Source organism: Vicugna pacos, chromosome 19, assembly GCF_048564905.1.
Source record: "Vicugna pacos chromosome 19, VicPac4, whole genome shotgun sequence".
Taxonomy (NCBI): Eukaryota; Metazoa; Chordata; class Mammalia; order Artiodactyla; family Camelidae; genus Vicugna; species Vicugna pacos.
This window is the reverse complement of record NC_133005.1, coordinates 27,810,249-27,880,932: the sequence shown is the minus strand read 5'-3', so window position 1 is coordinate 27,880,932 and position 70,684 is coordinate 27,810,249. Positions and strand designations below refer to the sequence as shown.

At 53.9% G+C, this 70,684-nt stretch overlaps 1 protein-coding gene across 7 annotated transcripts; it reads right to left on the bottom strand.

The window, feature by feature from the left end:
* Positions 1-14,241: 14,241 nt before the first annotated feature.
* On the bottom strand, positions 14,242-64,789 carry SRC (SRC proto-oncogene, non-receptor tyrosine kinase). Of its 7 annotated transcripts, none has more exons than XM_072944195.1 (15): positions 64,495-64,789; positions 44,891-44,959; positions 44,710-44,770; positions 34,432-34,599; positions 33,706-33,959; positions 32,492-32,591; positions 24,949-25,047; positions 24,665-24,768; positions 22,729-22,878; positions 21,145-21,300; positions 19,036-19,215; positions 17,912-17,988; positions 17,047-17,200; positions 16,756-16,887; positions 14,242-16,447 (listed from the first exon to the last, which is right to left on the bottom strand). In XM_072944195.1, the coding sequence occupies exons 5-15, from the start codon at positions 33,953-33,955 to the stop codon at positions 16,239-16,241; spliced, it is 1,611 nt and encodes a 536-aa protein (XP_072800296.1). In that variant the 5' UTR covers positions 33,956-33,959; positions 34,432-34,599; positions 44,710-44,770; positions 44,891-44,959; positions 64,495-64,789; the 3' UTR covers positions 14,242-16,238. The 7 variants fall into 7 exon arrangements, with proteins under 7 accessions (XP_072800296.1, XP_072800295.1, XP_072800293.1 ...); XM_072944194.1 differs by having other exon boundaries at positions 33,706-33,962; positions 44,696-44,770; positions 64,495-64,788; XM_072944192.1 differs by having other exon boundaries at positions 33,706-33,962; positions 64,495-64,788.
* Positions 64,790-70,684: the final 5,895 nt, after the last annotated feature.

Here is a 70,684-nt window from a genome sequence, read left to right as displayed (position 1 = left end):
GAAGACGGACAGGCAGATGGGTGTCCAGGGAGCCAGACACATGGACACAAGCCCCCTGGAGCTCACACAGAGTAGGGGCAAAATTCAGGGAGACCTGAGTGATGCAAGGGGTACGAGTCATCCCACAGACACACACTCCTGGAACAGGTGTCTTCAGGACGGGTTTGATGAATGAATGAACGTGCACGTGGGTGGGAACCCTCGGGGGAGAGCAGAAGCCATGCAGACAGAGACGGACACCCAGAGACAGAGGGACAGGCTGGGAGAGACACAGAGAAGGGCTCTGAGTCAGATGGGAGTCGATGACAGAGACTGAGAGGGACAGAGAGTGCAAGACAGAAGAGGGGCAGGAGAGGGGACATGAGGGGCACAGCAAGGTGGGGCCCAGGTCCCAGCCCAGCTTGGGGTCTGCTCCCCAGCACGCTCCCAGGGCCCCCCTCTTCCGGGAAATGGGAGCAACACAAGACTTCTGTTCTTTTTTCTGTGCTTCTCCGTGTTTTCCAAATGATCTATCACGAAGATGGATGCATTACTTTTGGGATCAGGAGAAAAAAAAACATGTGCCTTGACAAAAAAGAAAAAAGAAAGAAAAATGGTGCAGAGATGGAATGGAGATGAAGCTGTGGAGAGCAAGCAGGGAAGTGATCAGACCCGTCCACGTGCGTGCGCACAGGCCCCGGGACTGAGGGTAGACCTGGGGAGGGGGAGCGGGAAGAGTGAGGGGCAGGGGAAGTCAGCAAACAGGCTCCAAGCCCCAGACCTCCAAACACATCTGCACTCACACAGGGAGAACAGCTCCCGGAGGGGCCTGCAGCTGCGCTTATTGATCACCTACTGTGTGCAAGCACCTAGGGGTTGGTCCCCTCAAGCCTACCGCCACCTTGGGTGACAAGTCTGGGCTGACCCAGAGGCCCAGGTAGGGGAGGGTCTCCCAGAGAAGGGTCCCAGAGCCCTAGAGCCCAAAGCAGGGCCCTGGGGGAGGAAGAGGAGTTTGTCAAGCAGATGGGGCAGAAGGCATGGCCTTGCTTACCAGGCAGGGGGAAAGCTGAGCACAAGGACAAAGGCTTGGAGGAGCAGAAGTGCATGGTTAGAGAGAGAGGCAGAGACAGCGAGAAACAGACAGAGGGAGAGGCAGGGACAGGGACAGAGACAAGTGAGGGAGGCTGCAGGGACCGGCAGCCCAGGTGCAAGGGCCTGGGAGACCTCAGAAGCTGCCTTTGTTCTTTGCACAGTAAGAGCTAGGGATTTAGGATCTGGGGTGGAGGCTGTTTCTGATCCCTCATGGGAGCAAAAGCAGGAAGACCAGAGAGGAAGCCAGTGGAGACTTCCAGGGAGAGAGGAGGTGGTCTGACTAGGGAGAGTGTGTGGGGACAGAGAGCTGCTTAGGGGACAGCGTCTGCAGGATGCGTTACCTTGGGTGGGGGAGGGGAGGGCCGGGCTGACCTGGGTGACCAGAGAATGACAGGGATCCCCAACTCAACAAGGTCTCAGGAGGAGAGGGTGAGGTTAGACTTGTGACACCTGTCAGACATGGGGCTTTGATGCCCCAGGAGGGATGAAGTCACCGCTGTGAGGGTGCCATGGGGAGAGAAGCCCCCCACGCAGTGCACCCCGGGAGCCCCAGCAGACTAGGCGCAGGCAGAGGGAGCGGAAGGAGACCCGATATGAAGACTTATAGTCACGACACACTCGTGGACACACACATGGACACACAGACACACCGGAAGCCAGGAGGAAAGGGGACAAGACAGGGCCCGAGAGAGGAGGAGGGACTGAGGGGAATACGTGGCGTGAGGCAGAATCAGGTATGGGCAAATCTGGAAAAATCGAGGAGCAAGGAGAGGGAGGCCAAGAGACAGAGAAAGAGGGCGAGTGTGGTGGAAGCCGAGAGACAGAGATGGAGCCTGATGGGTAGAGAGTGGGTAGAGAGGGAAAGAGGGACAAAGAGCCAGCGACAGAGGACAGACCCATAGTCAGAGAGGTGGCTGAGAGGGGAGAGTCGGGACAGAAAGACCAGAGAGGGAAGGGGAGCGGGGCGGGGGCACCCCCGTCTCGCCTCCTCCCTCTCTCAGAGCCAGGGCAGATTTCAGTAACGCCTTAGAGACAGAGAGGGAACGGGCTGGAGGGAGGGGGAAGAGCAGAGAGTCTCACACACACACACACACACACACAGCCCAGCACACTGGAGAGACTGGAGGGTGTTGATTGAATAGAGGGATGAATGCCTGAGACTCACAGAATGAGCACAAAAGCAAGAACCCTGCGGAGAGGGGGCCCAAGCAGGGGGCTCCTCTGTCTCTGTCTCTCCCTCTCTCACAGTGTGTGTGGGGGTGGGGGGCTCACACACACTCGAACAATGACAATGACCCCTGGGGCTGGAGCCGAGAGAAAGCAAGGAGTACAGTGTAGTGGACAGTCGGATGGGCAGACAGACAGACCCAGAGTGTGTGTGGCCCAGTGAGACACACACACACAAACACACACACACAAAGCATTTGACGCTCAAAAGGAGCGCAAAGCCACCTGATGCCACAGAGAGGAAGCTGTGAGGGATCACCAAGCAGGCACGTGAAGAAGGGGACTTGCAGGTGCAGGCACCAGCATCTGCAGGGGCGTAGAGGCACGGAGGCCCCTGGTGGGAGTGCAAGGAGGGGTGGCGGGGGTCTTGAAAGCAGAAGGAGAGGAGACTGGAGGGGGAGGCAGTGGGGAGCCCGAATGCTTCTTGGAGGTGGGAGCCTCCGGGAGCTATGAGGTGGGAGAGGATTGGGTCAGAGCTGCTTTGCAGAGCTGTGACTTGTCCCCACGTAGAGAATGGGTCCACAGGGTAAGCTCAGAGACCAGGAGACCAGGGAGGAGGCAGGTATTTGCCACTCAAGTTGGGGCTGGTGGGGTGTGAGCAGCGGGTGCTGGGATAGGGGGATGACTCAGCCAAAGCTCCCAGAGTTGGGAACCAGATAGACTCAGGTGAGAACAGATGGGGTCACTGAGACTAGAGTTAGGGGCTGCCTCCCTGGGGACTGGGTGGGCAAGAAGAAGAGCTTTCCTGTATCCTGGTTAGGCAGGGCTTAGAAATTAGATTGTTTAGTCAGTCAGAGAACATGTGCTGTGTGCCTTCTATATGCCAGGCAGTGTCCTAGGAGCTGGAGACGCTCCCTGCCCTCCTGGAGTCTACAGCACAGTGGCAGAGAGGATGGTGTGAGAAACAGAAAATAAAGCAATAAATCCAAATAGAAGATGACAGCTGGCAGTGAAAAGTGCTTTGAAGACAAATAGAGCAGGATACGGGTAAGGAGAGCTACGACAGTGGATGCTGTGTCAGACTAAGGAGTCGGGAGGCCTCTCCAAAGAGGGAACTGTGGGGCAGAGACCCGAGTGAGTGAGTGAGCACACAGATCTCAGGAGAGAGCACTCCAGGCAGAGGCGGCAGCATGTGCAAAGGCCCTGGGGTGGGAGCAGCAGGTCTTATTCAAGGATAGGCAAGGGCAGGGTGGCTGGAGCACAGGAGTAGTGGATGAGGAAGGGGCAGCAGAGCCCTGCCTGGAGCCAAGGGCCTTTTGTGTGCGTGAAGGGGAGTACCTTGGTTCTGCAGCAGAGTGCCCCGCAGGGAGACAGATGACCCTAGTGTGGACAGGGAGATGGAGAGAAAGACCTGAGGGACCTGTCAGGCCCCAGTCCTGGTGGCCCTACCCACCGTGGGGTCGGTTGATGGAGACTTGATTAAACCCTGAAAGTTTCCCCAACAAACTCACTCAGCAGCAAGAAAGCAACAGGAGGGGCGAGAGCGAGGAGCTTTGGAAGGATGCACACAGACACAGGCCTGACGCACGAAGAAAGGAGAAGAAAGCTCGAGAAAGGCTCCGAGGGAGAGCAGGAGGGGTGGGGAGAGAGCGGGAGCGGCGAGGCGAGACCCCCCACGCCGCCAGGGGCTCGGGATGACGCACGCCCTCGGCCCACGCAGGGCGGGAGGTGTGACGCGCCCCCGCTAGCAGGCTGGTGAGGCCTCCAGGCACAGATGGTGATGTGCGACCCGGACAAAGCCCCCAGGGGTGGGGGGTGCAGAGAAGGAAGAGGAGAAGGAGAGAGACACGTGAGCTGGATAGCCAGGCAGCCAGGGGGATCTGTGGCCAGACAGACAGACAGACAGACAGGGAGACCCCAGACAGAGAGGGAAGGACACATGGACAAAATCAGCCAGACAGACCCCTCTACTCAGGGTGATGCAGCCAGAGAGACACAGTGATTCTCACAACACGTGGAGACACAGCCAGGAGGGACCCTGCTTGAGATACACAGACAGACATCCCTCGCGCACTCCATGCTGCACACAGACAGGAGACAGAGACAGACACACAGAAAGACATACAGAGAGACAGACAAGACACAGAGACCGGCAAACATTCCCATTCACATGGGCAGAAACAATAAAAAACCCAGGTCAGGACACACAGACCGTCAGATAAACGTACACATGTATCGACACAGAGAAACAGATACATGCACACAAATACAGACACTAGGACGGCCAGACAGTCAAATACACTCACAAATGCATCCCTGGACACACACATAGCAGGACCAGATACTTACACACACGGTGCACAGGGACAGACAGACAGACCTGACGTGGACAGGGACGCACAGACCCTCACTCTGAGTCAGACTGAAACACGCACACAGACAGTTGGAGGGAGATGGGCTGGACACTCCCAAGGGCAAGACAGAGGGAAAGGGAAGTTGGCAGAAGTTAGAAGATAAAGATGAGGAAGAGGATGTGAGGCCAGGTGCCCACCCCCCAGCCCACCGGGCTCAGGGTGTCCCCTCCACACCAGGGGGCCCGACCATGGATATACTTTTGACACTAAGGCCTGCCCCCCGGCAAAGGGAACAGGGTGTGGGGGATGTCTGTCTCCCTCCTGCCCCACTCCCAGGAGGCAGCAACAATGTTTGTTGACTGAACGCATGACCAAATTTGCCTAATGTCAGAGGGTCACTCTGGGAGGCCAAGTACAGGCCGGAGCAATGCAACAGGTGACAGGCCACAGGGATGCCAGTGCCAGGCAAGACATGAAGGAGCCGGCAGGGAGGCAGAGGGGTAGTCAAGGGATGTGGTGTCACTGAGGCTCTGGGAACAGACTTGTCTGCAGAGCCAGACCCAGGTTTGCTGGAAGGTGGGAGAGGCCATTGCAGGGGGTCGGGAAAAACATGCAGGCAGACAGGGAGTGAGAGGGAGGTGCCGACATGAAGACAGCCCTGGGATGGGGAAGTGAAGACAGGTGGGGACGTGGAGGGGCTTCTGCAGCGAGAAGACGGACCAAGGTGGGTAGATGGGTCTGGGGCTCAGCTCGGCTGGAGACCCTGATGGCAACGGGCCATCTGCGGAGCAGACAGACTTCTCTAAGGGGGCTGGGGAGATGCAAGGGGGCAGGAGGAGGAGGGCCAGGCCAGAGCTGCAGCAAGGGAAGAAAGGAAGAGAGAGAGAGGGAGAACTAGAACCAGGCTCACCTGGAAAATTCTAGATGGAGCCCCCAGGAGCGGGAGAGGAGAGAGAGGCAGAGGTGGGGGAAGCAGGAGCGAGGGGGAGGTGGTGGGCGAGCGGGACACACAGAAACACACTCTCATGCACACATACACTCCTGCAGTGACGCACAGAATAGAAGCAGAATTCAATAATGACTTGGAGACGGAGCGGAGTGGAGAGAGCGGGAGCGAGGCGGCCGCGGGAGGGAGGGAGGGAGTTAGACACATAGCCCCGTCTCGGGAGGAATTCAATAACTGTTGATCGACTGAAGGAACAAAGATGAGGGGCTCTCAGAAGGGAAGCAGCGCCAGAGAAAGTTTCAAGACAGAGAGACAGAGTGTCACACATATACACAACGAGAAAAAAAATCCCCATCGAGTTTTGGATTTAAAACAATGCGAATAAACAGCAATAGAGTCAGAATAGCAGTTCCCTTGGCGGGCGGGGGTGGTCACGAGTGAGAAGGGGGCTCTGGGGGTTGGGAAGGCCCGTTTCTTGCTCCCAGAGGTGGATCCACAGGTGTAGACACGTGTAAAATTTGTCGAGGTTTTTCACTTAAGATTTGTGCATTTTCTGGTATGTAAGTTATACCTTAATTTTTTTTTAAATGAGGGAAAGAGGATAAGAGAGAAGAAAAGATGACTGTAAGGCAGGGAGAGGAACAGATGCACGTACACACACACACCCCCCCCACGATGTAACAATGTCCAGGTGCAAACAAACGCTGACAAAGTCTGACAAGATAGGAAGTACAAAGCTAACACGACCAAGAGAAAAAGACTGTCTCCTAGACCCTCATAAGGAAAGGGAGGCCTTGGGGAGACCTGAATTGGGAAGGGGTCCACAGGACAGGAGAAACATCACCAACACAGGTCCCCCGAACTAGAGGCACCAGAGGATGGGGGCTCCCAGGGCAGGTGTCCACCACCGGCTGTGGACCCGCCCAGCTAGAGTGACCCATTGGAGGTGCGGGTGAAGCAGGCACGAGGGAGAAGGCGAGAAGGCGGCCGGGAAGATGCAGAGTCGGCGGTGGGCTTGAGGGGTGCCGGGGCCGGGCTGGGTGAGGGGCCCGGGAGCAGCTGCGTGCTCAGGTCTGGAGCTCACAACACAGGAGCAGGGGGAGAGGGAGGCGGGCCCCGGCACCGAGATGGCCCAGCAGCGGTGTGCATGGCGAGGACAACAGTGCACCCGGGAAGGCAGGGTAGGAAGAGGGCCCAGAAATAACCCTTGGACAGACAGGCAGATGGATAGATGGTTGGAAGGAGAGACAGGTCTTCTTGTGCGGTGGAGCAAAAGCAAACGCTGGACAGAAACTCAGAGATGGACGTGGAAGGAGAAAGAGAGACTCAGGGTGGAGTGGGGAGAGAAACAGACACCAGCGAGTGTGGGAAAATCACAATGGGGCTGGAGAAAGGAGGGGGCTCAGAGAGCAGGGATGAGGGGAGATCTGAACTACACACACACAAAGACACACACACTCACAGAGACACGCACACACTCATGGGAGGTGTTCAGTGTGTGCGGACCAAAAGAAAATACAAAGGAACTGCCCCCAAGTGGGAGCAGAGGATTAGGTAAAGTGGCCGAGCTGACAGGGTGACAGACAGCTTATCATACCCGGATACACAAACACACACACACACACACACAAACACACACACACACAACTGCGCTCCGTGAATCCACATGCATGGGGCCAGGGCAGCTTTCAGAATTGCCTTAGAGACAGGGCAGCCACAGGCAGGCGGGAGGGAGAGTCACACACACTCACCCCCCAGCACAGGAGAGGCTTAGGGGTGCTGAGTGAACATGTTGGTGGGGGGATATATGCAAGGTGATTCAAAGAATGGGCACAAAAGCCGAGAACTCCAAAGAGAGGGGTCCTGGGCTGTTAGTCACTCCGTGTCATCACACACACACACACACACACACACACACACGTTCACGGGCCGGGAAGGAGCAGATGCTTCCTGATGAGTGTTCTAGGAAGAGCCAGGGGCGTGAAAGGAAACAAAACCCCCAGCCAATGGCAGGGACTCCCAAAGTGGAGCCAGGGAGGAGCCCAAACTGGGAATTCAACAAGCCACCAGGGACAGGAGGGCCAGAGGCTTGGGGGTCAGTCGAACCACACCTCAGCTTGGACACACAAACACACGCACAAGTGCTGGGGTGGGGTAAGCGAATGGAAAGGCACATTATGGGACACAGTCACCCATGCACACATACAACTACGCAGTCACACTTGGCAGAAAAAATGAATTAATGCGGGTAACACAAAAAAACAAATTAAGGCAAGTTAACACATACAGTTAAGCTAAAATTGAGAGACAGAGACATAGAGAGAGACAAAAAAAAGAGCAAAACAAAAAGGAAGACAGAGACACAGACTCAGAGACAAAGACAGGAAAACAAAGAGAAAGGAAAGGAGAGAGACAGTGGGGGGGGGTGACAGACACCAATGCAAGAGGGACACAGACTGCCACAACCAAACGGAGGAGACACCCTGAGGGGAGAATCTGGAAAGTGAAAACCTAGACAGAGGCCGAATGAAGGAGGACGGAGAGAAAAGATCGGCTGAGGAAGAGAGAGGGGCTCCCAGGCCACCCAGGGCTGCCTCTGAAGAACGGCTCGACTGGCTTTTTTTTCAGAATGTCTCCATTTAATTTCTTTTTCTTCTTTTTTTTTTGTTCTAGAAAATCCTTTTTTTAAATTGAAGTATAGTCAGTTGCAATGTGTCAATTTCTGGTGTACAGCACAGTGTCAATTGGGATTTTAAGAGGATTTTAAGGGGAACAAGTGAATGAATGAATGAATGAATGAATGAATGAATGAAATGAATGAATGAAACATGCTTGAATGGATGGGAGGGACCCTCAGCACAGCCTGTGCTGGATTCAGGCAACAGCCAGGGGGTCAGCCAGGGACCATATACCACACACACCACACACACATCACACCACACCACACACCACACCACACACACATCACACGCACCACACACATACATGTGCTATACTACATACACACCATACACACACCACACACATGTACGCACACAGAAACAATTGCAGGAAGCCCAGAGAAAAGACGAGGTTTCCTGAGCCCCAGAGAGAGGGGGGAGGAGAGCGATGGAGCCGTGGGGACAGCACAGCCTTCCGTGCGCCTCTCTCGCCCTCTCCCGGTGTCTGTCTGTAAGTCTGTCTATCTCCCTCTTACTCGCTGTCCTGCACACAATCTCACCCCTCAAGAAAAGTGGAGAACCAGGGGGCAGAGAAAAGAGGGGATGTGGTGACTTGGCGGCAGGCCCACTGGCTCGGCTCAGCTCCCCGCTCCCGGCTTTTGCAAAGCGGTCCTGCTGCCCCAGAAGCCTCCCTTCCCACTTCCCCACCCATAACCCCTGCTGCCCTGGGCCTCACTCAGCCCACCTCCTCAGGGGAGCCCTCCCAGGCCCTCCAAGCTGTTCTGCTCATCAGTCCCTCTGGACAGTAAGTGCCTTGTCCAGGGCTACACCCCAGCAGATTTTTCTCACCCTGAACCCCTAACCCCCAACAGAGGTCCGGTAATACCATAGATCACACCCCTGAGTGAAAGCAAAGCTGGAAGGTGATAAGGATGAACGTAGAGGGGGAAAGCTGAGGGTAAAAGAAGGGGGGGCAGGGAGAGCCCCGGGGCAGGCACATCTGGAATAATCGAGGTGGGTGGGGCAGAGCCCTGGGAGCCGGGAAGGGCCAGGAGGAGGGGGATGAAGCACTGAGCGGGTGTTTCACACACACACGCACACAAGTACACACTCATGTACGCCCACCACCGGGCAGGGGCAGCTGTTCCATGATGAGCGTTTTATGAAGAGCCCAGGGAATGAAATGAAACACCCACCCCCAGCCCATGGCAAGGGGAGGGGGCTGCGAGGAGAGAACCCACATTGGAAATTCAATACGCCCGCAAGATCTGGGAGGGCAGAAGGCCTAGGGGACAGACAGGGAGTCAGACCCCTGCTTCCTGGCAAAAGCACAGACACCAGGGCTTGCGTGTTTGTTGTGGGAATGAATGAATGAACAGGAGGCCCCAGAGCAAGGGACAAACCTGTTAGGCTGAGAGAAATGGACAGAGAGAGACAGACGCAGAGACTCAGGGATGGGGGATACACACATCACATGGCTTGGAGGCACTCACACAGAAGTCAGGGACACACTGCAGGGGCAGAGTGGAGTCCAAGAAAGACACAGAGAGGGTGGACTATGCAGAGGACACACAGCCTGCCAGCGACAGCATCTACCCAGGCCCAGCACAGAGAAGGTTGCTCAGTAAATCTACAGCCCACAGTACATTTAGGGATCCATGAAAAATGTTTTAATTTCTTTCCAAATCAGAAGAAAAATGAACATTAGCTCAATGTTTTCATATATAATGTTAACATATTCAACTTTATGCCAATGTTGTCATAAAATAGAATTAAAAAAATTTTTATAGAGGAAGGGGTCCATGAAAGCAAAGCTGACTAGCACCCACAAGAGTCTTAATAGGGCCCTGTTAGGGTGCCCAGCCTGGGATGGGGTAACAAGAGGCCAAGGTTAGAGCAGACCCTCCTGCAGGGAGTGCTGGAGCCAAGGGAACCCAGGAAAGGGGCAATCAGGAGGCCTTCCCAGGGGAGGTGGCTTATCCAGGCTGAAGGAAGGAAAGACATGTTAAGCAATCAGGGTGACTGGAGTCAGCCTGGCGAGGCCTGGAATGGCAGGTGAGGGAGATGGGGCTTCCTCCACCAGAGACAAAGGATTCAGAGCAGGGCCAGAGGTGGGAGGAGGAGATGAAAGGCCACAGCAGAGTGAGGGTGAGTGATGGCTAAGCCACCCCAAGCTGGCAGCCCAGTGCCAGAGGCTGAATGGTGGGGCCCCTGCAGAGCAGGTGGGAGCAGACAGAAGGTGAGTCGAGTTTGGGGGGGTCAAAGGTGAGGTGTCCAGGGGACGGTCGCCAGGGAAACCGTCCAGGAGAGAGGCATTGAGGCAGAGGCTAGAGGGAGCATTGGGCTGAGTCTGGGGCCAGGAAGGGGAGCGATCAGAAAGTGACCCCAGGGGCCACGTCCCAGGAGCCCCAGGGAAGAGGAAGGGGAGTGGGCGAGAGGTTCATTCCCAGACACACATATACACAGATGCACTCACACGGAAAGGGCGGCCAGAAAAGGAAGAAAGGGAAGGGGGATATTTAATAAAACTGCAGGGCGGTGGAGGCAGGAGGTAGAGAAAGACAGACCCACTGGCACAGAGATCCAGACACGGAAACACAGACAGACACACACACACACACACACACACACACACACACACACGACAATCAGAGAAAGAGATGGGCATTTAATTAGAGCACAGCAAGGGGGAGGCGGGGCAGCAGAGGCAGACATACAATCAGATGGACAGATGGACAGACAAGCAGAGCCCTGGATCCCATGGGGCACATGCTGAGAGGAGCAGAGGCGGGGCACTGGGAGACAAGAGCCCCAGGGAGGGAGGGCTGGGGAGACTGGGATGGACAGACAGATGGACAGAGCTCCATCTCTCGGCCTGGTATCCCCACACCAAACCCCCGTCTCCATCCATGCCCCTTCCCCTGACTGTTCCTGTCTGCAGCTCTGTGTTTCTGTCTGTCTCTGTCAGTCTTGCTCATTCTCTCGGCAAATCACAGCTTTTTGGAGCCCCAGGGAGAAAAATGGGAAAAGACAGATGAGAGAAAAAGACGAGGGACTCCCCGTGTGTGTGTGTGTGTGTGTCCGTGTCCAGCAAAAGGTATGGATGGAATTTTAGGAGGGAGGAAGGGTGGGAGGGGATGAAAGGAACAGAAGATGATCGAAGAGACCAACAGCAGTGTGGGGCCGCAGCCTGGAAGGAACAGGGAAATGGACATGCCTCGCCCACCGTGCACTGGACACACAAACACACACTGCACACATTGGAAATGCAATTGGTAGAAGGGACAGCAATGAAACTATGGAGAAAGGGAGGCAGGGAAGGGGCTGAGAAAGCCAGAGGCAGCCCAGGGAGACTGACACAGACACACAGGTAAGCGTGTGCACTCATGCAGCCGCGCAGGCCCGTGGCAGGATGGGGCCAGGGGTACATTTTAACACAAGGTTTACATATGAGTGTACGAAAGAATGACGAGTCCAGCAGCCCAGAGTGAGGGCCAGTAACCGTGGGCCAGAGGATGGAGAGACAGAGACAGGGAGACTCACTCCGAGATACAAGAGAGACAAGGAGACCCTGAGGCCAGTGGGCAGATGAAAGGACCTGACAGACACATACCCAGAAACATGCCTCGAACTCTCTGGGGCAAGGGCACAAATTACAGTCCTTTTTTTGTGTGTGTGTGCTTTTTCTGTATCTTTCCTACTCTGCTATAAGGAATATTTTTTCCCATGGGAGAAAACATCTTATTTTTCTAAAAAAAAAAAACTGCATACAGAATAAGAGAAAAGTCACTGAAACCAGGAAGGGAAGGCAGAGGGGACGAGGGGTTCCCAGGGTCCCCAGTCCCCTGAAGTGGGCTGGAAACTGAACAGGGCAGCAGAACGGGGAGCAGGCAGAGGGGCCGTGAGAGGGAGGTTCCAGTAGGGTGGGCGCTGCTCACCTCTTCTCTCCCTCTCTCTCTCTCTCTCTCTCTCTCTCTCTATCTCTCTCTCTCTCGAAGAGTCGAAGAGTCGAGCAAAAGCAAACGGAACAGAGGCCCAGAATGAGGGAATCAAAACCAGAGAAGGAGCCAAAGACAAGAGACTGGAGAGACAGAGCAAGCGACCCTGCCTCCCTTCCCGGAGCAGACATCACCCCTGCGGGCCAGATCTGGGTTCATCAGCCAGAATTTTCCCCAGCCTCTTAAGCTCTCGTTCTAGTGAGGGAGCTGTGTGAACCGCCATGACAGCCCTTACAAGTTCCAGGAGGTCAGGGAAAGCTCCCAGAGTTAGTCTGTGGCCTCTGAGGTGTTTTGAAGGATCAATAGGAGTTTGCCAGGTTGCAGAGAGGAAAGAAAGGGCATTCTCAGTAGCGGAAATAGCCCCGGCAAAGGTATGGAGGTATGGGAGGGTCTGGGGGGAAGAATCAGAGGCATAAAGCCATTGATAAGAAAATCAGAGAGAGGGAGATACAGAGAGAGACTAGAAACAGCAGTAGAGCACAGAGAAAAGGAGAAACAGATACAGGGAGAAACAGACAGAAAATCAGAAGCACACAGAGACACGCAGGGGAAAACCAAGAAGTAGGGGGAAGGGGGTTTAGCGAAGGGAAAAGAAAGAAACACAAAAAATTGTCAAGACATAGAGCCAGGGTCAGGGAGCCAGAGAGAGAGTTGCAGGGGCACAGATCGACGAAGGGAGACAGAGGCGGATAGAGGCACAGAAAGAGAGACACACGGATTGAATCACACAGCAAGACAGGCCGAGAGATGGAGAAAAAGGGGGCTGGGGGCCTCTCGCGGGCGCTCGACCCCGCCGCCCAGCGCTGCGCAGGCGCACTCCAGACCTGCCGCTGCAGCAGCGCGGACGAGCGCTTTGTCCCCGCCGGGGCTGGGGCGCGTCCCCGGGCTGCTCGAGCTGCTGGAGCTGCTCGCACGTGTCCCTGCACCCCCACCCCCGGGCATACGTGGGCCCCAGCGGGACCGGCCGGCACTCTGTGCACTCCCTGAGCCCACATGGGACCACGCGGGCACACGCTGCCCCGCGCTTGTCCGCAGAGCCCAGCCACGCACATCGGTGCCCATGCCCCTGAAGCCCGCAGATTCAGGCAGAACCACCTGGATTGGTGTGCATGCATGCGTGGCCGGAAAAACAGATGCACACAGCTAGGCGCACACCCCCAGGAGCCAAGACTCACAGACCACCCGGACATCTGTCCACACACCGACACAGACCCCCATTAGCAAGCAAACCCACACATATACCCACGTGAAGACAAAGGCACACACTCCTTGGAGCACAAACTCACATCCATGCTCCTATGTCTGCTCCCAAGATACATGCACACCCACCGGGTCTCCGGGTGTCCATTCTGACCCAGACATGGAATTTGGCTTGTGAAAATAATAGTGAACAGAACATTCTGCTTTTGAAAGCTGTTTTTAATTAAACAGATTTAACAGTGTTATTACGACCAGAGGTGACTCACGTGGATATGTGTGTGATCTGACATAAAATCAGTTTCTTTGTATAGGCTGTTGCAAATGAACTTCCCAGGCTGTGTGCCTTGGAGAAGAGAGGTGAGGAAAGGTCTTGGGGTTTTTCTTCAGAGTGCCTAGGGCTTTTGCTGATCCAGTCTCAGCCCCTACCCAGTCCAGCACTCCTAGGAAACACACAGCATGCACACAGCCACATCTCCCCACGAGCACATCCACAACTCCACCCAGGCATGACAGCCCCGTGGGAGCCCGCAGAGTGTCAACTGCCACCAATCCACCCAGGGCATCTGAGCCCTCAATTGCTCACACTTCTGGAGTCTTGGGCTTCACCTGGTGCAGCTCAGACACAAGCAAGGTTTCTGCCAGGCACTTGCTTCCCAGACGCAGGTACAGATGTGTACACAGAGCCACATCCTGGAGATCTCCAGTCTCAGTCCCTTCCCGGCCTGAAGCCCTCCAGCAACCAGTGCTGCCCGCACAAAAGCCCCTCTGACCACAGTCTGTCCTCACATCCCATCCTCTCACTCTCCAGCACACAACAGATACTCAAGAAACCACTGGCCACACTCTGAGGTCTGTTTGTGTTTAATCAGACAATATGCAAAGTATTTACAACGGATTCCAAATCCCCCCTCCCTACCCCCGCAGGCCGGGGCCGTGGAATGTGGGACCCCAGGCCCTGCCCAGAGCCAGGGGTCCCCTAGGCCTCTGCATAGTCATCTGAAATCTACAAAACACTGTTTGCTTGTTTAAAAAAAAAAAAAGACAGTATTAGGACACCTTATACAAAGGGCGTTGGGCAGTCGGAAGGGGATTTGAGAGCACACTGGGGTAAGTGAGCCCAGATTTGACTGGGACGGACGGGAGGAGACTTGGGTAATAAACATGTATGAAAAGAAAAGTTGAAATTTCATAGGCAGGCACCACTTGGCCTCCTTCCCCGCTGGCAGGGCCTGGCTGGCTCGAGAACCCCTGGCAGCGGGAATGTTATTGCTATGATGGGGGACTGTGGGTGAAATGTACATGTCTGGGGGACAAAGCAAGGGGCATTTTTACATGTTAAATATGGACGCACATGGAGGGATACACACGTGTACACGCACACACACACATACACACACACAGGGGCCCTTAAGATGCCTACAGACTGTCAGCTGTCCCTTTTAAGAAGGGCACACTGAGGCCCAGGGAGAAGTCACCACTATCTCAAGGCTGAACAGCAGAACTAGGGCCAGTCTCCTGATGCCATCAGCTGGACTCACCACGTGATGCCGGCCACAGGGTCTGGTCAGGAGTGGGGCAGTTGCAGAGGCCCTGGCCACGTATTGAGGCAGACTTGCAGCCCAGAGAGGAAGCAGGGGCTGCCCACGGGCACACAGCCAGTCCTAGTGCGTGGCAAAAGACACCCTTGTCCTCTCTCACCACAACCTCGGCACTCCTCTCCCTCCTCATGAGTTAAGGGGTGCCAACTTGGGGAGAACAGCAGGGGCCAGGGGTTGAAATGACACAGGACAAACTGGGGGAAGTAGGACCTGGGGTTCTTTCCTGAGGCCAGGGCCTCCCAACCACTTAGATCTTCTACTTCTGCTTGATTGCCTCCAGAGCCTGGGAGCTCACTCCCTTTCACGGCCAGCTAGCTCCAAAGATCAAAAACCACCCACATTCTGATTGAAATCTGCCTCCTACTTCTCTCCTCCTGAACTGCCCTCCTGAGTGAGCAGTGGCAGCACGATTCTCTCTGCTATCCCTAACCCATCCTCAGGCCCCTTGTTGCCTGGGCTGCCCCAGTCTGTCCACAATGCCTCCAAGGACAATCTTGTTGGTTCCTGAGGAAGACAGAGGGAGCACCAGGTTCCAATCCCGCCTCATCCCTGAACTGCTCTGTGCTCTTGGGCAAGTCACACCCCCTTTCTGGACTCAGGTTTCCCCATGGGTAATATGGGGACAAGGAATTGATGATCTCTAAGGATCCCTCAGGTCTAAGAAGGGCAGGGCTTAAGGGGGGATGTCCACCCCACCCACCATCAAGTCAAGCTAGGCAGCCCGAGAGCCACGCAGAGGGGTCTGGACCCAGCGGCCTCCACCAACAGGTGTTTCAGAAATGGACGGCAAAGGGCAGGGTGGCAGGCAGGCCAAGGGCCCGGGCCCATCACTCCTCTTTGGAAAGGCTCTTCGGCCAGCTCCGTAGACAGACCTGGGGTGGCATGGAAGTGGGAAGGAGCCAGTGCGTGGAGTAGGCCGAGGCTAAGGAAAGGGCGTCCTCAGCCCCAGCCCTTCTTCCCAGTTCCTCCTGCTGAGAAACACAGGGCTCTGGGAGGGAAAACAGGGAGGAGGCATGTGGCTCGGATGGAGCCAGGACACGGTCACTGCACAGCCTTGGACCCTGGCCCCAGGGCTGTCTCAGGCCGCAGGCCCTGCCACAGAAGAGGGAGGGGCCTCATCACTGGCAATTCAGCCCCACAGAGGGGCTCGACGGTGGGCAGGCAGAGAGAGGCCAGACCCCACATTAGGGGCCACCCAACCCAGGATCCAAGCCAAGAAGGCAGTCCGGCCCGTAGCCTGCGCCCTATAGGTTCTCTCCGGGCTGGTACTGGGGCTCAGTGGACGTGAAGTAGTCCTCCAGGAAGGCCTGCAGGTACTCGAAGGTGGGCCGTTCCTCCGGGTCCTTCCGCCAGCACTGGCACATGAGGTCATGCAGAGACTCGGGACACTCAGGTGGGCAGGGCATCCGGTAGCCCCGCTCCACCTGGTCCAGCACCTCGCGGTTCACCATCCCTGTGGGCAGAGAGAGGCATGAGGCAGCTGGCTCCAGTGAAGGAAGTGGAGCAGGGGGACGCTTATGGGGACAACAAACATGGCTTCCCACCTAGGACAGGGTGGCTGTGACCATGGGTAAGTCCCTTCCTAAGGCTGGGAACCCAGACCAAAGAGAGAGCCTAAGATCAGATGTTCAACCTCTTTGTTATACAGGTGGGGAAACTGACGCCTGGGATGGGGTGTGACTTGCCCAAGGTCACCAGGATAGAGGGGTCACCAGAGCATGGGCAGAAGGACCAAAGGTGGGCTGTGGGGAATCCTCTTACCAGGGTAGGGCACCCGTCCCTTAGTTGTGAGCTCCGTCAGCAGGATCCCAAAGGACCACACATCGGACTTGATGGTGAACCGGCCGTAGAGCGCGGCTTCTGGAGCCGTCCACTTGATGGGGAATTTGGCACCTGGAGGAGCAAGAAGGGTCAGGGGAAGCTCAGGAGGACATGACCGCTCTGCCAGATAGGCACCATTCTCATCCCCACTTGACAGAGGAGGAAACTAAGGCTCAGAGAATGGGGGGTGACTCCCCACGGCCATACGGCATCGGCCAGGGCCCTGCTCACCTTGCCGGGCCGTGTATTCGTTGTCTTCGATGAGCCGGGCCAGCCCGAAGTCAGCCACCTTGCACACCAGGTTTTCTCCAACCAGGATGTTGGCAGCACGGAGGTCTCGGTGCACATAGTTCATCCGCTCCACATACGCCATGCCCGAGGCAATCTGCAGGCAGAACCCCAGGAGCCTGGCTCAGGGGCAGTCCGTGCCCTTCCCAGGCTGGGGTCACCCCCAGGAGTAAACAGCCAACCAAGTGCCCTGCCCTTCCCAGTTCTTTAGGTAATGACGTCAGTTTACAATAAATACCGTTGGCATAAAAAGCAGGACCAACACCTGGTGGGAGGCAGGACTGCAGAGCAAAGAGCAGAGGGGAGGCACAAGATACATACGGGGAAGTGGAATGACCATGAAAAAGAGGCCCCAGATGCCCCAAGACACAGATAAGTGCCAGGTCCTGTCTATAGTCCCAAGTCCCCTCTCTGAGAAGCCTCAGTTTCCTCATCCATCAAAAGGAATAATAACCATCTCTACCTCCCAGATTGTGATAAGAATTAAATTAAAAAGTGGTTGTTGAGCACCACCTACAGCAAGCACTAATGCATGTTTGTTGAGTGACTGAATGACCTTGACAGAGAAGAAAACTGAGGCCTGAGGTCCCACAGCAAGTCAGTGACTCCTGATGCCCAGGTAAAGCCTCCTTCCTACGCCCAGAACCACCACTCGCAGCAGCTGTAAGTGGTCCCAGTAATATATGGGCTGAAACCAGCAAGTGTGGGGGCAATCAAAGCAAGTTTCCTGGAGGGCGCACTCAAGAGATCAGCCAGGTGGGTCAGAGTGCTCAAGGCCAGGTGTGGGAGGCGAGAGGGGCTGACTCACCTGAGCAGCCATGTCCACCAGCTGGGGCAGCCGCAGGTACTTGCCTGTCTCTCCCTTGAGAAAGTCCAGCAAACTCCCTGGGCAGAGAGAAAGCAGCTCTAGCCCCCACCCAGTCCTCCCTGAGCCAGGAAGAGGTGATTCCCAGATCTTGTCCACCAGGGCAGGCTGTCCTTGCTCTATCCACAAAGCAGATTTTACGAAAACCCATCTCTGAATAAAGTCTCAGTGCTTGTCATTCAAAAGGCAAGCAGGATGGGAAACAAGAAAATGTCCACCTCCAGGTGGACAGAACTGCAATATAGCCACATTGTGGAATACTATTCAGCAATAAAAAGGAACAAGCACACAACAAGAAAGAACCTCAGATGTAAGAGATGATATATGTGAATTTCTAGAAGAAACAAATCTACGAAGGCAGAAAGCACATCAGTAGCTGTCTGGTTTTGGGGTTGGAGACTACTGTTTACAGAGGGGCACAACGGGGCTTCCTAGGGTGATGGAGATTGACATCTTGATTATGGTAAGAGATACACAGGGTATCCATTTATTAAAACTTATTGTGGGGATGGTGCAGCTCAAGCAGTAGAGCACATGGTTAACATGCACAAGGTCCTGTTCAATCCCCAGTACCTCCTCTAAAATTAAATAAACCTAATTACCTCCTCCTCAAGTAAAATAATTAAATAATACAATAATAAATAAATAAAATATAAAAAAAAACCTCACTGGACACTTAAAATGAGTATATTTGATCATATGTAAATTACACCTCTATAAAGTGGAATTGTGAGAAACAATTAAATTCAAAACTGAGTAAAGGAACTTGACCCAGATGTGGCTCAGCTTGGAGGATTGGGGGAGTTCTCCTTCCAGCCCCGGAATGACAAACAGCTCTAGAAAACCAGCAAACGGGGCTGGGGGACAGAAGATACATTGTGGGAAATTGTTAAAAACAAAATGCAAGGAGAAAGGCGACCTTTGGTTTAAATTTCCACTGACACGGTTAGTTGATTCTATGCCATTCCACCTTTAAAGATGTACACTCTAGATCTGGTGGGAAGGGAGGCGCCCCAGCACCCTGGCGAGGGGCTGCCCGTGTCTCCACGCCGTCACCCAGGCCTCACCCTTGTTCATGTACTCCGTGACGATGTAGATGGGTTCCTCGGACACCACCGCGTACAGCTGCACCAGTTTCTCGTGCCTCAGTTTCTTCATGACCTGGGCCTCCTGCAGGAAGGCCTCCGGAGACATTGTGCCGGGCTTCAGGGTTTTGATGGCCACCCTCGTGGTGCCGTTCCAGGTCCCTGTGTGGAAAGGGAGGCAAGCTGCCTCAGTGGAGGGCCCCCATTCCCACCCAACAGGGAACCGGGATCTGCCTGCCTGGGTATCAACTTCAGCTCTGGCTTCCCAAGCCATGTGACAAGCCCAGCCACTTTCTGAGCCTCAGTGTCCCCATCTGCAAAATGGGCACAACGGCAGGCCACTCCTCACAGGGCTGTTACAGGATTAAATGAGTATCAGGTACATGCTCAAGAAACAGTAATGCTATTAGGATTCTGATTACGAGAAATGTCCCCCAAAGCAGCACATTGGCCTGAGAGCTGGGAGACCATGGTTCCAACACAACCACTCTCTCCGGGTGGTCACACTCCTTCTGGATAACTCATCGAAGGTGCTTCAGGTGTAGGCAAATGCAATGTGTATCGGGGGGCTGGGGCTGAGGCAGAGCTGGCCTCAAAACAAAGCCACCAGAACAAGGCTTGTCTGAAGCCACACTAAGTACGAGGGCTTAGAGGTCAGACCGACAGGAGTTTGGCTCCCACCTCCACTTCCCACCAGGAGTGAGACCACAAGTGAGTCAGTTCCCCTCTCTGAGCCTCAGTTTTCTCGTCTGGAAAATGGGGGTGCTACAGTATCCACCTGTGGGGCTGTTTGAAGATTAAATGAGATTTGAGCCACTGGGCCCAGCCCGCTGTGAAGACACAGTAATAGCTGCAGCTGTCATTTTATTATTACCTGGTTTCTAAATTGTGAGGCACTGGGGGAAGCTGAGTTCTAAACTGGTGTGTTTAATCTGAGTTTTCCTCCCAGCTGGGCCTGAGGCTCCTTTGATGAGCAGCCTTGGGTCCGTTCCTTCCCATCTCTGGGTCTCCATCAGACCCAGGTCTGTGGGCTCCCGGCACAGGCCATCTGAGGATGTGTGCCTGGCACGTCATGAGTCCACCTGGATCACCCAGGGAGGAATGAAAGTGTCCCCCACTGACTCCACCGCACACAAGGGGGAGGAATGAGTTTCGCAGCCACCAGAATAGCTGATGCTCTGGATTTACCAGGTTTTGTGTCTGTGCCTGGGAGCTGGCTTCTCATCCTCAGCTCAAAGCCAAGACCGCCTTTTTCCTGACTTGGCCTGGCCTCCAGCCTGCAGACCTTTGTCCCTGCAGTGCCTGCCACCCGGGAACTCCCTCTGCTCCCCTCCATCAACTCTCCCTCTAAAGGGAGGAAAGTGGAGACAGTGATACCAGGTAGTCACTGCGGCTCAGATGAAATAATCTTGAACACAGCACACGGCCATCCCCGCACTGGAGGCACAGCCTCATGACCACCAGGCCTCCCTCACCCCGACCGCCACCGTTCCTGTGTCAGTAGAAACCAGTCAGCTGGAGGGGGCCTGGGTTTTGTCAGGGCTGCGTGGCATTCGTTTTCAAGGACGGTTTGGCCACTTCTCCAGTTAGACGGGAGATCGTAAACAGACCCTGCATCCCCCAGCGCTCCTTCTGTGTGCAGCTCTTCCCACGGCTGAGACTCACGTGTGGACGCACGCGGGCCAGCCTTCTCTCAACCCCGCCGGTGGGGCCTCGTATCTCCAGCCCCATTTTACGGTTGGGAAGATCAAAGCTCAGAGTGAAGCCACCTCATCCATTCACCCAGACGACAAGTCCCTGGGGAGTTGCGATGCCCAGCCCTGAGCAGCTCTTGGTAAACAGGTGCTACGGTCTACGGAGGTGGGGGGTCCACACCCCAGCTTGCTGCCAGCCACCGCTGGGGAGTTCCGTGCTGACACAGAGCCCACTACTGAGCAGACGTGATGAGACTCGTGGAAGCAAAGGCTGGGAGGACTAATGGAGCCTTGAGCTGCCACACAGGATAGACATCTGTCTGGTTCTCAGAGGGGTGACACCGAGGGCCCCCCAAGGGGCCCAGGGTCTCCTCCCAGGGGCAGGGCAAGGCCTTACCCATCCACACCTCTCCGAAGCAGCCCTGGCCCAGCTTGACCTCCAGCCGCAGCGACTCCCGGGGGATCTCCCAGGCATCCTTGGCCAGGCCCTGAGTCTGTGGCTTGGATGTGGGGCACACGGTGGTGAGGCGGTGACACAGGCCGTCAGCGTGTTCTGAGGACAGAGGCAGAGAGGTGGAGTTCAAGCTGGGCATCCGCCCAGGGGCCTGCGTGTCCCATGGTGTGCGTGTGGAGACTTACACACCGTATGCACACAGCCCTCAGGGACACGCAAGATGGCCTCGAGGCCAGGTGTCCACACCTGTGCGTACACACCCTCCCCAACACAGGCCCATATTGCCTCAATGCATTTGCTCCCTGAATCATTCATTCAGACTTTAAGGGGGGCTACCTATGTGGGTGCCAGGGACCCAGTCAGAGACAGGTCAAGTGGAACCCTGTCCTCATGGAGCTCACAGTCCAGGGGGCACCCAACTTCTCTTAATCAACTCCCAGGACCACGAGTGGGACAGAGGGGAGGTGTGCGAGCAATAGCAGGTGGGCTGGGTGGAGTTCTGGAAGGCTTCCTAAAGGAAGTGGTCCCTGCGCTTGGATCTACAGGAGGGTGAGTGGCTGACGAAGGAACAGCCCTCCAGAAAGAGGGCACGCTGCATCGTGTGTGTGCAAAGACTCTGAAGGAGGAACAAGCCGCTGGGTTGGAGGAACTGAGTGGAAGCCAGGGGGACCACAGGGGCACAAATTGGGGGAGGGCCCCCGGTAAGGCAGGGAGGCCAGCTGAGGGTCTTTATCCTAAAATTCCAAGGTAACCTCAGAGGGTTTTGATCTGGGGGAACAGGGTTCAGAATGAACCCTACAGTGGTGGCCAAGGGGACAGGGAGGGGTGGCAGATCCCAGAGGGAGTCAGGAGGCCCAGCTGACAGAGGAGGAGTAGTTGGTGCTCTCAGGAAAGGCCACACCTGCACACGGCGGCTACAGTCACATGCTACAGAGACACAGGCACCCACAGAGACCAGCCCACACGGGAGCACAACTGCCACGACACTTCAGTCCCCCAGGGCAGCCCTGGACATCCAGATGGGTCGGCCTCACTCTTGCGTTCATGACCTGAGCATGTGAGCTCCCAGGCCTGCTGCTCTCTCCCCAGCTCTCTCTCCCTCTTCGCTGCAATCGATGCAGCTGCCCCCTCCTTCCCAGTAACCGGTTCTAACCAGTTCTAGGGTTGCAGAGACAAATGACACTGGCCTATGCCCCCTCCTTCCCAGCTCACTCCTCCAGGCAGCCCCCTCCTTACCAGGCAGCTATGGAGGAGAAAGGGGAGGAAGCAGCAGTGGGGGGCAGGGAAGAGGGGAAACAGGGAATAGAGGCACAGGGAGGAAAGAAGGAAAAAAGAGGGGGAGGGAGGAGAGAAGGAGGGAGAAAGGGGAAAGGAAGAAGGCGGAGGGGAATGGAAGCCCACACCCTCAGGGTGACAGACGTCCAGGCCCTTGTCAGCCCAAAGTCGCCCTCCTCAGGGTCTGCAGCTCAGAGGATGGGCCGAGGCCCCCATCCCAGGGGGCGTCCTCTCCGCCGCCCCGACACTCACTGGAGTAGTAGGCCACGAGCTGCTGCAGGCTGCTGAACTGGGTGCGGGAGGTGATGTAGAAGCCGCCGCTGTCCAGCTTGCGGATTTTGTAGTGCTTCACGTTGAGGCCCTTGGCGTTGTCGAAGTCGGACACTGAGAGGCAGTAGGCGCCTGCAGGGCAGGCCACAGAGGAGCCGTGACCACCATGCCAGCGCCCCCACAGCTCTAAGCACACCTACCTGACACAGCAGGGCGGAGCCAGGTCTGGTCCAACCTGTCTGAGCACCCAGCTCTGGGGCAGTCACCGGGGTAGGGCCAAGGGACAAAGGGGCACCTGACCGGAGAGCCTTTCCATGCACCCTTAGCCTGGCAAAACCTCTGAAGCCCAAGTGTGCATCCCAACTGTGTGACCTGAGCAAGTCGCTTGCCCTCTCTGGGCTTTGGTTTCCCCCTTTGCACAATGGGGCTTCTTCCAGGGCTGCTGGAAAGATTGAATGAGACCACATGTAAGAGGGCCTGGCACACAGTAGGTGCTCAATAAATGTTCTCTGGGAGCCTCAGAATGGCCCCAAGTGGCTGTGTGTCCCTGGCCTAACTGCCTCCCCTCTCTGGGTCTGCCCACAGGAGCACTGTCTGTGCCCTGCCCCTTCCTGTAGACTCCAGGCTCAGGCAGGAGCCAGTGGTTGGCTGAAGGCTGCCAAGGCTAAGCTGGGCCAGCACTGGTGGTCCCCTCCCTGTTCCCCTCGAGCCTGGAAAAGCTTTGGGCTGGAGAAGTTTCCTTCTGCCCAACAGGACTGACTAGCCCTGTTAAGAGATGCCTGGGGTGGCATCAGGGAGCAAGGCTGAGACCCAGAGGTGGGGGGCAGAGACTTGAGCAGCCAGAGAAAGCCTTTCTCAGGAAGCAGCATACAGGGATCATCCTAAAAGCCCCCACAGCCCACGGAACCTCTGGACAGAATTCAGATAGGGGTTACAATCTCCAGTGTAGAGAAGGGAAAATGAGGCCCAGAGAGGGAAAGCAGCTAGCCTCAGGTCACCCAGCAAGTCAGGCACAGAGCTGGGACCTGAATCTATACCCGGGTCTCTAAAGCCCGTACTGGACAACCATGATTTGCTGCAGATGGCCCAGGCCACGTGCATGTAGAAGCCACAGGCCCAAATTTAAGGCCAAGTCCTGACCACACGTGCACACAGGCAGGCATGCCCGTGTCGAGTGGCCACATGTTCACAAAGGCCCACATTCCCCAGGCCCCTGGGCACAAGGACAAACCCACAACAATTCACTCCCACACAGCAACACACAGACAAATCCAGCCCCACGTGTGCACACACATGCCTGGACCCACACACAGCATGCACGGCCACATGACCGTTCATAAATGCACACGCAGGATATGGATGCCCTGCTTTCCCATCTCCTGCTGAGTCCTAGGCCCACAGGAAGCGGAAGCTGCGTTGCCATGGTGATGGGGAGTCTGCAACCCACTTGTGAAGGGGCTGGAGAGAAAGGGAGGCAATCAGTCTCTGGCAGAGAGGTGAGACTGGCGAGGAACAGAGGCCAGGACTGTTGGCGGAAGGGCAAGGCCAGGTCTCAACACCCAGACCAGCCCCTGAGGCCCCTGGAGAAGGGGAAAGAGAGGGGCCCATTGCATGAGCACCCTCCCTGGGAATAGCCTTTTGCTATATGATTCTCAGACCTCCTGATAACCTGTGCCGATTCCTCACCTAAGGAACCTGAGGCCGGAGAAGCTAAGCATCAGCTCTTGCTGTACCTCTGGCCACCCCAGAGAACTCAGTGTTCCTCAAATGTACTTCTCTGTCTTTGATCCTGTCTTTTTCTCCAGCTGCAGGGCTCTACCCACCCAACTTCATATACCAAACTCCTATTCATTCTACAATACCCAGCTTAAATAATCCACAAGACTCAGTTCCCACTGGCCAGCAAGAGTGCTCATACCTTTTGTGGTCTCGCTTTCTCGCACTAGGAAGGTCCCTCTGGGGTTCTCCGCATTGAGCAGTAACCGCTCTGACTCCCGTCTGGTGATCTTGCCAAAATACCACCTGGGGTGGGAGGGAGAAGGATAACGCTGGTGTCCAGGCTTCCGCCCACCCATAGTGCCACCTCTTCCTCCTGGGATGTGGTTAGGGCCCTGGGTAGACAGACCTCCCGCTCCAGCCCAGGAGAGAAGTTCTGAACCGGCAGTGATGGTGGCCAAGCAAGAGGCCAGGGCTGATACTCACTCCTCGGCCTGGATGGAGTCAGAGGGCGCCACATAGTTGCTGGGGATGTAGCCCGTCTGTCCTGTGCTGAGCGAGTGAGCCAACCACCAGTCTCCCTCTCTGAGTAGGGGGAGGGGGAGGGAGCAAAGGAGAAGGAACCATCAGCAGTGGAGCCTGAGGTCTGCAGTCTTCATGAGTGCTGTGCTGGGGGATCGAGGCCGGGTGGGGTGCAGGGAACAGTGGGATCAGGCCCCTCACAGCCTGCAGGGCCAAGCTGGCCTGAACTCTTCCTCTCCCCACCCGAGAGGCCTCTTGGCCAAGGCTGACTCAGATGACAAGGTCTGAATTCACAGGGGCAGCATCCTGGGACGGGAAGTGATCTGCTCCCCTTCAGAGAGATCAAGCAATCCCAAGATGCCAAGAGCCACTGTGGGCCTGGGGGAGGGAGTACCCTGTCTCTGGGGAGCAAGCAAGTTGTAATAGGAGAAGATTTCCACCTGAGATGGATATCAGATCAGACCTTCAAGGCCTCCCCAAGCCCTGAGATTTGGGAGCCCAGGCCTGGGAGCTGGTGAGACTTGAGGGGAGGCAAGGGTGGCCCTCTGGGGGCTTGGTGACAATCTAGGCACCAACCCTGCAAACTGGAGCAACGCTCGCCTTTGTCAGATCGTGCGCCACACCTTCAGGGCTCCTAGGCCCCCTCCTGCAGCCTACCCGACTATGGGGGAACCTGAGGCCAGAGGGGGCTGGGACTTGCCCAAAGTCACACAGCGAGTCGTGTCAGAGAGAGCTGAGCTGGCAGAGCCCCGGTGCCCAGGGTACAGCTACACTAATTGCCCCATGAGGAGGAGGAGGAGGAGGTGATGGGGACAGGGCGATGGGGGCAGGAGAAGCCCCTGGCAGGGCGGGTCCCCTGGGTCTGGGTGGGAGAGGGGCAGAAGTACCTTTGCAGCCATCTGAATGTGAACCAGGTCTGGCTGGAGCGGGGGTCCAGAGACACAGAAGAGGGAGGAGAAAGCGAGAGCCCAACAGGAAAGAAGAGGCAGAGATGGGGGTGGTGAGAGAGAGAGGCAGAAAGAGTGAGGGAGATAGCAGGAGAGCCAGGCAGTGCTGGGGACAGGGGACCAGGCGGGGCAGCCACAGAGGCCTCGCATCCAAAGCAATCAGAGGGGACAGGGAGAGGGTCCATGGGGATTGAGGGGAGGCCCATTGGGCTGCCTGGGCAAATAGGGTCTAGCCCCCTCCCATTCCCACTGTGCAGATGGGAAGACTGAGGCCAGACAAGCAAAGGCCTCTGCTCAAGGTCACACAGCCAGGCCCAGGCTCCTGACTCCCAGATGAGAAGGAATCCTCCCCTACAGGGTGCGGTGGGGCTTGATGCCTTGCTGAGCTTCTCAATCCAAGGCTGCGGTGGACCTCACCACAACCCTCAGAAAATACACAGCAAGCAGGATGTGCTCCTCCATCTCCACCGCCGGGACCCAGAGAGAGAAAGGCCCTTGCCCACAGCCACAGTCTGGCCTTGAACCGGGATCCCAGGCTCCTGAGTTTTCTGAACTGCCCTTGACCTATACTCCTCATCCCATTTTGAAGATGGAGAAGTTGAGGCTGGGAAAGGGTAGGGCTGAGGGAGCTCTCTAAAACAGGTTAGAACAGGTGAGCATCCCCAACCCAGGGGCTCAACCAGGTGGGCCAAGGCTCAACCAGAGTGTGAGTCTCTTCTGGATAGAGTGAGGCAAAGAGATCACCATTGGGGCAGTGAGAGCTGACTTGGCAGTGGGATCACTGCTAAGGCAGAGGGTCCCTGTGGGTGCAGGAGGGCCCTGGAGTAAGGGGACAGAGCCCACCACAAGGAAAGAAGCCCTCAGATGCCCAGGACTTCCATCTACCTGCCTATGTGTACCCACACTGTGGGGTCCACACTTGCCCATCCCATTTGACCCTCAAGGCCACCCTGCAAAGAAGGAAGGCAGGTCTCAGCTCCCAAATGGAGAAAACTGTGGCTCAGAAATGTCTAGGGACCAGCCCAAGGACACACAGCACTCAGGCTGGAGTAACCCAGCACTTTCTTTGTGGACTTGGGAAATCTGAGGCATGGAGCCGGGCAGAGACTTGCCCAAAGCTACACAACAAGGACTCAAATCATAAGGAAGAGCTGAGATCTTCCAGTCCAAAGTCTTCATTTCACCAAAGGTGAAAATAAGGCACAGAGAAGGGCAGTGCTTTGCTCAAAGCCACACGCAAATCAACGGCAGAGCAAGGGTGAGAACCACGGCCCCTGTGTGCCCACAGCCAGGCACAGCTGGCCTTCTGGACCCCTGCAGCCTCCTGAGGCCTCCCAGAGGCTCAGAGACCCTTGTGGAAACCAGAGAAAGATGGAGAAGGAGGCAGCAGGGCCAGGGGGCGCAGGGCAAGGGACTGGGCCAAGGTCTAGGTCAGAGACTACAAAATGAGGCAGACTGACAGAGTTTATAAGCCAGCCAGCCTCTGGGAAGCCCCAGCCACCCACTCAAGAGTGGAAGGTCAGCAAGAGCACGTGCCCAGAGGCCAGCCATGCAAGGCCCCAAAAGTAAAGCGGGTTCAGCTCTGTTGACATCACCTGGACTTCAGTCGGCAGAGCCTCCAGCTCCCTGCCATCAGCCCACATGCGAGTTCGGGCTCATGGTTCAGTTTGGGGCTTTCATTTCACAAGGGCAGGGATGGAGGTGCACTGCAATCTCACTAAAGGATCCAAGGTCCAACTTCAGCCTGGCCCCAGCTTGAGAGGTACCTGAGGGCTTGAGGGCCAGAGTCAGACCACTCTGGTGCCACCTCAGCTCACCACTTGCAGGCTGTGTTACCTGGGCTCTGCCTCGGTTTTCTTATCTGCAGGGTGGGCATACTCATGCCTCCTTCCGAGGATGTAAAGTACCAGCCCAGGGCCTGGCACACAGTAGGTGCTCAATGTACATGAGCTCTTTGTATCTTAATTTAACTAAAAAAAAGAAAAACAATTAAACTTGCAACTCTGTGGTACCCCTCCCCACTCCCCAAAACGTTTTTTTAAAACTGAAGCAACTCAGTTCCAGTCTTCAATAAGGATCTGCTGTGTGACCTTGGGCAAGTACCCTACCCTCTCTGGGTCTTAGTTTCCTAATCTATAAAAAAGAGGCAATGTTCACAAAATCTCCCTTGTGGGCAAAGTATGTAAACCAGTCAGCATCAAGCCAGGCTTTGGGGAAGCTAATTACTGTGATTAGCATCTGAGCCTCAGTTTTCCCACCTGTGAAATGGAGACATCAAGCCCCATCTTCTCATGCCAGTGGTCTGAGAGGCTCAAACCTGCCTCAGGTGGCTGGGAGCTGGCTCTGCTCTCACCGTGAGGGGCCCCATAGACCCCAGATCAGTCCAGTCTGGCAGGGATACCAATTTGATTATCCCTCAGTACTCAATGTCAGAAGTAACAGTGGCGTTAACCTAATAGGTTGAGCAGATTCATTGCATCCGGCACTTCCTTGGGGCCTGGTCCTCATCAGATGATAGGCAGGAAGAAGGGACAGCAGGGAATCACACATGTTCCTTGCCCAACCCTCACCTTCCCACATGTGGCCAGAGGAGAAAGCACTGGACCAGCAGTCCCTGAGCTATGATTTTCCATCCCCACTGCTGTCACTAGCTGTGTGACTTCAGGCTACTGACCTCACCTGTCTGAGCCTCAGGATCCTCTTTTTGGAGCCTAATCCTTGTGGCTAATCCAGGCTGGCATGTGGATCGGGAGAGTGGCAGCTCTGGAACCTGGGAAGTTGTGCCAGTTTGGGTCCTCCTATTTAACCCATTTGGGCTTTGGGGACTGGTCAGAGAAGCACTTTGGGGATTGCAGGCAAGCCGGGGCAGCTGGGCATGGCCCAGGCGGTCAAGTTCCTGAGACCTGAGGCCTGGATCCACGGTTGGTGGGGAGAGAGCGGGGTGAGGCCAAGGCAGGTCATGTGAGGAGGGCAGGAGGGGGTCCCTCACCCCAAGGGCGGGAAGTAGAACTGGAGAGCAAGGGGGCAGAGGCCAGTGCCCGCTGGGGAGCTCCCCCAGAGAAGCTGCTGGAATCCGGGTGGGAGGAAGGACAGTTTAGGAAGGAACACAGAGTCAGACCCAGAGGGGCTCCGACTTCTGGAGGGCAGGGGGCTCAGGGCAGGCACACCTCAGGCAACCCTAGCGGGCTTCCTCGGACCCAAGGCCACACAGCTCCCAGGATTCTAGGACCAGAATCATTTGGCAGGAAGATCCAGGGAGCAGGGTCCCCAGGCTGCTACTGTGAGGACCCCAACCCAGCCAGCCCTGGCCAGACCGCAACAGACAGGCACATCCTTAAGCTCTCCTCCCCGACTCCCAGCCCAGCCACAGGCTAGATTCAGATGGTCCTTCACCTGCACAGGCTGGGGGTTGGGCAGGGGGCACGCGGTTAATAATAATGGAACCTAAGCAATTATAGTAGAAGGACATGCAGGGTGTCCCTGGATGAGGTACGAGAACTCAACACCTTAAACCTGGGTAAATCGTCCACTAAGGTCCTTCCCCCAACCCCGATTTCATTACCCTTCCTCTTCCCCTACTGCCAGCCCCCAACCCTATGATGCTGACTTCTCAGGCAAAGAACAGCTGAGTGTTGCGATGTGAAGAAAGGCTTTGACCTACCCCCACCCGCCAACTGGGGTGCCTCACTGCCCCACCTGCCCCGAGGGCTTCCCACGGATGGGGCTCCATCACTTCCAGCGCCCCCTCCCTGGCGCCCCCTGGCCTGGCCACATGTCCCCCCGCCCATCCTGGGAGACAAGAAAAAGGAAGGGAAGGGGCTGGACAAAGGAGCAAGGGCTGCCCTCTAACTCTGGGTGAAAGAGGCAGAATCAAAGTTTCCAGAGCCTTCCCTCTGGCCACACCCCCTGAGACACCTGTCCCATCATCGCTCGTTGAGATCCTCCAGTACTTCAAAGCCTCCAACCTGAGGCTTCCTCTCTGCTTGGGCCCTTCCCTCCCATCTCCTCTGTGCCTCCATGGAGCCCCTCCTCCAAGGGCCTTGGGTCATACCTACCCCCCCACCTCGGCTCCGACTAGCTGTGTGACCTTGAGCAAGTTATTTCCCCTCTCTGGACCTCAGTTTCCTCATCTGTAAAATGGAGCAAATAAACATTTCCACCTCCCAGGGCCATGGTGATGTCTAAATAAAACAACACAACTAAGAGGGCTCAGCACGAGACCAGGCTCACACACAGGGCACAAGAAATGGTGGCTGTTTTATTACTGTTCACGCATCTCGTGCACCAGCACTCACTGGGCAACCCCCAGTGTACTGAGCAACAGGTGATGCAGGACCCAGAAATGTGGCAGGTCCAAGAGCAGCCCTCAAGGAATTCTTAGTTTGGAGGGAGGCAGATGCAAATAGCTGGAATCATAAGAGAACTGGGACTCGGACAGGGGGCGGGGGGTGGGCAGGGAAAGCCCCCTTCCCCAGGGAGAGCATCTACCCAAGTTCCAATCCTGGCTTTGCTACTTGGTAGCTGTGTGACCTTGGGCAAGAGCCCTCACATCTCTGAGCCTCAGTTTCCTCGTTTGCAAGATGGAGATGGCCCCTCCCCCATCACTACAGCCCTGGCGGAACTGCAGCAGAGTAAATACAAGGACATGGGTAAAAATGCCTGGTACCTCTTTTCCCCTTTTGCCTCACAAAGAAGGCAGTCCTGAGCTGGATCTTGAGGGATGAATAGGAGTTTGCCAGACAGAGATGGGAGGAAGAGCTTTTCAGGCAGAGGGAACAACATGCACGAGGGCAGGGAGGCATGAACAAGCAAGACATGCTTGGAGATGGTGGAGATGTCCAATCTCCTTAGCCAGGCCTTTGAGGATGCTCACAGATCCTACTCTACCCTCTAGAACCTTCTCAGCCTTCCACAGCCCTGAAGGCATCCAGCCCCCTCCAGCACCGCACCTTCCCGCAAGCTGCCCTGGGAGGGGGACTGCCTTCTACCACCCCCACCGGCCCTGAGACTTCACTGTGCTTCTTTCAAGTTCATGCTTGAACCTCCCAGCTCCTGTGGTTACACAGAAGGGGGTACACAACAGGGGCCCTAAAGCTTGAGCTGACTCTGGCCCCCAACTCTGCCTGCCACTTGGTCTGCACTGGGGCTGGGTCCTGGCCACACTCTGGCTCCAGGAGGGCATGGCCTTCTCCACCCAGGCCTCACCAGGCCCACACTGGACTCCGCACACAGCTGCCACTCGGTGTGGGCTAAACGGGGAGGGGGTGAGCTAGCAGGAGGGGGAGGGGGAGGAGGTGTGATGGGGAGTGACAGGGGCGATGCAAAGACCCTCCCCTTTCTCAGCCGGGGGTTAAGGTCAGGATCTGGTCAGACTACTAGGGGTGAGGACAGAAGCTGGGGAGGCTGAAGGGGGTGCAGCCAAGGGAGCCAGAGACCATATGGAAGCACATGCAGCCAGCAGCCCCACCCTCACCAGCGAAGCGCCCCCACCCAGCCCACCGCCCCTGGAGTGTGTACACACCTGACATCCACCTTCCTCCTAAGGGCCAGCGAGAGAGAAGCAGAGAGAGGGAGAAGCTGAGAGAGAGCTGGAGGGAGCAGGTGCGGGCCAGGAATGGGGAGGGGGGTCCTCGAGGCTGCGGGGTGGGTAGGGGGTGGCAGAGAGGGGACAGGAAGCCCTACAAGGGCAAGAATGCAGCAGGTGTGGAGCTGTACCCTGCCCTCTGTCGGCAGCTCTGTCCCCACTGTGATCACCCCAAGGCAAATGACCTAAAGCTTATACCGCCCACCCCCCAAGACAGGTCTTGCACCCCACCCACACTGCACCCTTGGCAGGGAAAGGAGAGGAGGTGGGGAGGAGGGGAAGGACCCCCATCCCATGGCTAGAGCCCCACCCACCCCTCACCAGTTCATTAGCCCCACTCACAGGGGCCCCAGGGCCTGGCAGGGGCCCCCATCTCCCCCGTATGCCAGCTTGGCCCTGGGATGCCCCACCCTAAGGCTGGAGTCCCCGAACCAGAGACGCCCTCCCGGGTGCCCTGCCCACCACGCCCTATCCCACCACCTCATCTCCATGCCACATCCTGACCCCTCCCACACTGGGCCCCCAATATGGGTCCCCCAACCCCTGACCAGTGTAGGCCCCTCCCTCTACAGCTGGAGACTCTGGCTTTACTGGCTGTCCCAGAACCCCCAGCACCTGTGGACACAGCCCCCAGCTCCACAGGCCTGGCCTTCTGCAGTCCTGGGTCCCAGGCCGGTCCTGCCCTGACCACATGCCCCTCTGCGGGTTCTGGGATCTGGAGCGCTGTGCTCTCTTGACCAGTTACTGAACTCGGATCCCAGCCCCTGGAGCCTTCCCGGAGCCCCGCCCATGGGCGCCTGCCTCATCACTCCCTCAGGCCCCAGGACCATCCCTGGACCTTGGCTGCCTTGATGCTCAGCTCTGCCAGCTGCCCACCAAGCTGCCTCCTGGCTCGGGGATGCTCAGAAGTGGCTCTGGCCCCAGACTGGGCCCAGGGTCGGGGTCCTGAGGGGCAATGGGGAAGGGGGCCACTCACGTGTTGTTGACTATCTGGAGCCGCTCCCCTTTCTTGAAAGACAGGTCAGTCTCTGTCCGTGACTCGTAGTCATAGAGGGCCACAAAGGTGGTCACACCACCTGCAGAGGGGGTAGGGCCTGTCAGACCGCCAGGGCCATGGCTGGGGAGAGGGGTGGACAGGAGAGCCCTGTATCCTGGGGGGGGAGAGGGGGCAATTGGTCTCCCACCTGGCACATAGTAGGAGCGCCACAACTATTTCTGGAATAAATGAATGGGCATTGTGTGTGGGTCTGTCTCACTTGGGGGTGTGTCTGCGTCTGTGTGTTCTTACTGCACGTATGTGCATCTGTGAGTCTGTGGGTCTCTGGGATGGCGTTTCTAGCTGAGCATGTGTGTCTTTGAAGGACTTCTGACTGCATGTGTCTGTGTCTCCATCTGGGAGTATGAGGTTTTTTGTGTATGTGTATTTGTATTTGTGTACATTCACGCTGGGTGTGTGTCTGTGCCCGGAGGGGGCACATCCACACATCCCTGAGTGTGTCTCCACGTGCATGGTTTCTGTTTACGATGGTGTCTCCAGCTCAGTACATGTACGTGTCCTGTGTGAATGTCTCTGAATGAGCTGCTGTGTGTGCACGTGGCTCTGTCTGAGTGTGTCCAGGTAAGAGTTCACGTGCTGTTGTGAGTGTCTCCAGGACCACATCTGCCTCTCTAAGCATCCCTTGCCTGGGGATGCTATACCCACAAAGTGCCAGCAGAGGGCGCAGGGGCGCATCTCGGCACTGGGCCAGGTCTCTAAGGACCGGAGCTCCCTTTCTCCCTCCTATCCGCCCCACCCCTTTGCCACTCACCTCTCCGGTCCAGATCCATCTCTGGGCCGACCAGAGCAAAAAGCAAAGCCTCAGACCTGGTCCCCGTGTCACCCTGAGAACCCCCGGTTCTCTGGACCTCAGTTTCCCCCTACAGTCCTTTATATCCTAGGCCCCTTTACACTTTACATCAGATTCATCCCTAGAGGCCATGGAGTGTACTCTCCAGTTTATGAAGCCTCCAGGAAATTCCCAACAGTCCCCAAGGCCAAGGAACCCACAGATTCCTCCTTCAGTGAGAGAAAGAAACAGCAGTCCAGAGAGGGGGTATCACTGCCCTAGGGCACATAGCCCTCCAGGCACCGCAGCCCGGATCAACCAGGAGGGCCACCCACCCAGCACCCACACTCCCAGGCCCACTGACCAGCCAGGGGCCCCGCCCTCTGCGGGGAGGTGACTGTGTCCGAGGAGTTGAAGCCTCCAAACAGCTTGGGCTCGGCGGCCGCAGGCGCAAAGGCCGTGTTGGGGCCGCGGTGGCCATCAGCGGAGGCCGGCTTGCTGGGGGTCTGTGAGGTGGGGAAGGCACCCCCGCCACCGCTGTGGGTGTTCTCGGCAGGCTCCAGGCTGCGGCGCCGCTGGCTGGCATCCTTGGGCTTGCTCTTGTTGCTGCCCATGGTCCTGCTGGGGATGAGAGAGGACTCTGGGGTGAAGGACTCTGGGAGCAGGCAGGGCTGCCCAAGCTAACATCCACCCATTCTACAGATGGGGAAACAGGCCCGAAGAGGAGTGCTAGCCCCATTAGGTAAGTTAGTCTTTCACAACCTCAGTTTCTTCACCTGTAAAATGGGAATAATGATGGCACCCCTTAACACATTGATCACCCATCATGGATCAAGTGCCCCTGAGGAAACACAACTGTTACCCAAATTTGGGTGACATGGCGATCAACACAAGGGCTTCCTTGGTACAGGGTGAAGCACAGACGAAAGCCTCATAAGCAGAAGCCCTAATCTTCCCCACTTTCCCCTGCTTCCCACGTCCCCATCCACAGGTCCTGGCTCCCACGGAGCCTGGCCAGGGTCTTCCTAACCATCATGGCCACCTCTCCCAGTTCCCTCATCTTGGCAGCCCTGACAGGTCATCATCTCACCTGGTGGAAGACAGGGGCTATCCCAGAGGACCTGGGAAGCAGCCTGAGGTCTCAGCACAAACACCAGGTATGGAGTCAGGGGTCTTGGACTACAGACCCTGCTCCACCTCTCCCCGCTGTGTGACCCTAGACAAGTCACTTCCCCTCTCTGGGCCTCAGCGTCCTCATCTGCAAAGCAAGGATAAAGCAGACTTCTCAGGGGTGTTGGGAGGGTATGATTAGAAAGAGAAATTGCCGTGGCTCTGATTCTTCGGTCACAATTTATTGGGCTCTGACTCTGGCAGGCCTGATGTTAAGCTCTTCTCAGACCTGAAATATCGTTCGTTCTTCCCAAAGCAAGATCAAGAGTGAGGCTGGGTATGGCACGGCGGTTAAAAGTGGGCTCTGAAGCCAGGCTCCCCAGATTCAGATCCCAAATCTGTCCCTAATTGGCTATGTGATCTCAGGCAAGTGATTTAAGTTCTCTGCATGCCCCGTTTCTTCATCTGGAAATGATGAGGTCATTGTGATAACTGAAGGAGGCAAGGCAGAGTACTGGGAACACAGCAGGTGCTCTGCCACATCAGCTGTTACTAACATTGTGTGATACTGGACACACTGGCATGGTGAGTCCTAATTATTCTCTGGGGGATGCTGCAGGCCCTGGAATCAGTCCAGAACTTCCTCTGAGAACCTGTGAATGCGGAAAAGTCCCCGTGACCAGTGGGGGCCTCAGGCAAGACTGTCTGCTCTGAGTGCCAAGTCCAGCTCTGTAACACCCCCTCTCTGTGTGAACCTTAGCCAGTCCTTGTAACCCTCTGGACCTCAGACTGCCCACATGCTCAATGGGGACCACCTGATTCAGAGAAAGTGGGGCTGGGAAGGCCCTGGGAGACCTACTCAAAGGATCATCAGGGCTTCCCGAGGGACATGCCAACAGTCCTGGGAAGGCCAGTTTCTATGGCAACCCAACCCTTGGGGTCATGGTGCCCTGGTTTGGTGTTCACAGCACCGACTGCACAGCAAGCCCTCTGCTAGTCACCAAAGCAGGGCACAGAGATGAACTGGTCAGGTCCTGCCTCAAAGGGTGCATGCTTTAACAGGGAATTTATTTGCAGGACTCTGAGAGGAAGTAAAAATTTAAAAAAAAAATTAAAAAATTTAAATGCTAATGAAGAACTAAGAGCCCAAACTTTCTTTAGAATGAAGTAAATGATGGAGAGTGAGCCACCTGTCACTGGAGGTAATCAAGGGCAGAAGAGCAGGTACTTGGTTAATGTACCATGGAGGGAGCGGGAGAGCTGGGGCTGGACCTTGAAGGCCCTTCCAGCACCAAGAGGATGCATGTGCCCTCCTGGGAAGGGGCAAGGAAAAAAAGGCAGCTCCTGGCCCTTCAGCTCTTACACTAAACAAGAAGACCACTCCCCACTGCGGCATTCAGAAAAAGCAGAAGAGGGCCTTCAAGACCAGGCTAAAGTGGCCTGGGGCCTCTGATTGCACTGTTTGATGGTTTGTGGGGTTTGGGTTTTTGTTTGGGGATTTTTTCTGGGTTTGGGGGAAGTTTTGTCCTTGTGGTTGGGTTCTGATTATATAAGTACCACATGTTTGTGGAGAGGCAGGTAGGTCCAATTTAAGAGCCAGAGTCCTGCAGCAGACTACCTGTGTTTAAAACCCAGCCCTACAAGCCCATCGTGGGACCCTGTGCCTCAGTTTCCTCCTCTGTCAATTGAGGATAACAGTACCCACGTCATAGGGCTGCTGGGAGAATCCATGAGGACGTACAAGAACCATGCTTGGGACATGCTTGGGACAGTGCAGCACACTGTCAACCCTGCCTCCAAGTCCCTCGGCACGGAGGTGCATTGCCTTCCAGCATCATATGAACACAGGGCTGTAAACTGCGATCCATCTAGTAGATGTAAGCTCCTGTGATGGTAAGCTACCTGAAGGCAGAACCAGGTCAGCTCCATCTCCATATCCCTACTAGGTGCTCTAAAATATTTGCAAAACAGACAAAAGACTAAATGAGCACAGACACATGATTTGCCTCCTGCTTTGTTCCTGCAATGCTACGTTGTAGAGACCAAATATCATTCTGCGATATTCAGACACTCCCAGAGCCTGGACCTTGCACTGGGGCCTGCTCTAAGCACTTTGCAAATATTGATTCACCAAATCCTCATGATGATCTAGCAGGTAGATACTAATAGTGTTCCTGTTTCACTGATGAGGAAGCAAAGGCACAGCAAGGTTGAGGCATGTGCCTGAGGTCACACAGCAAGAGTGAGAATGAAAAGAAGTGGAGACAGGAAACCACACTGGGCAGGCGGGAATCAGCAGCTCGGCTGCTCACGGGTCCAGGGGAGGAACTCATGGGCCCCATCTCCTGCCCCCTCTCTCACATGGAACAGCCAGATGCCCTTGACAGATGGGGCGTGAGTGGATAAGGCTGCCTAGCCCCGTTCCTAGAGAAAGCCCAAGATTTCAAGCTTTGACAAAGCAGGGTGTGCTTGAGGAGGGACAGCACATAGAGGGTGGGGTGTAGTTTCTGCAGGGCTGCCGCCAAGCTCTGTAACCTTGGGAGAGACAGCCCTCCCGGACCTTGGTCTTCTTTCTTGAGACAGGACCCTTCTCAAGGCCCAAACGCCACATCACCATGATCTGCCTGTTGGAGAAGGGCCAGCACCCTACATCTCTTCCGCCACTGGCACATTCTGAGCAGAGATAGCTCCTTGGGGTCCAAGAGGAAGTGGTGGGGGTTCTGGACTGCGGGTGTCTGAGGTTCCCAGAGGAAGGTGGCCCCTTTCCTCTGGGCAGCTGCTCCCGACCACAGGCTCCAGACAGAGGGTCTGCGCCATCCATACTGTGAGAGGTGGCGAGATGCCCACAGCACTCCCTCACCAGTGCCCCCAGTGCTTCGCGCTCAGGGCGTCCCAAACTGACTTGGCCTCTCCCACTAAGGCCGCCCCCCACCCCATGTCGCTGTCTCAGGGCTGGTTCTCCCATTCTCCCTGACACCTTGTCCTCATATGCATCCCTCTCCCGACCCTCTCTCCACTCCCTCACGCCCGCCCCTGTCATCCTGGCCTGGGACAGCAGTGGTGGCCCCTCCAGGGCGCCATCCTCCGGCCACCAGAGGCATCTCTGTAATTTGCACAAACAGATGGGGTCTCCTCCACTTAACACTGTCCGTGGAAAACCGGAAACGTGTTTATCAGAGGGGGCTGGACAAATAAATGACGGTCCGTTCATGGAGCAGTCAGCTGTGCAGCTGATTAAACAAAATGGGAGCTCAGTGCAGCCGGAGAAGATGCTCTCCACAAATTGTTAAATGAAAACAGGAAGATGGCAGTGTAGTCTGTCCTCTGGGCCACTCGGAGCCTCAGTTTCCTCACCTGGAAATGCAGCAGTAGTGCTACGTGCGTCAGAGGGTTGGTGGGAGGATTAAATAGACGCGCACATAACAGGCTTAGCGTGGGGCCTGGCACATAGGACACATGAACTACCGTTATTTCCATAAAGAAAATTAGCCTGTGCATGTGTACGTGTGCATCTGCAGACGTGTACACACATGTGCTGTAGAGGTTTACAGAAACTTCTGGAAAGAGTCCAAATTCTTCACAATATTTCATCTAAAAAGTGTGGAAGAGGGAAAGGAAAATCCCTTCTTCACATGTTGTATCACTTGACATTTGGAAATTACTTTGTCATGATTTCTTCTTCCGGGGAGACTTTAAAAAGCGGCCCCGTGGAGCTGGGGCTGTGGCCCTCCCCCACGGGCCCTCTCCGGGGAGGGCACCGCGCTCTCTCGCCTCCTGGCCTTTGCAGAGGCTGGGCCCCTCCTCCAGGCTCACAGATGCTCATAACATCCAGAAGAATCCAGAAAAGACTGTTGTTCCGTCCAGACATACCCACTCCTTCCTTCCTGACATGGAAGAACATCACCTCCACCTCTTCTAAGGGTGGAGAGGAGGCCAGGAGCTTAGGAGTTAAGAGTGAGGACTCCAGTCAGACCTAGGTTCAAATCCTGGTTCCACTACTTACTAGCTAAATCTTCTTGGGCACATCATTTCAAATCTCAGTTTCCTCATCTTTAAAATGGGGGTCATTATAAACCTAAAATCTGAGCGTTAAGTATGAGAGTCCTTGTGCCAGGCAGAGAGTAAGTGCTTGATAAACAGCATTCACTGCTGTTTGTTTGCTGATGTTAATACCGGTACAGGTGACAAGAGAGAAAATGCAGGAGGAAGACAGAGGAGGTAGCTGGGCCTTGAACGTCAAGCACAGAACTGAGCTTTGAATGCAGCTGATACTCAACTGTCCTGACAGCACTGCCAAGTAGGGACTATAGCTGCACCTACTTTACAGATGGGACCAAAGTTCAGAGAAACCCGGACCTTGCCTGAGGCCACACAGCAAACAAGTGCAGGAGGTTGGGACGCTTGAGGTTCAGAAAGGTGCAGTCAGAAGACACTTGTGGTGCGCTGTCCACTGTGCCGATGCCCCCACTACTCCAAGCACCTCGACCACTCCACCATCCCCACCTCCCTAACACAGAAGCAACACAGGTCAGAGGCCAACCTCTGACATCACCATCTGTATCTCTGGACCCTCCAGGAAAGAATAAGCATCATGGAAGGCCTGGAGCCACAATGCCAGGTTCAGATGTCAGCTTGCCACTTCCTAGTCAAGTAGCCTTTAGGGAGCCTCAGTTTACCCCTTATCAAAAATGGGAATCCACGTAATTGCTCCTATGGAATTGGGCTTGACAAGAAAACATGAGGTATTATTTATAAAGTGTCTGGCACACAGGAAGTGCTCTATAAATATTAGCTATTATTATCATTACTGTGGAAGGCCTCTTTTCAGATCCCTGCTCTCTTTTCTAACCACTTTTACAATTAAGCAAAGGCTTCCAAAATTCCATCTATGTGCCAATCCCTGTGCATGGCCCTGGAGAGATTGTCTGGTAGAGTTGACTGGAGCCACAGCCTACAAAAGCCACTTCACAGGGAAATGAGTGCAAAATAAAAAAGCATGTCTACTAGTTAACCTTGCTCTAAGATGCTTGCCAGTGCAATGAAAAAGAAATGAAAGGAATAAAATGGACCAAAAAAGAAGAGTATCATTATTTGCTGATGTAATCAATGTAGATGTGAGAAACCCAAGAGAATCTGCTATAAAACTATTAAACAAAAAGTGAATTAAGTAAAGTAGAAGGAAATGAAATGTTAAATCAATAATGTATATACCAACAGCAATCAGGAACTAAAATGAAAGGAAGCGTAGCATTACAAAAATATCAATTCTGCCTAAATAAATCTAAAAATTGAATGTGATCCCAATAAAAAAACCCAGCAGGATTTTTTTTAACTAGGCAAGTCAATTTTTAAGTTTGTAAGTAAATGTATAATAGCTAGGAAGTTCCTAAAAAGAAGAGTAATGAAGCCCAACTGGATAATAAGATTTATAATAAAGTCACAGAAATTAAAACTGTGTGATACACAAATCAATGGAGCAGAACAGAAGGTCCAAAAATTACCCCCAAATATGTGGGAATTTAATATATTATGAAAGTGGCATTATACCAGTGAGAAAAACGTAGACTAGTTTTGACCAATGGGTCAAAACTGGTTTGGGACCAATGATCTGCCATCTAGAAACAAAGCTGGATCTTGATCTCATTCCACATGCCTATACATTCCAGGTCAGTCATAATTAAACCACACAAAAATGAAATCATAAAGCTCTAAAAAGGGGAGGGAGAATAAGTTTTCTAATCTCAGAATGGGAAAAGCGTTTCTAAACATGATCAAAAAAAAAATCTAAAAATCATTTTTAAAATAATAAATCAATCTACATAAAAATCTGAAATGTCTGCATGGCTTGATAAATATCATAAGCTCAAAAGGCAACCCACAAGCTAGGAAAAATATCTATAATATATATATATATATATATATAAAATTAGTATATAATGAGTGCCCATAAAATAAGAAAAATAACCACAAATGAAAAGGCACTTAAACGTATGAGGTGATGCCCAATCTCACTTAGAAGATAAATCAAATTAAAACTACACAAGCCACCCAGCAACAGTGGAATATACATTCTTCTCAAGTACACATGGAATATCCTCCAGGATAGACCATATGCTAAGCCATAAAACAAGCCTCAATAAATTTAGAAGGAGTGAAATCATACAAAGTGTGTTTCTGACCACACTGGAATGAATTAAGAAATCAGTAACAGAAAGAAATTTGGGAAATTACAAATATGTGAAAATTAATACACTCCTCCATAACCAATGAGTCAAAGAAAAAACCACCAAAAAAAGTAGAAAATACTTTGAGATGAATGAAAATGAAGGCACAACATGTCAAAATATATAGGATGCAGTAAAGTAGAACTTAAAGGGAAATTTATAGCTGTAAATGTCTGTGTTAAAAAAAGATCTCAAATCAATAACCTAAACTTCCACCTTAAGACACTAGCAAAGAGAGAAAGAGAGAAAGAAAGAAAGAAAAAGAAAGAAAGAAAGAAAGAAAGAAAGAAAGAAAGAAAGAAAGAAAGAAAGAAAGAAAGAAAGAAAGACAGACAGACAGGAAAGAAAGAAAGAGCAAACTAACCCTAAAGCACATAAAAGGAAGGAAATAAACATTATAGCAGAAATTAATGAAATAGAAAGTAAAAAGTGGAGAAAATCAACAAAAGCAAAAGTTTGTTCTTTGAAAAGATCAACAAAATTAACAAACCTTTAGCTCGACCAAACAAGAAAAAAAGAGAGAAGACTCAAATTATTCAATCAGGAATGAAAGAGAGGACAATACTATGAACTTTACAGAAATAAATCAGATTTTAAGGAAATGCTATGAACAACGCTATGCCAACAAATTAGATGGATGAAATGGACAAATTCCTCGAAAAACACAAACTATTGAAACTAAGAAGAAATAAAAAAATTCAATAAAGCTAAAACAAGTAAAGAGATTGAATTAGCAATTTCAAAACTTCTCAAAGGAAAACTCAGACCTAAATGGCTTCACTGGTGAATTCAATCAAACATTTAAAGAATTAATACCAATTCTTCACTAGGGAACACTTCCCAGCTCATTCTATGAAGTCAGTATTACCCCAACACCAAAGCCAGACAAAGACATCATATGAAACTACAGACCATTATCTCTTACGAATATAAGATGTAAAAATATTCAACAAAATATTAGCAAACTGGATCCAGCAACATGTAAAAAGAATTATACATCATGACCAAGAGAGATTTACCCCAAGAATACAAGATGAGTTTAACCTCTGAAAATCAATCTATGTAATATACCATATCAATAAAGTAAAAAAAAACACATAATAATCTTAATAGATGCAGAAAAATTATGTAGCAAAATCCAACACCCTTTCATGATAAAAACACCCAACAAACTAGGAATAGAAGGGAATTTCTTCAACGTGATAAAGGGCTTTCTATGAAAAACCCATATCTAACACCATACTTAATGGTGAAAGACTGAATGCCTTCCCCCTAAGATCAGGAACAAGACAAGGATGTCCACTGTCACCACTGTACTGGAGGTTCCAACCAGGGCAATAAAGGAAGAAGATGAAATAAAAGGCATCAAGATTGGAAAAGAAGAAATAAAATTATCTCTATTTGTAGATGACATAATCTTGAATATAAAAATTCCTAAGGATTTCACTTAAAAATTATGAGAACTAATAAGCAAGTTCAGCAAGTTGCAAGGTACAAGATTAATATATAAAAATAAATTGTATTTCTATACACTATCAATAAACAATCCAAAAATAAAATTAAGAAAATAAGCCATAATATAAAAAGAAGACTTAGGAATAAGATTAACAAAAGAAGTACAAAACATACTCTGAAAACTACAAAAACTGTTGAAAGAAATTAAAGAACTAAATAAACGGAAAGACATCCCACGTTCATGGATTGGAAGACTATGCATTGTTAAGATGGCAACAGTCCCCAAATTGATCTATAGATTCAGCACAATCCCTAACAAAAGCCCAGCTAGCTTCTTTGCAAAAATTAACAAACTGATCCTAAAATTCAAATGGACAGTCAAGGAACCCAGAATAGCCAAAACAATCTTGAAAAAGAAAAACAAAGTTTAAGGACTTACACTTCTCAATCTCAAAACTTGCTGCAAAGCTCTGGTAATCAAGACAGTGTGGTACTGGTATGAGGACAGACTTATAAATCAGTGGGATAAAATTGAGGGTCCAGAAATAAACTCAAATTTACAGTCAACTGACTTTTGACAAGGGTGCCAATATAATTCAATGCAGGAAGAAGAGTCTTTTCAACAAATGGTACAGGAACAACTGGGTATACACGTGCAAAAGAAGGAAGCAGGGCACCTTCCTCAAATCCTACACAAAAATTAACTCAAAATGGATCACAAGCCTAAATATACAAGGTAAAACTAAAAAAACTTACAAGAAAATACAGACATAAATAAATTTGGTGACCTCAGATCACAATGGTTTCTTAGACATGACACCTACAGCATGAGTAACAAAAGAAAAAATAGACAAACTGGACTTCATCAAAATTAAAAACTTCTGTGTGCCAAAGGGCACCATCAAGAAAGTAAAAAGAATATACCAAATGGGAGGAAATATTTGCAAACCATATATTGGATAAGGGACTTGTATCTAGAATATACAAAGAACTCTTACAACTCAACTTTAAACCCAACTTTAAAATGGGCAAAGGATTTGAACAGATACTTCTCCAAAGAATATATACAAATGGTCTAAAACTGCATGAAAAGATGCTCAACATCATTAGTCATCAAGAAGATGCAAATCAAAACCACAACAAGATACCACTTCACATGCACTAGTATGGTTGTAGTTAAAAAGACAGACAACAATAAGTTGTTGGCAAGGATGTGGAGATACTGGAAACTTCATACATTGCTAGTGGGAATGTGAAATGGTGTAGCTGTTTTGGAAAACAGTCTGGCAGTTCCTCAAAGGGTAAACATAGACTTACCATATGATCTACAAGTCTCACTCCCAGGTATATACCCGAGAAAAAAGAAAACATATATCCACATAAAGACTTGACCATGAATGTTCACAGCAGCATTATTCACAATAGCCAAAAAGTGAAAACCATATGTCCATCAGCTGATGAATGGATAAATAACTTTGGTATATCCATATAATGGAATATTATTTGGCAATAAAAAAGGAATGAAGTACTGATACGTGGCTACAACATGAATGAACCTTGAGAATTTGCTAAGTGAAAGAAGACAGACACAAAAGACCACATAGTGTATGATTCTATTCATATGAAAGGTCCAGAAAAAGCAAACCTATAGAAACATACAGTAGATTAGCTGTTGCTTGAGGCTGGGGGAGGAAGAGTTGAGGGGAAGAGGGACTAATGAAAATGTTCTAAAATTGATTGTGCTGATGGTTGTACAACTCTGTGACTAGACTAAAAATCATGAATTTGTACACTTTCAATAGCTGAATTGCATGGTATGTGAATTATATCTCAATACAGCTGTGATACTGAAAAAACAAAACACTACACTGGAGGCCAATGTTCATCTATTAGATTAGCAGATCATCAAATTCTAGAGCAACCTAGGGGAGGGGAGAACCAGAGGCTGTGATGCAAAGGTACATCAGTGCTACCTTCAAGAAGGATAATCTGGCCAAATCTATCAAAATTATAAGCACATGCATTCTCCAGCCCTGCAATTTGGGATTAATCCTAGAGGCACCTTCACACATGAACACTAAGCATATGATGGAAGACACACATCGCAGAATGGTCTGTAACAAGCAAAAGGCTGGAAACAACCAACGTATTCTTCATTAATTAGATTAAGCATGGTCTCCAACCACACAATGAATACTATGCAACCATGACAAAGAAAGAAATAGCACAAAATGATCTCCAAGGTACACTGCCAAGGGCAAACAGTCAGGTGTAGAACAGAGTATGCCATGCACGATCATTTGGTTTTTTTAAAAAAGCTTTTCAGAGGGGAGGGTATAGCTCAGTGGGAATGCGTGCTCAGCATGCACAAGGTCCTGGGTTCGATCCCTAGTACCTCCATTAAGAAATAAGCAAGCAAACCTGATCACCTTCTCCCAAAACAAACCAAAAAAGTGCAAAAAAAAAAAATCAACTATACTTCATTAAAAAAATTAAATAAATAATATTTTTTTAAAAAGAAAAAGAAATTGACCCAAACGAGATTAAAAAATATATATAACATACATGCTTATCTGTACCTGAACTCCCTGTAAGGACACACCACGAACTCCTCCACGTGGCTGCCTCTGGCCAGGAGACCTGGGTACAAGAGAGGCTTACTTTTCTCTGCCTTCTTTTGTACTGTTTGAATTATTTTTTTACCATGTATGTTAATGCTTTTTCTTTCCTTTTTAAGAAAAAAAAAAAAAACAGGCTTACCTGGTTTCAGATCCTGGCGCGCTCTCTCATAGCTGGGCAAGTCACTTCACTTCTCTGAACCTCTGGATTCTGCAAAGGGAGGGATAATAATAGTATTTACCTTGCAAGATTGTTGTAAAGGATTAAATAAGACAATGCACCACAGCACACACACCACACCACATGCACCGCACGGCACGCACAGCCTCCCCAACGTGTCTGGCTCCTAGTAGTAGGTGTGTAGTCCATGTTAGTTATTAGTATGTTACTGTGCACACCAGGTGGATTGTAATAGGTACCACCAGAGAGCCTCAGGTCAAGTGTTCAGAGCATCACCAATCCCCTCCGACTGGGAGAAACTGGGAAAGTCTTCTTAGGAGAGGCAGCCTTTGAGAAGGGCATTCGCTCAATGATGCATTCACCGGCTCCTTCAACAAAGTCTAGCTGAGCACTGACTATACACTGGACACTACGGTGGGAAAGACAGACAGGCCAAGTAGCTGGACCAGCCAAGGGAGGAATTACAGAGAGGGCGGGCACAATGAGGGGCTGGGGCAGAGCCTCACCCAGGTCCAAGTGCTCATAGAGCAGACCAGGAAGAGGAGGTTCAGACAGGGAGAGGGGCTGCCTAAGATCACACAGCATCTTCTCAACTTCTGGAAATGGCTTCTACCTGCTGCGCCCTCCCCATGTCCCATAGGCCTGGAGAAGACAAAGTCCTGGAGAAGACAAAGTCCACAGGGGCCCGTCCCAGTGTGCACTCATCAGAAGGTGGATACTGATGCCATTTAAATTGAAGGCCCCATAAAGGGGAGGGACAACTGGTTCTCAGACGACAACAGCATCTGGTTGATGGGTAGAGAGACTCCTGTGTGCCCGGCACCATGCTGTGAAGTGCACTACCTCCACGACCCCAGGTGAACCCTCTGCAGCCCTAAGTGGTCAGCCCCATTTTGCAGATGAGGAAACTGAGGCACAGAGAGGTCAAGTTACTTGCCTAAGAGCATACAGCTTAGATAAGAGACAGCATCAGCAGACAGGCTCGGATTGTCGGGCTCCATAGCCTCGTGTCCCGGAGCCCATCCCCCAAGGGAGCCTCCGCCAGGGCAGATAGCAGCCATCGCACCCCCTCGCAAAAGGGCCCTCGGTGGGAGCTGTTGTCAGCCAGTCCAAGAATGTGTCCTGATAACAGTGGCCCAACCGGGGGTGGGAGGAGTGGGCGGTAGAGGTTGTGTGGGGAATGTGTGGGGGTGGAGGAGGGAGGATGGAGGAGGTGGTGGGGAGGGACACGGCCCACTGGAGTTCAACTGTCCTGCTTCTGGAGGGAAGGGAGCAGAAAGGCCCCATCAGGCACCTGCCCGAGGCAGGTGAGGTGCGGCATCCTGGTTAAGGAGCGTCCTGCTGTGGCCCATGGGAGGATCCTGGGCAAGTCAACCACAGCGTCCTTCAGTACCATGAGACCCATAATCATCCCGGGGCAGCTGCAAAGGCAAATGAGCTGACCACGTGTGCCTGGGCACGCTGGCGCACTGGATGAATGGGGCCCTGACCTCTGCTGCTACGCTACTATTCCCATTGTGACTGTTTCACTCTCCAGTTCTCACCAGGACCCTGCTCCACAGGGACCATCAGCCCTGTCTCTCAGAGAAGGAAAGAGAGAGATGCTCAGAAAAGCCAAGTCAGGTGCCCAGGCCACCGTCCAAGACAGCAGAGGACCAGCTGGGGATCCTGGCTCCCCTGGCCCTGGGCCACTCTGGCCCCTCTCCCCAAGGCCACTGGTCCCAGCTGGGCCCTCGCAGGGCCCAAGAAGGGCCCTTGGACAGTTCGTTTTCCATAAGAGTGGAGCCATGGACAGGGAAAGTGGCTGGCCCAAAGCCACACAGCCCAAGAAGGACCACTTATGGAGTGAACTTCCAAGGCTGGGTCCCCAGCTGATGCTCCCTCCGTCCTCCAAACAGAGGGGCAGGGACCACCGGTACTGGTTGTGCCCACAGGGAAGGAAGCTGGGGCTGGAGGAACATGAAAGAGGGCACTGGCCCAACACACCCATCTCACAGGTGGGGTCTGAGTCCCCTTCCTGCCTCCCCTGTGGCCCCCACACTAGAACAGAGGCTCCCGGTGGGCAGGAATCTTCTCCTGATTCCCTTTTCCCTTCAGACTCTCAAAAGGATTACCTGTTCAACTGGGGTGCTTTTCTAAAAATGGGTTCAGAATGTAGAAAAGACTCTTGCTTCCGAGTCGGGGGAGTGTGAATAATGATGATAATGTGAATGGCAGTAGAAACAGCTAATATTTACTTAGCACCTACTATGTGCCCCCATTATCATATATGCCCCCATTATCACCCCTTATTTTACATCATCCTTATTTCACAATGAGGAAATGGAAGCATAGACAGGTTAAATGATTAGATTAAAATCCTGCCCCCTTAGTAGCTAAGTGACAAGCCCCTCCCACTCTGAACTTCTCCCTGAAGCAGGGCAGCCACCCAGGGCCATCAAGAAGGGACCAAGAAAGGAGCATGCGGCTGGACACTTCTTGGCAGGGCCAGGGCCAGCTCAGCCCCCTCCCAAGAACTCAACACCATCAGCTGCTCCAGTGTGGACTGATGGGGTGGAATGGGACATGCTGATGGGAGTGTGGAGACCTACACCTTCTTCCCTCATGTCTTTCCACTTGACGTTCACACCACCTCTTCAGTGCTCCCAACAGTCCTGGAATGAGCTGTGGCCATACTCACTTTACATGTGAGCACACAGGGGCTCCAGGAAGCTGCCCCAGCCAGGAAGTGAAGAGCCAGGATGCCAACGCAGGTCCAAGTGATACCAAAGCCCATCCTCTCTCCACTGAAGCTGCAGGGAGGCATGGGAAGGGCAGCCCAGGAGGTGAGAACAGCACATGCAAAGGCCCTGAGGCAGGAAGGTCAGATGTGCAGGGAGTTACTGAGCGAGCGGTCTGGACTGAGTGGGTTCCAGGTTAATGAAGTCAATATAGGCCTTTAGCCCAGGCATGAGGAGGTCTGAGGGAGGCCCTCAGAGGGACCTGTCCAGCAATTAAGGACAGAAGGCCTGAAAAACTGAGAGGAAGGGCCATGAAGATTTTCTCAGGCTCTTGAGTGTGCTGGGAGGGGCGGGGCCTTCATTTGACAGCGATCTGTCAAAGCACAGTGATCTCCAGCTCCAGAGGGGGCATCTAAACCATGGTGGACTTCCCACAGGAGGGGACATCTCAGCTGAGGTCCAAAGGCTGAGCAGTTTGTGAAAAGTGTGACCTAGGCAGAAGGCATCGCTGTGCCAAAGGCCCAGACACGGGACCATTTAGAGAAAGGCAAAGAGCCAGTCATGGAGCCTGTTTCCCCAGGAGCAAAATGGAGGGAAAGATGGGCACACAGTGGGTGACTCCCTCTTCCCCACACCCATTTCCCACCATCTCCCTTCTCCAAGGCCCCTGCACTAGGGAGGGGGCTGCTGGGTCGTCCTGCCTTGGGAGCATCTTTGGGGCTGGTGAGGTTGGCAGGGCTGGGAGGCTTCACTGACCCCCACCCCCACCCCCTGCTGGTTTCTACCTGTCCAGGCCAGGCAGCCCGGCTGGTAGATGGGGAGGGCAGCTCACAGGCCAGGAGGCCACAGCCCTAATCTCAGAGAACTTTCTGAGATATCCCCTTTCACAGATGAGGAAGGGAGGCTCAGTGAGGGGTGCACCCAGCACCCAGCACCCAGTCACACAGCAAGGTGGAGGCCAGCCCTCAAATGAGGGTGTGGGACTGGGACTCTGAAGATAAGATTCTCGGGGAATCAGGCCCAGGGGTGCTGTGCTGAGGAGGAGCTGGAAGAGGAGATGCGGGTCCGAAATGACCACAGACCAGGCAGGTCTCAGGGACCCACCTGATGAGGGCCAGCCACCATGTGGCTAAGCGGAAGGCCTCCATCAGAATCTCTGCATGATCTCAGCAAGTCACGCCCCCTCTTGGGCCTCAGCACTTGCAAGGAGACAAAGGCTCTGGTGTGCCAAGGATTCCTTAATGGACCCCCAAGGACCTGGGCTGACCACAGGGAACACTGATGTGAGAAGCTTCGCTCTCTCCCAGCCTCTCCAAGGTCATGTCTCCCGGGTTCCCCAGGGGCCCCACCCCTGCTGGCTGATGGCTGCCAGCCGGCCCCTGCCCACGGGGACCGCTATTTCCTGCCAGCAGCTCTGGCTGCTTCCCTGCTCCGGGAACGCACAGTGCCCCCTCCTCCCCGCCCACACCCGCACAGGAACTCCCTCCAGGGACACTGGTGGGCAGGAGCACCTGGTGGCCAGGGCCCTCCACATAGTCAGTCTAGAGCTCAACCCCCACACTCAAACCCACAGGTGCCTACCCTGGACGTGCGACCTTGGGAAGGTCCAGCCCTCGCTTTACTCATCCATGAAATGGGGGCTCTGGCTGATCTCTGAGGGAGAGGGCACCCGAGCCTGACACTGAGGATGGTGGGCAGCAGGATGGTTGATACCCTTAAAGCTCCTACGTGCTGCTCACGGGATCAAGGCCAAGGGCAGAAGGGGACATGCTCCCTCCTCCCTTGCCCTTGACCCTCCCTTGGATGTAATTACCCTCTAGCCTCCAGACCTTTGCACATGCTATTTCCTCCCCTGAAGCCTCACGACCCGCCTCCCCTGTGCCTCCTACGAACTCCCATGTACACTGCAGGCCTGACGACAGCCCATATTTTACCTTGCCTGCCCTCCAACTAAGAGAGGTACCCCTCTTTTTCTGGGCTCACATAGCCCCCATCACATGGGGATTAAGAGCTGGGGTTCAAAACCCAGCTCTGATCCTTCCTAGCTGTGTGACCTGGGAAAAGTTACTCTACCTCTCTGTGCCTCCATTTCCTCCCCTATAAAATAAGGACAAAAATAATAATTACCTCCCATGATTGTCATGAGGATCAAATGAATTCATATTTGTGATGTGCTCAGAACAGAGCGCAGACCCTCACAAGCGTGCCACGAGTGTTCACCATCAACCAATCAGAGTCGCCGCTGATACTTACTGAGCACCTCCCGTGCACCAGGCCCTGTCCTCAGTATTCTACCAGAATATTCTCACCACAGCCTGAGAGGAGGTCCACTATGAACTTCACTTCATGGCAAAGACAGGGAGGCCCAGAGACATCAGCTTCTCCTCAAAATAGAAGTGAGGAAGGAGGAGATTTTTGCTGTTGTTAAGGAACTACTGTTTATTTCTTTTAGGTAGATTGTGGTTTTGCAGCTACTTTCTTACCATGAGTCCTTGCCTTTTAGAGAGGCAAACTGAAAGACTCACACCTGAAGTATGCCATGCAGGATTTGCTTTAAAATGACGGGTAAGAGGGTGGGACAGAAGTGGAGGGGGTAGTTGGCTAGGACAGGCCAGGAGTTGGTGGTGCTTGGGAACTCACAACGAGTTCGTGGGGTTCATTATACTTTTGTTTCCATAATAAAGAGTTCAAAAAAGAAGATGAAATAAAGTAATGCAAAAAACAAAAAAAACAAAAAAAGTTTGACTTCCCTTCCCCTCTCCCACCAGCTGCCCCCAGCCTGGGCCAACCATCATCACCCTCTCCACTCACTGGGCCGATAGCCTGCCTCCAGCCGAGGCCCCACAGTCTGCTCTTCACGCAGCAGCCGGATGTGCTCAAAAGCCTCCTGTAGTCCCTGTCTCACTGCAGGTTAAGAGACAATACCGAAGAAGTCCAGAGGCCATCCCCACCACCCACCTTTCTGCCCTTTCCTCCCTCCGTTCTCCCCCTCGCTCGCTCATTGCTGTTCCTCCAACACTCCAGCATGCCCCTACCTGAGGGTCTTTGCACTGGCTGTTCCCTCTACCTGGATTCTCTTGCCCCAGGGAGCCTCAAGACTCCTCCCTCCCCTCCTGGGATGTGAGCTTCAGGGAGCGGTCTTCCCCCGCTAGTTAGTCATCTAATCACAGCCCCGTTCTCTCCGCCCCAGCCAGCCCTCCAACCCCTTCCCTGCTTTGACCAGGGCACTTATCATGTTCTTACAGACCACGTGCATATTTTCCTTATTTGTTGTGTTTTTGTCTCCCCCACTAGAATGTCAGCTCTGTGAGCACGGATTTTTGTCTAGTTGTTTCTTTGCTGTATCTCAAGCCTCTAGAACATTGGCACATAGTAGTGCTCAGTAAATATTTGTGGGAGGGAGGGATGGAGGGAAAGAGGGAGAGAGGGATGACGGGAGGGTGAGAGGGATGGAGGGAGGGTTGGAAGGATGAAAGAATAAAGAGAGGGAGGGATGGAGGGAGGGAGGAATAGAGGGCAGGAGGAAGAGAGGGATGAATGAGTCCTACCCAGGGCCCCACAAGGTAAAGAGGGATAGGCCTCAGCCCAAGGTCCGTCCTACCCCACAGTCTATGTCCCAACCACTGCGCTCTCCTGCCTGGCATGTCTCCATGGCAGAGCCTCTGACCACCTTGATGACACAGGACAGTGTGCAAGTCTGAGACAGCTCTAGGCCGCGAGCCCTGCCCAGCATGGGCTCAGGCACAGCTCGGGTACCAGAGGATGTTTGCCGAGTGAGCCAGGAGTGAGTAAAGCATGAGCCAGGGGCCATCCATGAGCCAGGGCAGCCAGAACATGTCTGGTCCTGTGTTCACGGCATGAACACACTCAGGGCTGGCAGGCCCCAAACCGGCTCTGCCAGTGTGGCTGGGGTGGGGCGGGTGCTGCAGGCTCAGGCTGGCACGGCAGACAGACGGAGGGGTGCCGCCAGGGACAGGACCCGCAGCCCAGGGAGGGCGAAGGCTAAGCAAGTGGACCGTGGCGCTCCCACTCATCCCAGCCCGGCAGAGACAGAATTGTTCCAGCCCCTTTGGCTCTTGGCATTCTTCCTGGGCAGGAAGGAGACCCCTTTCCAGACCCTAGGCCCTGAGCTGCTCTGAAAAGGGCCGGATCCCTTCCCGCTAGGACCTGTCCACAGCCTGGAAGCCCTAGAGGGAAGGGTAAGGCTGGGAAGTGGGCGGCACCAGAGCAGGACAAGCAGCAGGCAACCTGGTGTGAAGCCCCACTCTGCCGCTGGTTGCTACAAAGCCTTGAGCCAGTCCTGGGCTCTTCAGGACCGTTTCCCCAGGTGGAAAGTAATGCTGGGCATGCATTCCAGGGACCTTCAATTCCAAGGTGCTGAGTTATCTGGAAGAGACCACCTCGGCAACTCCAGCCCTGCCCCTAAAGCGCAGCTCTGGGGTGGACGTGGCTAGAGCCCAGACTTGCACGCACGTCCTTACTCCCCACAGAAACAACAATAATAAGAATACCTGCTGACCACGGAACACTTTCTGTATGCCTGGCATCAGGCTTTACAGTCACTGTTTCATCTGGTCATCCCCACAGCACTGCGAGGTTGGGACCATTACTGTGCCCATTTCCCAGCAGGGGAAACTGAGGCCCCGGTCACATGGTAAGTTGGAGTCCAAGCCCCTGACCCCACCCTTGAGGTCACACTGAGCAGCCTCCATCTCCCCAAGATAGTTCAGGGCAGGAAAGAAATCTCAGATACACTCTGAAGTCTATAGCTGGAATTGGCGGGGCAGGGTCCATATTCCCCAAATCCAGAAACCCCTGAGTCCTGAGAGGCCCAGCCCCAACCTTGCCCCCACTATATAACTCAGGCCAGAGTATACCACTGGGAGCCTCAGTTTTCTCATCTATAAAATGGGTAGGACTCTGCCAGGTTCACCTAAGGTATACTGCTATTTAAAGCCCAAGGAACTGGAGGACTCAGTCTAGCCTCCAGGACAAGGTGGAGAAGCTGCTGGGTGTATGTGCCTCTTGATGGATTAGGGGGAAGGGGAGTAAACATGAACCTGAAGCCCACAGTGACTTCACCAGAGGGCACTCAGCCCCTCATCAGCAGCCCAAGAGAGGAAGGCTGATTCCTCTCATGCCCCATGAACCCAGTTCCAACCCCTGTCAGTCCCACCTCCAAACACATCCTGAATCTATGTCCTTCCCTCCTGCCTTAGTCACCCCCTAGTCCAGGCCCAGCCTCCTCCTCCAGGCTGGCCAACTGTGGGCAGAGAGCCTTTCTGAAATGTCAGACTGAATCTGTCCTGCTTAACACCTCTCCCAGCCCACACCCCAAGAGAAACGACAAAGTCCCCACAGGGACCTCCAAGGCCCTACAGTGGACTCTACTAGCCCCACCCCCTTCACTCCTTCTGCTCCACCCACACTGGCCACTTCCCCTTTCCCTGAGAACCCAGTGCACACCTGCCTCAGGGCCTTCGCACTTACTGTTCCCTCCACCCAGAGCATACTTCCCCTACACATATGCCTCACTCCCTCACTTCCTTCAGGCGCTTTACTCCTGTCACCTGCTCAGAGAGGCCTTTTCTGACCACTGGTTTAAAGGGCAACACACTGAGCCAACTCTGCTCTCTTGAGTCTCATTTCAAAAGCCACCTCCTCACAGGAGGCCTCTCTGACCTCCCCCAGCCCAAGGGAGAACCTTCAACTTCTCCTTCCCAGCGTGGACCGTAGCTCTCATAACGTAACACACTGTATGAGTACATGTCTGATGAGGACAAGGGGCCACTTCTGTCTCACTCACGGCTGAACACTGCAGTGGGTATAACATTCGAAACAGTTAACAGCTGAGATGCTAAGGTGCCATCCAGTCAGAATGGACACTAGCCAAAAGTGCAGGGTCTAACATGGAGTGGGTACTTGGTAATTACTGAATGAATGAACAAATGGATGGATGGATGGATGGATGGATGGATGATGGATGGATGGATGGATAAGTGAACAGGGCACACACTGTGGGCCTGGGACTTACCAGGGATGCCCGGGGCCCTGAGAAGGTGGCCCGGAGAAGGGAAGGGTCTCCCCAAGTTCACCAGCCAGGCTCTGCAGCTGCAGCCTCTCCTCCTGCACAACCTGACTTTCATTTCCCATCCTCTCAGTCTGAGGAAGTTCCTTCCCCCAGGGGAACTGGGGGAGGAGGAGGGGCAGACAGCCCCTTGGTCCCCGAAGGGGGGGCTCCCAGGCTCCATCTGTCCCACCACAAAGGGGCTTTGTCCTCGGTGCTGAGAGCCTGGGGCAGACCGGAAGCTGCCCCTCAGCCGCCCAGCAGGTCCCAGCACCCCCAGTCAGCTGCGCCAACAGCTCCAAAGCCAGATCTCAGGGGCTGGCATGGTGTGGAGCACAGCCCACTAAAATCTCTTTACTCTTCCTAGGAGTCCTAGGAGGGAGGGTCTAGGACGACCCCCATTTTCACAGATGGGGAAACTGAGGCAAAGCCACTTGGCCAAGGTCTCCCAGCCAGCAAAGACCAAAGCTGGGATTTGAAACCAGGCCCACCTGGCCCCCGAGTCTTCCACTGCTCTCAAGTGCCCCTGTCTGGAGGACAGGCCTTCTGGGTTCAGGAGGGCGGAGGGGCCTTTCTGGAAGCACAAGTGGCCAACCGTTCCCAGCCCTTACCCCAGCAGGAGACCACTGCCCTGGCACGGTCTACCCAACCATGGAGGGCGGTTGGACTCTGAACCCCGAGTTTGCCCCAGGCCCAGCCCATGCCCCAGGTGTCTTCGGAGTCTGCCGGCCAGGCCCTAGCACGTCTCCACCACTTACTGCCAGGCAGGTGTCTGCAGGGAAGAGATGTGCGGGCAGGCAGACCAGGGGGCAGATGTCCCCTACCCTTCGCCGCTCCCCTGTCAATACCAGACCTGCCATCTGCCCGGCCAGTACCCAGCCTCTCTCCAGTCCTGTCTGTTCTTACGGCAGTCCCCAGGGCCACTGCACCAAAGCCACACTACCTCAGCTGGGCACTACTACCCCCAGCGCCAGACAAATCAGTCCTGCCCCGTGGCCTCTCCTCACTGCCCCAAGGCCGCATGTAGGTACACCAGCCATCTCTCAGGGCAAAACTCTCCTGCTCCTCTGAGCTCCAACAAGAGCAGCTACTGACACTGCATCTTCTGGCCTTTCTCAAGCTCTACCTCCCCACCAGAGAACCACTTCATTCTTCCAGGTGTGTCATAGGTACTGCTTCCTCCAGGGGGTCTTCCGTGACTCACTCCAAGACTTCAGACCAGCCTCTAATTTGAGCCCCAGAAAGAATCCCCATCTTGAACCCCAGCCTCTGGGCTGCCTTCACTTGGCAACAGTAATTGAGCACCTGAGCCTGGCCTGATCCTTCCCTTCACACCTTCAGCAGGAGAGCTGCCCTGTTCCCAAAAGCCCCAGGCTAAACTTTGCCTGACCAACCTAGTCACCCTCTAACTACCTTGTACGTGATCTGCCACTCCTCACCTCCGCAGGCTACGCCGACACACACCAGGTTATTTCTCACCTCCAGATCTTTGCTGACACTGTCCCTTCTTCCTGGGGGGCCCTCACCCTTCTTCTTCCCTCATGAGTTATCCTCTGCGAAGCCCTTCTGGCATCCTAATGGCTGCCACAGTCCATATGGCGCCCACCCCATGGTACTGCAACGATCAGGGTCTGTGTCTGGCTCCCCCAGGGCGCAGGCTGCTCCCAGAGGGCAGCTTTGAGGTCCCCAGCACAAGGCTGGGTGACATCAGCAGCAGGTGAGCAGAAGTCCAGCTGCCAACTCCGGCCCAGAGAACACAGGGGCAGAGCCAGGAGCAACTCCCAAAGGCAGCGCCGAGTCCTCTTCTGCCCTCACTGCCCACAGATCTAAGGTATGGGTGGAGTGGGGGAGGGGGCTTTCACAAATGGCCAACTGGTAACCCAACCCACGTCGTTTCTAAAACTAGGGCACAGGAGAGAAACGGGAACAGCAGAATTGTCCCCAAATAGAACGGTGGCTCATCTGGTTCCAGGGCCTTCGGGAACACCTGGCAGGGGTGGGGGTGGGGAGGCAGGTGGCTGCTGTCCCGAGGCTTCAGAAGGAAATCTAAAGTTTAGGAGCAGGGAGGTAATATCACCGCTGTCAGTGCTGACACCCGACTGCCCACTTCCCTCAGGGTCAGTCCCAACCCTGGAAAGTGGGGAGTCCTCTCCCACTTAGCCCCATCTACCTACTGGGTGCTCCCCTAAAGTGTCCCACCTCCAAGACTTTGCTCACACAGGTCCTCTGCCTGGAATGCTGTTCCTCTTGTTGCCAGTCAGAATCCTGCCTATCCTTATAACCGTGGCCACTGACTGGGCACTTTCTATAAGCCTGACATGGGTGGGCATTTCAGGGGAACGAGCTTATCAGATCTTCCCAACATCCCTGCGAGGAAAAGACTCCTGCCCCCATCTCACAGATGATGAAACTGAGGCTCAAAAAGAGAGGCCATTTGCCCAGGACACAAAGCAGAGGAAGCAAGTGGACCAGGTGATGTGGTAGGACCTGAGCGGCAGCAGCCAGAGGACACCCAGATGGCCTGGCAGGGCCTGGTTCAGCCTCCTAGGCAGGCCCAGCCTTGGGGACTTGGCATAACTTAGGGACAAAGAACACAGGGCACAGCCCCCACCGGCCCAGGCAGAACTGGAGCCCCTATGTCGCTCTGACCCCCACCTAGGGTGGCTGAGGACTGAGAAGCCAGATTGGTACACTGTGATGGAGTAGTCTGCCCCAAAATATGCACAGACCTACTGCACTGATGAGAAAACTGAGTCCTGAAAGGGGACAGTTTCCCAATCTGGAAAGTGGGATGTGCCCCAGGACATCCTCCTGTGGTCTGGTGGACACTCCTTCCTTTCTCTGAGTCTCAGTTTTCCTATCTGGAGAATGGAGCTGTGGTTCCCTTCCTCCCGAAGTAGATATAAATGATAATAAAATAACAGCTAACATTTATTGAGCATTTACTATGTGTTAACGTTGCTCAGAGTATCATGCATAATGCCTCTCTTGATCCTTAGAACAAGTCTGTGATGTGGATACTGCCATCAGGCCTCTTTTTGAAATGTGGAAACTGAGGCACAGAGAGGCAAACTGACTCACCAAAGTCACACAGCTAATACGGAGGTAGAGGAGAAGCCTGTGCGGCTGGGGGCGGGGTGGCTTATAGAAGTCTCTCAACCTTCACCCTGCCCTGAGAGGAACAGTGGGGTGGGGCTGGAGGAAGGGTCAGGCATCAGGCAGGAGGCAGGAGCAGGGCTCAGCCCAGAGGAGGCGGGGCAGGCAGGGCAGAGGTGCTGAGGAAGCCCTGGGTCCACATCCATGCACTGGTTGGCTCGTGCAAGTTCTCTCGCTTTTCTGAGCCTCGATTTACTCCTTGGTGAAATGGGGTCAGAACTGCTGCCAAGCAAGGATGTCGTGGGGCTCAGACACAGCCATTGGCCTAGCACTGCGCAGGGCTCAACTGCGCGCTCAAGGAACAGATGATTATTCAAGGAATCCTCAGAGCGGGACCGCTGGGCTCGCTGTTCCTTCAGGATCTGGGTTCTATCTGATTCTCCACTCCGAAGGGGTGGGAAGGTGGACACGACCTGCCTCTTCCCTAATTCCTAGACGGGACCCTCCCAGCTCTGCCGGCTTTCCAGGCTGTGTGGCCTCAGGCAAATCACTTCACCTCTCTGAACTTTCAGAGCCTCCTCTTGATAATAAATCACGGCTTCCATGGGATTGAGAGAGACGTTCCTCCCTGGGGGAACTGAGGGCTTATGGGGAGAGGGCGGTTCAGTTCCACCCGCCCAAGCAGAGTAGCACCTGGCATGACCCTGCCTTGAGGCCTCAGTTTCTTCATCGGCCAAATGAAGATTATTATGATGGTCTGTCTCCCTCCCAGCCCACTGGGGATGATCAGAGGTGATTGTGGAAAGTGCTTTGTAAACTGTAAAGTGCGGGACCCTTGGGAGTGATGACTACCACACTTAGAGGCAAAAAAGAATCCTATGACTTACCATCTAAGGCAGAATGTATTAGAGCCATGAGGGAGGGCAGAGAAGGAGCAGGGAGTGCAGAGGAGAGGTGCATGGGAAGCACGGGCTCAGGCGGGGACAGAGAGGGTGGGCAGTGAGAGCCTTCTGGAGGCAGAGGCATCTTAGCCACAAGATGAGTGTGGAGAGGGAGGGCACGCCAGGCAGCGGGACCCGCAGAGGCAGAGGCACGGATGCTGGACAACCCGGGGCAAGCAGGAAGACAGCTGATGGCTCAGGAAGGCTACCAGGTCACCTGAGTGAAAGGGAAACGTGGGAGGTGATGGGGTGAAGCAGAGGGAAGAGCTCGGCCCAGACCAACAGCACTGCCAGGAACCCTTGCTGTGGACCCCGGGTCCCTCCTGCCTCTCAGCCTCTGCTGCCTCTCCAAAAAAATAAGGGTAGTAAGGCCCCTGCCTCCAGGCCTAGCAGGCGAAGATGCAAAGTACCCAATGCTCAAATGGCGGCCACCTTTGAAGAGATGGACCCATTCAGTGAGGGGGGCCTGGAATGCCTGGGTAAGGGCGCCGTGAGGTCTTAACAAGCCACAGGAGAGTGAGGGCTGAGGCGGGGTCCGGGCTCTGGAGGCTAGATGGAGGATGGAGCTGGCAGCTTCCAAAAGGTCCAGCCACCAAACTTGTCTGTTCTCTTGTTAACCTCCCCCGCCAGCCCCGCCCCATAGGACCAGACCACCGCGGGCACAGGCGTCCAGTGTCAGCCCTAGGGCTTCCGGGATCAGCTGGCCTGCAGAGGCCCAGAATTCCCGCCTCATCAGGGAATTACCTTCATAATCACAGGCACTCAGAAACCTTAAGCACTTATTGTGTGGGGGCCCTGCAGGCACATATTAGTTCCTCTGATCCTCACGGCACCCTGTCCAGGATGTACTGGCTCTGTCGTCCCCACTTCAGGGAGGTGCGACCCTCAGGCTCAGAGCAATCATTTTCCCACAGTCAGACACAGCAAACAAGTGGCAGAGCCAGGATTTGAACCCAGGACCAACTGGCTCCAAAGGTCTGGCTACTTCTACTCCCTTTAGTCCAGAAGCATCCATTGAGCACCCAGGATGTACCAGTGCTGGGAGGTGGGGGGATCCCTGCAAGATTCTAGGACCCCAGATCTGAGTGGAGATCCACCAGCCAGAGCTGGAAGCCCAGAGAGTCAGGATCACCTGCCCACCCAGCAAGGCATCCTCCCCATACCCAGAGAAAAATTTCAGCCAAGCTGGCTGCAAACTCAGTGGGAATCAGATGCCACACATCAATCAGAAGCCAGAAGTCCGTGATCACATCTCACTCTGCTGGGTGACTGTGGCCCTAGCCTTTGGCCTCTGAGTCTCAGTTTCCTCTTCTGTGTAATAGGAACAAAACTTCCACCCACCCCCAGGAGGGGACAAAGGATGGAATGAGTCACCTCGCTATGACCTGGCTGGGGAGAGCACAATGTGAGGGCATCAATATCAGACAGAGTAAAAGTCAAGGCCACAAACTTGAATAAAGTAGCCGCAGAGAAGATAAACAGACCTTGACGGGGGAGGCTGAGCTTTCCAATACCACCCCAACCCTGACTTCCATGCCCTAGCACCAGGATTCTGCCCGTGCGGGCCTCGCAGCCCAGCCGGTCTGAGGATTCAAAGGACCCATTCCCACAGTCTCTCAACAGCCCCACAGCCGAGCTGACATCCCCAGTCCCACATGGCACCAAAGAGGACTCAGCCCGGCCAGCCCCTGGAGAACCCCCTGGCTAGGATCCCAGTCGCGGTGCCTCAAGGAGGGAAGAGCCCTCAGCAAGAAGGCACTTGGTCAAGATCATCTAGTTTCTCCTCTCTGGCTTCTCATTTTATTCTGGAACTTCTCTGGGTAGTTCCAAGAGGAGGGGAGGTTCTGGGGCCCAGGTTGGAGGGGAAGTCACTTGCTCAAGGTCCCATATCAAGGAGTGGGGAAATCGAGGTTTTGGCTTCCAGCTCTGGGATCTTCCCCAATCATCTACTCCTTGACTCAGCCCCTCCCAGCCCCCCAGGTTGTATTGTGGGAAGGGACAGGCTGGCTGGGTGGGGAGAGATGGCTAGATGGAAAGACAAGAGATATGCACTTTTCTCCCTTCTTGGATAATATGTCCTGGATCTTTCTGGCCTCAATTCCCCCATCGGTGAAAAGAGAAGGTCAGAATAGATCAGGAATGTCAAACTCATGGCACACATACAATGATGTCTAATCCTCTGCCCAGGACAGACATTACTAATCTATCACAGCATTCTTTCCCATGAAGCCAAGACTGGGCCTCAGAATATTTCTCAACACAGCAATCCAGGCCTGGGGGATTTGAGCCCTGGGCCATCCCTAGACCAGGTAATATCTGAGTCCCCTCAAGGGATGGGAAGGAAGAAAGACAGACATAACATTTACTGAGCATCCGGAAGTTTCAAGCCTCTGGGAGACATTCACTGATTTAATCCTCACAAGGGAGGTGTGCAGAAGCTGAGGTTCAGAGAGGCTCAGTGTCTCGCCTTTAGACAGACAGATGGGAACAGGACCATGAATACAGGGGAGGCACCTACTGCATCACCCTCCCCAGGAACAGAGATGCAGAGCCAGCCACCAGGAGAGAGCCTAACGGACAGCCTCACCGCATCCTCCTCTTGACCCTACTAAGTGCAAGCCCCATGCTCATTTTACAGCTTCAGAAACAGTCACAGGAAGGGGGCTTCAGTTGTTAGAAAACAAAGGATTTGAGCATGTGTCTGGTTCTTCCTCACCCCTATTTATCAAGCTAATGCATGCTAAATGCTTTACTTCAGTTCTTTTGGGATATCTTGGAAGCCATGACTCACTTCATACATGAGGATACTGAGGTGCCCCCAAAGGAAGGGCCTGCCACCCTGCTAGGGACTCAAGTGGAAACCAGAGTGGTTTACCATGGAGATAAGGGAGTGGGAGCAGTGGAGGGGAAGTAAAGGGCTGGGGGAACCCCAGGGAAGATAGAGGTTCAGAGACCACACAACTGAATCAGGAAGTGAGGCTCTGGTCAAAAGGCCCAGGACAGGGAGGTGGGGGCCTCAGAAGGGGCTCTAAGGCCTGCAGAGACACAGGAGGACCCTGGTGATGCCAGCCTGGCCCAGGAGTCCAGAGCCCCACAGCCTAGACTCAGCAGACCCTGTCTACTGGCAACTGGGAAACTCTAACCAAGTGGTTTCTCCTCTCTGGGTCTTAGTATCTATATCTGGAAAATGGGGCCAATTTCACCTAAGGCAAGCTTTCAAGAAGCTGGGATGGGTTAGACCAATAGAGCTCTCCCCAGTTCAGCCTCCTTACACAGAGAGGGCAAGACAGAACTTAAGTCACCCAGTACATGGCTGCCAAAATCCCTCCATAGACCAGCACCTCCAGAATCAGTGAGATCATCCACTCAAAGCCTTCGCCGGACAGCTGGGGAGGCCAGATCTGTTGGGCCCACTGACCCACCCAGTGTCACAGCACACAAGACAGGTCCCATTTCCTGAGTACCTACACTGGCGCCAGGCACTGGGCATACAGCCCTCCTTTAACCCTCACCTGATAGGAAGATATTTACTGTTTCCATTTTTAAGGCAAGGAAGCTAAGTCTCAGAAAGGTAGAATGAATAACCCAAAGACACACAGCAAGCAGGCACAGTCAGAACTTGGATGCAGATCTTTCTGACTCCTGAGCCCTGACCATTCCTTTGGTCTCCATCTCTCCAGCCGACCTCACTCCCAGCCTCCAGCCATCCTGCATTGCACGGCCCCAACCCCTGGCTCTCACCCTCTCCTGCCTTTCTGCTACTGAACTCCTACTCTACTTTCAAAGCCCAGCCTCAAATGCCTCCTCCTCTTGACACCTGATCTAGGCACCCACAGAATACCTGGAGTCGAGCCCACAGGTCTATTTCTACCAGGTGACTTGGTCAACTCTGCACCCCTGGTCTCCAACATGGGGCTGTTCACACAGGGGACACCAACTATCCTCCTGTGTGAAGATGAAGGCCAAACTCCTCCCCAAGGCCCATGTGGCCCAACATGGTCCAGCCCTCCTGATAACACCCCCTCATTTCACCTCTCACCCACTCCCCTTAATTTTCTGTGCCCAGATTCACAGGGTCTCCCATTGCTTCTCCATAATAGCACACACTCCCCCATCTCAGGACCTTTGCACTTGCAGTTCCCTCTGCCTGGTTAGCCCTTCCCCTAGCTCCATGCCTGACCAACTCTTATACGCTTCCTTTGAGATTCCTCTGCACCGCACGCCTCTCTCTCTGAGCCCTTATCTCATCTGTGATTATATATTAATTTATTTGGCAACTTGTCTGCTACTTGGCTCACCCTCTAGACAAATTTCTGGGTGGCCAAGGACCTGTTCACAATTCCCCAGCAAGGACCCACCCAGGCTGACCATACTCCCCACCAGCCCCAGGGCCCTGGGAAGTGTCTAAGCAGAAGGGTAGAAGGCACACGCCCTCTCCTTCTTTGCTGAGTGAACTGCTGCTCCCTCTCGTCACCACCTCCTGGAAGGCTCTGGATACCTTCAAAACTCCCACTGCTAACCCATCACCACACTATTTAGCCCAAGTTCAAAGCTCCTAAAACATAGCAGGTGGTCAACAGAGGGTCATAGAGGTTTGTATCTAGGCAGGTTTGGGAAAAATGAGGTCAGTTGAGGACGATCTGTCAGCAGGCCACTGAGCCATCTCCTGCCTGGCTCCTGAGGCTTGAGGGAGCCAGACAACCCCCTGCCCCAGGTCACAATCAGGGAAGAAGCCAAATCAGGAACTGACTGTGAGCTGGGGATAATTCATGCTCCAGGAAGAGGCTAGGGGAGAGGAGAGAGCTGGAAGGACTTCCTGGGAGAGGTGAGCCTTAAGCTAAGCCTTAAAGAGCAAGAGCAGATAAACAACTGGTAGAGTTAGAGGGCACGCCTTCAGGAGCAAAGGCCCAGGAGCCACAAGGGAGAGCCCAGGCAGGCAGTCAGCTGAGACAGGTGACACATTGTAAATCATTTCCCTGGGTGGAAAGACCACATCACCAAGGCACACCACATCACCACATCACCAAAAGGGCCTCGTGGCTTCCACACAATCACTCATAAGTAGAGTCTTTCTGACACTGTCACGTGCCTGGTCTCGTACTGGGAAACCGCTGCTCCCCCATCACTGGAAGGGTACAAGGGCACCCAGACTGAGGACTCAGATCTAGGCTCTCATTCCAACTTCAAACTATGTGGGCTTGGCCAAGTCATTTCCCCTCCATAAGCCTCAGTTTCCCCACCAGCAAAATGAGGATACACATGAGTCCCTACCTCATAGGAGCTGCTCAGAAGATGTTAGCAGCTCTCATTATCACTGGCCCATTTTATACTCAACAAAACTGAGGCCAGAGGGAGAAGTGAGTTGCCTAAGGTCACACAGCCACTGGGCAGTGAGACTGTGCTGGAGCTGTTTCTTCCTCAAGGGGTTATTCAGTGACTTTTTGAGTACCAATCCCCTTCTGGGGATGAGCCCCACGAGGCCTCCCACCCATCTGTTTTAGGCAATTCATCCAGGAAGCGCTCATTTATTGAACACCTACTACATGCCAAGCCCCTACATGCAGAAGTGCACAGATTCTTCCCCTGAGGATCCCCATTTCACACATGAGGACTCAGAGGGACAGTCTTGTAGCCCAGGTCACCTAGAGGTTTCTTGGGGAAGCCAGGAGGCCAAGAAGACGGTCAGCAACAGGACAGGGCTGGTCCATTCTTGAAAGCAAGTCTGATATCAGCTGCACTGTGGCTTGGCTTGGACTCACCTCAGGAGACCTAGAGACCACTGTCCCAGATGTACAGAGTCCCTGAAGCCCAAAAAGCCTCACCAAGGGCCACACATAAACTCCGTGCACTCTCAAGCCTGCCTGAAGGCCCCAGAGGCTGAACTGATACCCCACAGGTGAGCCCCTTCTGTACACCTCATCCTTCCACCAGCCCAGTAACCTCAGCCAGGCCCACAGCTGGTCCTTATGAGGAACCCCTTAGCTCAGAGAGGGCAGGCAGTTGCCTGAGGACACACAGCAGGTAAAGTGGTAACGCCTGTCAGGACTCAAACCCACCACCAACCCCAGCCCAGGCAGACAGATGGACCCGGCCTGGTGGTGAAATCCCAAAACTTTTGCCAACTTCTAAGCAGACAGGCGGCTGGGCCTGCACAGAGGCGAGGCTGGGGGCGGTGGGCAGCAGGGACAAAGCACAGTTTGGCCCAGTCCCTTCCAGGCCGTTAGCACCAGGCCCAACCGGAGGCCCCATGAGGACAGGGAGGTCCTGGTGCCCGGGCCCTGCACCCTTCATCCAGCGCCCCCAGGCCCACCCTGCCCGCCCCTTCTCAAGCCCCCATCCCGGGCTGGGGGCGCCAGGCCGGGCAGCGGCGGCCAGAGGCGGCGCCGACTGGCTCAGATTTCAGATTTGGCCTAGACCTGGCCCGGGGGCTCAGGCCCAGCTAGCTGTTCTCAGGGGGCGCACAGAGGGAGGGTGAGCAGGAGGGAGTCCCCGCGCGGACAGGACCCCTAAGCACCCCCATCCAGCCCCCTCCCCCCGCGGCATCACAACAAAAGGCCGCGCCAGGCAAGTCCCCGTGTGCCCGCCCAGCGCTCCGGGATCGCCGCTCCGCCGGGAGGATGGGGGTTGCAGGGGTGGACAGGAGCTCCCACAGCCCGCGATCCGACGCCACAGTGGTCCCCGGGCGGGGGCTCCCTCACGCGGGCCGGGACTGGGGGCCGGCGGAGGGGTGGGGGTGCTCACCTGGGCCGGCGGGCCGGCGGGCGCACCGGCAAACAGACGCACGGGAGGACAGCCGGCCGGACGGCCAGGAATTCGGCACACGGCGGCCTGGCCGCTCCGGCTCCCGGGCCGGAATGGATTCCGGGCCGAAAGAGACAGATCGAGAGAGAAAGGGGGGAGGAGGAGGAGGAGGAGGCGGCCCGGGGAGGGGAAGAGGAGGGAGGGAGCGCGCGAGCAGGGAGGAGGGGCCCGGCAGGCCGCCGGGAGGAGGAGGAAAGAGGAAGCGCGCCAGGACAGATTCCCGCCGGTGACCCAGGAGAGACCCATGCGCGGGCCCCCACCACGCCAGGGGTCCGGGCGGGGAGGGAAGGGGGGCGGAGGCCTGGTCACAGAAGCCCCGCCCACCCCCCCACCCGGAGACAGCTCCCAACCCCGCGGGACACCCATCGGCCCGCAAGCCAAAATGCCCTTCCTAACTCCCCCCACCTTATTTACCCCAAATCCACCCCTCCCGAAATTATTAGTAACAATAATAATAATAATAATAACAACAACAACAGCAGCAGCACTAAAGGAGCGCTCACTTCTGGCCAGGTAGCGTGCTACGTGGCTCAGATCAACTTTAGGATCTACTACCAACCAACTGGGCTGGGCAGGCCAAGGATTATCCCCATTTTATGGATGAAGAAACTGAGACACAGAGAAGAGAGTCGCTGAACAAGAACCAGGGCTTTGACCCTGGCCTTGACCTGAGTTTCCCAAAGTGGACACTGGGGCAGGAGGGTCAGTGTGAGAAGGAGCAACATATATTTTAATAGAAATTTGTTCAATGTAATGTGCATAAGAAAAAGAAAAGGAACTACAGCAGCCCATCAGAAGGCAGCAAGTTCCGGATATTCCTGCTTAGGAGGGGGCTGAAGCAGGTATTTAGTGACAGTCACAATTCCAATCAAACAAAGAGGCTGAGTGCATCTAGACACAGAAGGCAGGGAGTATAGCAGAGAAAGGGGATATTGAGGAAATGCTGTTTTCGCCACAAAGCCTCCCCCACCCCCTCCCTATCTGACCCCACCTTACTCCCACCACCTCCTGGTCTAGGTTTCAGGACCGCCCTATTGGGGGTGGGTGCCCCACCCTTAGCTCCTCACATGTCCTCCCGCACAGGAGAAGGTGGGCCTGAATCCAGCTTTAAATACCACCATCTGCCTCCACATTCCTTCTCCAAAAGTTCTCCCATTTCACAGATGGGAAACTAAGGCCCAGCCAGGTCAAACGGTACCAGGCCTGGGCTTCTCCTGAGAGAAGTTGGGAGGGGAACCCTAGAATATGGGAGGCAAAGGCCTCAGGGTACAATATAGTATCCAGTAGTCCAGGAGTGAGCAAGGCCTTAAACCAGACTGATGTAGGTTCAAATTTAGGTTCATTGCCCACCTGCTGTACCTTGTACAAGTCCGTCAACGTCCCCAGCCCAGTCCCCTCTCCTATGAAACAGGAGAGAACGTGGCCACCGAGGACTCCAGGGAAGTTCAGAACTGACAAGGGTGAGGGTGGCTGAGGTTGTGCTCAATGGGAGCTAAATGGGAGCTCTTATGGCTGGTAAACTGAGGCCAGAGGGGGAAGAGGCTGCTTGAAGCCCCACAGCAAGTCGGCAGCAGAGCCAGCACCAGAAGCCACCCCTGGCTGGTGAAATGGCTGCACTTATTTGCAAGGTTGGCTTAAAGATTAACAACAGCTTCCCAGGATACTGGGTGGGCCCCTGGCTGGAGGAGCAGGTTTCTCAGGCCTCATTCACTCCTCAGACAGGCCTGAAGGCCTTTCCTGGAGACCCAGGCATAGGGGTGGGAAGTTCATCCAGCAGAGTGCCATGCTGGCGCTGGCTCATACCACTTACAAGAGCAGATCGTGTTCATCTCTTCCCAACTTCAAGTTCAATGATGTCATGTTGGTAGCTTGATATCAGCCATGGTGGAAGTATTAACACCTTGGAAATCAGCAAACACTCCAAATCAAGGCTTTTTTTTGTTCCTTCCAGAGAGCTATTTGTTAAATATTTACCAGCACATCACCAGATTCATCCCTAGGAGTTCAACTGAAAATTCCAAGCTTCTTCCAGAGCTAGGATGACAGAGGATTTAAAAGCACAGACTTTGGATCCACAGACCTGGGATCAAGTCCCATCTCTGTCCCTTCGTAAATATGTGACCTTGGACATATTTCTCTGAGCCTCACTATGCCAACCGGCAAAATGGGCTAAAGATAGTGCTTCCCTCAGAAGGTTCCTGTGAGGATAGAGTGAAATAATGTGTGCTCAGGGTATCTGAGCCCTCCTTCATACCCTAAACGCTTTCTTGGAGGTTTGAGGGCAACTGGGGCATATCTTGGCTCCGGGAGCACCGATGCAGCCTTCCACCTGGAGCCTGGCTCAGCAGCTGACGTTCTCAGGAGGCAGTGAATTCAGGAGGATGTGGCCAGCACAGTGGTTTCACAATTGAATGGCGGAAGAGTTCGTTATTTTCAAGCAGCCCTTTGGGCCTCCTTTGCACAGGCTGTAACACCTACCAGGAATCCTCGCCCCGTATCTCTGGCGTCCCAACCCTCTCCATCCATCAAGGTGCTGGATAAGTGCCACCTCCTCCAGGACATGCTTCCTGATAAACCCCTGAGGGAGGCACGCCCCAAAGCATTCAGGGTGTGTCTGTCCCCACCCAGAGAGTGGAGACTACAGCCTGGCCCATGCCTGGCACAGAGCAAGCATTGCCCACCCAGTTGGCTAGAGAGAGCACTTGGACTAGGGATCCATATACAAGAGTTCCAACTCTCCCATTCGTTGACTGTGTGGCCTTGCCCTCTCTGAGCCTCAATTTACTGATCAATAAAGTAGGGGCAACAACCAGATCAACTCCCAGGGTTATGTAGATGCAAGAGTTGCTGGTCTGGCCAGGTGAATCAGTAAACGACTCTTTGGGCATTATTTGGCTTAAAACATTGTTAGTAAAAGAGCAACTCATTGCTTAATATCTGCAAATCATTCATCATCGATCATGGACAGCAAACACTTATTGATCACTGATGGTGTACACAGCCCTGTGCCAGGCCTGGAATGCCAAGAAGGATAATTTCCCAATTCAGTACACCCGGCAGAGGATAAATGTTATTGATATCAACATTGTGGAGATGGTGGGCACCTGCTGTACACAATCCTCTGTCTCTGGAAACCTCCTCTTCCCTCCTTCCCTCCTGCCTGGGTCAACGGCACAACTGAGAGCAGGATGGAGCTTGTGGGGTAAGGCCTGACCCCCCCACAACTGGCAGCAGACCCAGGGTGAGAGCTTCCCCATGACATGGGGTCAGGGGCACTGCCTGCACCTCACCCAGGGCCCTGGTGGCCTGTCTGCCGTGTCCACCCTGAGCCCAGTTCATCCTTGGAAAGCAACTAGGCACAGGCACTCAGTGGGAAGGTCCAGACCAGCCCTTTCATCCCTCAAATGGTTTTTTGGAGTCGTCTATTCAAAGAACCAGGCTCAGGGCTACAGGACAAGGTGGAAGAGTGGGCAGGCTCTGGCTTGAGGCTGTGGAATAGGCTTGGCACCTCTCATGGCACTGCATTTTACAGTTTACACAGAGATGCCCGGTACATCATTGCATCAGCTTGATCTGGCCCTGGCCAACTGCTCAGGCCTCACTTGCAAGCCCTGATCCTCTTCCTTCTTTGTCAAGCCTGCCTCCCTGCTGTCACTCCATCACAGTAGTGTATGCTGCCCTGAAGCCTCTGTACTGGTCCCTCTGCCTGGAATGCTCTCCACCTGCTGGCCCCTGGGTAAGCCTTACTCTTCCCTTCTCCGGCCAGTCAATATTTCCTGAGCATCAACTAGCTGCTAGGGTCTGTGCCATGTGCTAGGGACATAGCAGTGAACAAACCAGGTCTGATCCCTGCCTTGGGGTTGCTTACAGCCTGGAGGAGCAGGGAAGAGTGAGAGTGTGCTAGTTACAGTGACAGGAAAGCACCAGGGGCTGGAGGGGCCCGGAGGAAGGGCCCCTAACTCAGCACGTATGTTGGAGTGGGGGGCTGATGAAAGAAGGAGGCCATCTATGGAGAGTGTAGAAGCCTAAGGAGGTAATAGCAGGTGAAAATGGGACAGAGAAGGTGTTCCAGGCAGAGGGAACAGCAGGAGCAAAGACACAGAGGCAGAAAATACTAAAGTGTTTGGAACCACAAGGTGATGGATGAACTGGGGTGAGAGAAGGGAGGCTAAGGGGAGCCCTGAAGATTCTTGACGGCCAGTCGTGGCTTCTGTCCTGGAGGCAGTGGGGAGCCATGGAGGGTTTTGTGCAGAGAAGGGCCTGGGAGATGTGCTGTCACTGTATGGGAGACAGACTGAAGGACAGAGGGGAGCAGTCCAGAGGCCTCTGTGCTGACGTCAACCAGCTGAGGACCAGGTGAGGTGGAGCCCCTGGCTTACATCAATGTGTGTACCTGGGCATATACCTATGTCCCAGGGAGCGAGGCCAAGCTGGTCCAAAGGCCTAAAACCCAGGATGCTAGGGAAGCACCCCCAGCCCTAGGAGAGTCGGAAGGACCCAGGAGCAGGTAGTCATGTTCCTCCTCAAAGGCCAGTCTCCATGAGAGGCGATCCGCTGCCAGCAAGTTCCTCCAGCATCTGCCCACCTCCAGGGATGGAGACTGTGGGCACCTGAGCAGGTGGAGCCAAAGTGATGACACACAAATGACAGTGTTGACTTCTGAGGTCTGCCCCACACATTAAAAATCCTCACGGCCTCACCTGCTGGGGCTGTATGGCCAATTCACAGATGGGAAACCTGCAGTTCAAACACTTTCCTTCTCAGCTCAGAGTCTGGAGACAAAACAGGTTATTTCACAAGCAGAAAAGCTCTGCCCATGTGAAAATGAGGGAGACATCTGACCCCACCAAGAAATACAGCCACTCATCACTTCACTCCCCTCAGGCCATGGTAGAGGCCCAGAGAGGGACAGACACTCTCCTGAGGCCACACAGAGAGTCACTGGCAAGCAGAGCCAGCCCCACTCCAGCCCAGGCCTCCTTCCGCCATATCTCAGAATGTTTGTGAGCAAAGATAAAAGGATCCAGGGCCCTTGATCTGCCTGGCTGGGCAGGAGGGCAGAGGGCAGGGCGGAAATCTGCAGCCAGATCTGTGACCCCACAGATCAGAGGGGGTTAGAAACCTGCTGAGCAGAGAGGAGACAGTCTGCAACAGGAGGGCTTCAAAGAATGCTTGCAAAAATAACCCTCGTCGCAGCAGCTCACAGACACCGTGTGCGGAGCTTCCTGGCCAGTGTCCTGTTGTGGGGCTCCATGTGTAGCAACTTGTATGTTCTTTACTGCACTGTGAGGTAGGAGCTATTATTATCCCCATTGTACAGATAAGAAAACTGAGGCTCAGCCAGGCAACATGCCACAGCGAGGGTGGGCCAGACTTTGAATTTTAACCCAGGCAGAATGCAAGCTATCCTGAGTCTAGAACTCAGGCTCTACAGTTCTGTCCTGCCCAGACCTTCTGTGAGCCTCAGCCTTCGCCTATTTCCCTTCCAATAGGGAGAGGTGGGATCCACAGAGCCACACCCAACCTCTGATCCCCACCACCCCAAGCCTCTGCTTCTACCTCATGGAATGTCTCCATCTCTCACATTTCCCAGGCCTCTTGAGAAGATGGAATGCAGCAATGTTTTGTGGGAGTACTTTGAAAAGTAGATACTAAGGAAGAAAAAATGCTAATCCTACACTCCGCCCTCAGGGAGGAGCTTATAACTGCCTGCTCCTTAGATGTGGGCTGCTCACAGTGACTTTCTTCCTTCCAAAGAGGACAGTGTGGAAGGGGATTGGGGGTGGGCAGGAAGGCAACTTTACCTGGCAGAGACCTGATGAGCACTGCCTCGGCCAGGTGGTCAAGGTCGGCATTAACAAGGATAAAGTCATGATAATAATATGCACCCTCGGTATGATGCCATGAGCACAGCGCTTCATCTCTGTGGTCTTCCTCCCCAGAACCCGTAATCTCAGCACAATCAGGAGAAAAACATTAGACGAATTCCAGTAGAGAGACATTCTACAAAATAGCTGACCAGTTCTCCTCGAAACTGGCAAGGTCATCAAGAACAAGGAAAGTCCGAGAAATTGTCACAGCCAAGAGCCCAAGGAGACCTGATGACTAAGTGGAATGTGGCACCCTGGAT

What these genes read in the sequence shown, in the direction of transcription:
- SRC (XM_072944195.1), bottom strand. Translation starts at nt 33,955, where the DNA reads ATGGGCAGCAACAAGAGCAAGCCCAAGGATGCCAGCCAGCGGCGCCGC. An exon ending in GACTCCATCCAGGCCGAGGA is followed by an intron (nt 24,769 to 24,948) that starts GTGAGTATCAGC and finishes CTCCCACCCCAG; the next exon opens with GTGGTATTTTGGCAAGATCA. An exon ending in GCTCGTGGCCTACTACTCCA is followed by an intron (nt 21,301 to 22,728) that starts GTGAGTGTCGGG and finishes CTCTGTCCTCAG; the next exon opens with AACACGCTGACGGCCTGTGT.